The sequence below is a fragment of the Triticum aestivum genome, chromosome 1A (genome assembly GCF_018294505.1).
Source record: "Triticum aestivum cultivar Chinese Spring chromosome 1A, IWGSC CS RefSeq v2.1, whole genome shotgun sequence".
Taxonomy (NCBI): Eukaryota; Viridiplantae; Streptophyta; class Magnoliopsida; order Poales; family Poaceae; genus Triticum; species Triticum aestivum.
In genome coordinates this window covers 33,484,993-33,557,081 of record NC_057794.1, presented here as the reverse complement: position 1 = coordinate 33,557,081, position 72,089 = coordinate 33,484,993, and the positions used below count along the sequence as shown (strand labels likewise).

General features: G+C 44.2%; 2 non-coding genes and 1 pseudogene across 2 annotated transcripts; all 3 read left to right on the top strand.

Annotated features, from left to right (window-relative positions):
• The first annotated feature begins 49,274 nt into the window (after nucleotides 1-49,274).
• Nucleotides 49,275-49,371, top strand: LOC123072568 (small nucleolar RNA R64/Z200 family). Its single transcript, XR_006435226.1, has one exon. It is a non-coding gene; the product is annotated as a small nucleolar RNA R64/Z200 family (small nucleolar RNA).
• Nucleotides 49,372-49,455: 84 nt separating this feature from the next.
• Nucleotides 49,456-49,540, top strand: LOC123072526 (small nucleolar RNA Z199). Its single transcript, XR_006435206.1, has one exon. It is a non-coding gene; the product is annotated as a small nucleolar RNA Z199 (small nucleolar RNA).
• Nucleotides 49,541-49,714: 174 nt separating this feature from the next.
• On the top strand, nucleotides 49,715-49,793 carry LOC123072531 (uncharacterized; annotated as a pseudogene).
• The last annotated feature ends 22,296 nt before the right edge of the window (nucleotides 49,794-72,089 follow it).

Genomic DNA, 72,089 nt, shown 5'->3' with positions numbered 1-72,089 from the left:
GGCACCCTGCCAGAGGGGGCAATCCTTCTCCGGTGGCCATCTTCATCATCCCGGTGCTCTCCATGACGAGGAGGGAGTAGTTCTCCCTCGGGGCTGAGGGTATGTACTAGTAGCTATGTGTTTGATCTCTCTCTCTCTCGTGTTCTTGAGATGATACGATCTTGATGTATCGCGAGCTTTGCTATTATATTTGGATCCTATGATGTTTCTTCCCCCCTCTAGTCTCTTGTAATGAATTGAGTTTCCCCTTTGGAGTTATCTTATCAGATTCAGTCTTTAAAGATTTGAGAACACTTGATGTATGTCTTGCCATGGATATCTGTGGTGACAATGGGATACCACGTGCCACTTGATGTATGTTTTGGTGACCAACTTGCGGGTTCCGCCCATGAACCTATGCATAGGGGTTGGCACACGTTTTCGTCGTGATTCTATGATAGAAACTTTGGGGCACTCTTTGAGGTTCTATGTGTTGGTTGAATAGAAGAATCTGAGATTGTGTGATGTATATCGTATAATCATACCCACGGGTACTTGAGGTGGCATTGGAGTATCTAGGTGACATTAGGGTTTTGGTTGATTTGTTTCTTAAGGTGTTATTCTAGTACGAACTCTAGGGCTGTTTGCGAAACCTATAGGAATAGCCCAACGGATTGATTGGAAAGAATAACTTTGAGGTGGTTTCGTACCCTACCATAATCTCATCGTTTGTTCTCCGCTATTAGTGACTTTGGAGTGACTCTTTGTTGCATGTTGAGGGATAGTTTTATGATCCAATTATGTTATTATTGTTGAGAGAACTTGTACTAGCAAAAATATGAACCCTAGGCCGTGTTTCCTAGGATTGCAATACCGTTTATGCTCACTTTTATCATTAGTTACCTTGCTGTTTTTATATTTTCAGATTACAAAAACAACTATCTACTATCCATATTGCACTTGTATCACCATCTCTTCGCTGAACTAGTGCACCTATACAATTTACCTTTGTATTGGGTGTGTTGGGGACACAAGAGACTCTTTGTTATTTGGTTACAGGGTTGCTTGAGAGAGACCATCTTCATCCTATGCCTCCTAAGGATTGATAAACCTTAGGTCATCCACTTGAGGGAAATTTGCTACTGTCCTATGAACCTCCGCACTTGGAGGCCGAACAACGTCTACAAGAAGAAGGTTGTGTAGTAGACATCAAGCTCTTTTCTGGCGCCGTTGCCGGGGAGGTGAGTGCTTGAAGGTATATCTTTAAATCTTGCAATCGAGTCTTTTAGTTTCTTGTTTTATCACTAGTTTAGTTTATAAAAGAAAATTACAAAAAAATGGAATTAAGTTTGTCTCATACGCTTCACCTTTTTAATATCTTTCGTGAGTATGATGGAAAGGATAATTGTGCTCAAGTGCTAGAAGAAGAAATCTATAATATGTTTGGCACTAAATATTTGAATGATGAGCATGATTGCAGTGTTGTTAGTACGAATTCTTTGAATATCCATGATGCTAATGATGATTGCACTAGTTATGATGAAAATGCCTCCTATAAACATGTCAATTTTTGTGAAGTAGACTGGGTTTGCAAGTACACACCAAATAGGGAAGGTAGATATTGCAAGAGGCATAAGTACTTAGAAACCAAATTGTTGCAAGAAGAGCTAGATGAATGTGCTGAAAAATTCAATATTTTTCGTGCCCCTTGTGAACTTTGAAATGAACATGGTCATTTAAAGCTCCAACGCTATTTGTTTCATGATCAAGTCGTGTCCAAACATTGTGATAATTTGATTACCCCTGCACATCATAAAGAGCTTAGCCTTCTTTTGGGTTATGAAGAAATGAAACGTATAACTGAGGGTATTCCAAAGTTTAATCTTGATAAAGTTCTTCATTTTGATCTAGAAAAGATTTATATGTATTGTGCGGTGAATTGCATTGAAAATCCTTATATTGCCAATTACATAAAGAAAAGAAAACAAATAGAAGATGAAGAGAATACTAATGAAAGGGAAGAGACTTCCCAATACCCTCCTATTATTTCTTATGATGAATCAGGTAACGAGGAGGAGCCTCCTATTAAACCAATATCATTAATAAGGGGCTCCAAAAAGAGGATTGAACCCACACATGATGTGGTGAAGAAGAAGAAAAGAAAAAGGAAGAGAGGTAAAAATATATCTCTCCCAAATAAAGTTGCTCCTATTATTGTTGTGCCTCATGAAAATGAAGATGATACACTTTATGATGATCTCGTTATGCCTATTACTTGTTGTGATGATTATGATTGGGAAGATAATGATACTTCTTATGATCTTGAAAATCTTTTTGGTACTTTCTTGGAACAATATGATAATAATGTTTTCTATACTATTGGTGCTATCCATACTATTAATGATGAGAGTGATTATGCTTATGATACGAAAAGGCCCAAGCTTGGGGAAGCTATGTTTGATGAGGATGACATATTTGAGAATATATTTGCTGCAATTAATGTTTGTTGAATTCATTCATGATGCTACTGAAAATTATTATGAGGAAGAAATATATGCTTGTAGGAATTGCAATAATACCAAGTTTCCTCTCTATGTGCTTAAAATCTTGAATTTTTGCATGCTTTACCTTCCTATACTAATTGATTATTGTTTCCATAAGTTGTTTTCTCACAAAATCCATATGCATAGGAAGTGGGTTAGACTTAAAAGTGCTATTCATATTCTTCATGATGCTCTCTTTATGTTTCAATTCTTATCCTTTATGCGAGCATTATTGAAATTATCATGCCTAGCTAGGGGCATTAAACGATAGCGCTTGTTGGGAGGCAACCCAATTTTATTTTTGTTCCTTCCTTTTTTCCTGTTTAGTAATAAATAATTCATCTAGCCTATGTTTAGATGTGTTTTTGTGCTTTTAATTAGTGTATGTGCCAAGTAGAACCTTTGGGAAGACTTGGGGAAAGTCTTGTTGATCATGCTGTAAAAAACAGAAACTTTAGCGCTCACAAGAATTGCTGCCATTTTTATTTGGAGAGTGATATTTAGTTAATTCTTTTTGAAGATGATTAATAGATAAATTCCTCACCTCCATCAATTTATTTTAGAATCTTTGTGGTTCCAGATCTTGCGCTAGCTACTGATTACTACAGACTGTTCTGTTTTTGACAGAGTCTGTTTTGCGTGTGTTGTTTGCTTATTTTGATGAATCTATGGCTACTAAATTAGTTTATAAACCATAGAGAAGCTGGAATACAGTAGGTATAACACCCATATAAATAAATAATGAGTTCATTACAGTACCTTGAAGTGGTCTTTTGTTTTCTTTCGCTAACGGAGCTCACGAGTCTTCTACTTTAAGTTTTGTGTTGTGAAGTTTTCAAGTTTTGGGTAAGGATTTGATGGACTATGGAATAAGGAGTGGAAAGAGCCTAAGCTTGGGGATGCCCTAGGCACACCAAGGTAATATTCAAGGATAGGCAAGAGCCTAAGCTTGGGGATGCCCCAGAAGGCATCCCCTCTTTCGTCTTTGTTCATTGGTAACTTTACATGGAGCTATATTTTTATTCGCCACATGATATGGGTTTTGCTTGGAGCGTCAATTTATTTTGTTAGGATTTTCTTGATGTTATTTAGAACAATGTTTTGCATCTTTTATTTCAATAGAAGTGGCATTGATAGCCTTTACTATGCCTATGTTACAAGTATACGTGTTGCTGTTTGAAAACAGAAAGTTTACCGCTGTTGCAATAATTCCCTAGAAAAGTCAGAATGTGATAAAATGTTGAAACCTTTTGAATATTAAGCTCTGATAAATTTACTACAGTGGGAATTTTCTTTCATAATTTTTGGAGCTAGGGAAGTATGGATGTTGCAGCATTCTTTATAGACTATCCTGTTTAGGCAGATTGCTGTTATGTTTGCATTGTTTGCATATGTTTGCTTCTTTAATGATTCTATTTGAGGATAGGACTATTAAATATGCAGAGACATTTAGTATTCAATGTTGAATAATAATTTTAGTGATTTGCTACAGTAGAGTATGATAAGGTTTTGGCAATGGTTTATACTAACTTATCTCACGAGTCCTTGTTGAGTTTTGTGTGGATGAAGCTTTTGAGATTTAGGGAGACCGTGATATGAGAGGAATTAAGGAGACACAAAAGATCAAGCTTGGGGATGCCCAAGGCACACCAAGATAATATTTCAAGATGTCTCAAGCATCTATGCTTGGGGATGCCCCGGTTGGCATCCTACCTTTCTTCTTCAACAATTATCGGTTAGTATCAGTTGATCCTAAGTTTTTGCTTCTTCACATGATGTTTGCTATTCTTATATGTCATTTTATTTTGCTTTGCTTGCTGTTTGAATAGAGTACCAAGATCTGAAATTATTAAACGTTAGAGAGTCTTCACATAGTTGCATAATTATTTGACTACTCATTGATCTTCACTTATATCTTTCGGAGTAGTTTGTTGTTGCTCAAGTGCTTCACTTATATCTTTTAGAGCATGGTGATAGTTTTATTTTGAAGAAATAGATGAACTCTCATGCTTCACTTATATTATTTTGAGAATCTTAAATAGCATGGTAATTTGCTTAAAATCCTAATATGCTAGGTATTCAAGAATAATAAAATTCTCTTATGAGTGTGTTGAATACTAGGAGAAGTTTGATACTTGATAATTGTTTTGAGATATGGAGATGGTGATATTAAAGTCATGCTAGTTGAGTAGTTGTGAATTTAAAGAATACTTGTGTTGAAGTTTGTGATTCCCGTAGCATGCACGTATGGTGAACCGTTATGTGATGAAGTCGGAGCATGATTTATTTATTGATTGTCTTCCTTATGAGTGGCGGTCGGGGACGAGCGATGGTCTTTTACTACCAATCTATCCCCCTAGGAGCATGCACGTAGTACTTCGTTTCGATAACTAATAAATTTTTGCAATAAGTATATGAGTTCTTTATGACTAATGTTGAGTCCATGGATTATACGCACTGTCACCCTTTCACCCTTGCTAGCCTCTCTAATACCGCGCACCTTTCGCCGGTATCATACACCTATCATATACCTTCCTCAAAACAGCCACCATACCTACCTATTATGGCATTTCCATAGCCATTCCGAGATATATTGCCATGCAACTTTCCACCACCTAGTTCATCATGACACGCTTCATTGTCATATTGCTTTGCATGATCATGTAGTTAACATTCTATTTGTGGCAAAGCCACCATTCATAATTCTTTCATACATGCAACTCTTGATTCATTGCATATCCTGGTACACCGCCGGAGGCATTCATATAGAGTCATACTTTGTTCTAGTATCGATTTGTATCATTGAGTTGTAAATAAATAGAAGTGTGATGATCATCATTCAATAGAGCATTGTCCCAAAAAAAGGAAAGGCCAAATAAAAAAAGAAAGGCCAAATAAAAAAAGAAAGGCCAAATATAAAAAAAGGGGGCAATGCTACTATCCTTTTACCACACTAGTGCTTCAAAGTAGCACCATGATATAGCGAGTCTCATATATTGTGCTTCAAAGTAGCACCATGTTCTTCATATAGAGAGTCTCATATGTTGTCACTTTCATATACTAGTGAGAATTTTACATTATAGAACTTGGCTTGTATATTGCAATGATGGGCCTCCTCAAGTGCCCTAGGTCTTCGTGAGCAAGCGAGTTGGATGCACACCCACTAGTTTATTTTGTTGAGCTTTCATACATTTATAGCTCTAGTGCATCCGTTGCATGGCAATCCCTACTCACTCACATTGATATCTATTGATGGGCATCTCCATAGCCCATTGATACGCCTAGTTGATGTGAGACTATCTTCCCCTCCTTTTTGTCTTCTCCACAACCACCATTCTATTCCACCTATAGTGCTATGTCCATGGCTCACGCTCATGTATTGCGTGAAGAGTGAAAAAGTTTGAGAACATCAAAAGTATGAAACAATTGCTTGGCTTGTCATCGGGGTTGTGCATGATTTAAATATGTTGTGTGGAGAAGATGGAGCATAGCCAGACTATATGATTTTGTAGGGATAGCTTTCTTCGGCCATGTTATTTTGAGAAGACATGATTGCTTTATTAGTATGCTTGAAGTATTATTATTTTTATGTCAATATGAACTTTTGTCTTGAATCTTATGGATCTGAATATTCATGCCACAATTAAGAAGAATTACATCGAAATTATGCCAAGTAGCACTCTGCATCAAAAATTCTTTTTTTTCATTTACCTACTCGAGGACGAGCAGGAATTAAGCTTGGGGATGCTTGATACGTCTCCAACGCATGTATAATTTTTGATTGCTCCATGCTATATTATCTACTATTTTGGGCAATATCGGGCTTTAATATCCACTTTTATATTATTTTTGGGACTAACCTATTAACCGAAGGCCCAACCTAGATTTGTTGTTTTATGCCTATTTCAGTGTTTTGAAGAAAAGGAATATCAGATGGAGTCGAAACAGAATGAAATCAACTGGAGAAGTTGTTTTTGGAAGGAAACACACCTGATGGACTTGGACCCCACGTCAGGGGAGACACGAGGTGCTCACGAGGGTGGGGGGCACCGCGCCTAGGGCACGCCCCCTATCTCGTGGGGCCCCCGTGGCTCCTCCAACGTCCTCCCTGCACCCATATATATCCACGTACCCTAAAACTTCCAGAGCGAACAATAGATCGGGAGTTCCGCCACCAGAAGCCTCCGTAGCCACCGAAAACCAATCTAGACCCGTTGCGGCACCCTGCCGGAGGGGGCAATCCTTCTCCGGTGACCATCTTCATCATCCTGGTGCACTCCATGACGAGGAGGGAGTAGTTCTCCCTCGGGGCTGAGGGTATGTACCAGTAGCTATGTGTTTGATCTCTCTCTCTCTCTCGTGTTCTTGAGATGATAGGATCTTGATGTATCGCGAGCTTTGCTATTATATTTGGATCCTATGATGTTTCTTCCCCTCTCTACTCTCTTGTAATGAATTGAGTTTCCCCTTTGGAGTTATCTTATCGGACTGAGTCTTTAAAGATTTGAGAACACTTGATGTATGTCTTGCCGTGGATATCTGTGGTGACAATGGGATACCACGTGCCACTTGATGTATGTTTTGGTGACCAACTTGCGGGTTCCGCCCATGAACCTATGCATAGGGGTTGGCACAAGTTTTCGTCGTGATTCTCCAGCATCTGAGATTGTGTGATGCATATCATATAATCATACCCACGGATACTTGAGGTGACATTGGAGTATCTAGGTGACATTAGGGTTTTGGTTGATTTGTGTCTTAAGGTGTTATTCTAGTACGAACTCTAGGGCTGTTTCTGACACCTATAGGAATAGCCCAACAGATTGATTGGAAAGAATAACTTTGAGGTGGTTTCGTACCATACCATAATCTCTTCGTTTGTTCTCTGCTATTAGTGACTTTGGAGTGACTCTTTGTTGCATGTTGAGGGATAGTTTTATGATCCAATTATGCTAGTATTGTTGAGAGGACTTACACTAGAGAAAGTATGAACCCTAGGCCTTGTTTCCTAGCATTGCAATACCGTTTACGCTCACTTTTATCACTTGTTACCTTGCTGTTTTTATAATTTCAGATTACAAATACCTTTATCTACTATCCATATACCACTTGTATCACCATCTCTTTGCCGAACTAGTGCACCTATACAATTTACCATTGTATTGGGTGTGTTGGGGACACAAGAGACTCTTTGTTATTTGGTTGCAGGGTTGCTTGAGAGAGACCATCTTCATCCTATGCCTCCTATGGATTGATAAATCTTCGGTCATCCACTTGAGGGAAATTTGCTACTGTCCTACAAACCTCTGCACTTGGAGGCCGAACAACGTCTACAAGAAGAAGGTTGTGTAGTAGACATCAGGAGCTAGGTCGTGAAAATCCAGCCCATAATGGAACATAAGACCCCTAACAAAGGGATCCAAAGTGAAGCCTAGTCCTCGGAGGAAGTGGGAAACGAACACGACGCTCTCGTTGGGTTCAGGAGTAGGGATGACCTGCCCTCGGGTGGGCAACCTATGCGAAATCTCGGCGGTCAGGTATCTGGCCTCCCTCAACTTCTTGATGTCCTCCTCCGTGACGGAGGAAGGCATCCACCGACCTTGAAGGCTGGATCTAGACATGATTGAAGGTCCGAAGCTCCTGACCTGGGTTTCGGGTGTTAGAACTTGAGGCAGGGGAAGGATTCGATTGAGCACGGGAGGGGAAAAAGTAAAAGCCTTGTCCCTTTATAAAGAGGGTGAATATCAAGCGTCCTCCTCGTGTCCGTTTGGGACTTGCCTAAAATCTAGGAGTCCTAGGCACGGTTGGGTTACCCACGTCCGTATTGATGAGAATCCCATAATAAGGGTAACACGATCTCTGCTTTGACAAGACATGTCAAGAAACCGCCTCGTGTTATGCGTGGGGCTGGTTAAAAAAAATAGTTCGAATAATTAACCGGGCCATGACGTGATGTCATGTTGCCGAAACATGTCAGAAGATTAGATTTGTGGAAATATTATTCTCTCTACGGTGGTATGTGGAACTTATTTTGCAGGGTCGGACACTATCCTTGTATAAAACTCTTCTGTGGTGTATTCGGAGGAGGAACCCGCCTTGCAATGCTGAAGACAACACTGCGCGTCGGACTCATCATCATTGAAGCCTGGTTCAGGGGCTACTAAGGGAGTCCTGGATTAGGGGGTCTCCGGACAGCCGGACTATATCCTTTGGCCGGACTGTTGGACTATGAAGATACAAGATTGGAGACTCGTCCCGTGTCCGCATGGGACTCTACTTGGCGTGGAAGGCAAGCTAGGAAATACGGATCTATATATCTCCTCCTTTGTAACCGACCTTGTGTAACCCTATCCCTCTCCGGTGTCTATAAACCGGAGGGTTTTAGTCCGTAGGACAACAGACAATCATACCATAGGCTAGCTTCTAGGGTTTAGCCTCTCCGATCTCGTGGTAGATCAACCCTTGTACTACTCATATTATCAAGATTAATCAAGCAGGACGTAGGGTTTTACCTCCATCAAGAGGGCCTGAACCTGGGTAAAACATCGTGTCCCCTGCCTCCTGTTACCATCCGCCTTAGACGCACAGTTCGAGATCCCCTACCCGAGATCTATCGGTTTTGACACTGACAGTGCCATTGAGAATAATTAACCATAATATTATCTAGGAGTTTAGTAGCTTCTCCTAAAGTGATTTCCATAAAAGTGCCTCCCGCGGCCGAATCCAAAAGATTTCTAGAAGCAAAATTCAATCCGGCATAAATTTTTTGTATAATCATCCGCAAATTTAAACCATTTGTAGGGCAATTACGTATCATTAATTTCATTCTCTCCCAAGCTTGTGCAACATGTTCATGATCAAGTTGCTTAAAGTTCATAATATCGTATCTAAGAGAGATGATTTTAGCGGGAGGAAAATACTTCGAGATAAAAGCATCTTTGCACTTGTTCCATGAATCAATACTATTTTTAGGCAAAGACGAAAACCAAGCTTTAGCATGATCTCTAAGCGAAAAAGGAAATAGCTTCGATTTAACAATATCATTATCCACATCTTTCTTATTTTGCATGTCACACAAATCAACGAAGCTATTTAGATGGGTAGCGGCGTCTTCACTAGGTAGGCCGGAGAACGGATCTTTCATGACAAGATTCAGCAAAGCAGTATTAATTTCACAATATTCAGCATCGGTAAGAGGAGCAATCGGAGTGCTAATAAAATCTGTTGTTAGTATTGGTGAAGTCACACAATTTAGTATTATCTTGAGCCATCGCGACAAACAAGCAAACTAACACACAAGCAAACAAAAAGCAAGCGGACAAGAAGGGAAAATAGAGAGGGAGGATAGAGAGAGATAGGGCGAATAAAACGGCAAGGGTGAATTGTGGGGAGAGGAAAACGAGAGGCAAATGGAAAATAATGTAATGCGGGAGATAAGGGTATGTGATGGGTACTTGGTATGTTGACTTTTGCATAGACCTCCTCGGCAACGGCGCGAGAAATCCTTCTTGCTACCTCTTTTAGCACAGCGTTGGTTTTCCCCGAAGAGGAAGGGATGATGCAGCAAAGTAGCGTAAGTATTTCCCTCAGTTTTTGAGAACCAAGGTATCAATCCAGTAGGAGGCTACACGCAAGTCCCTCGTACCTGCACAAACAAATAAATCCTCGCAACCAACGCAAATAGGGGTTGTCAATCCCTATAGGGCCACTTACGAGAGTGAGATCTGATAGATATGATAAAGATAATATTTTTGGTATTTTTATGATAAAGATGCAAAGTAAAATAAAGGCAAAGTAAATAGCAAAGTAAATAACTAAGTAGGAGGAGATTGATATGATAAAGATAGACCCGGGAGCCATAGGTTTCACTAGTGGCTTCTCTCAAGAGCATAAGTATTCTACGGTGGGTGAACAAATTACTATTGAGGAATTGACAGAATTAAGCATAGTTATGAGAATATCTAGGTATGATCATGTATATAGGCATCACGTCCGAGGCAAGTAGACCGACTCCTGCCTGCAGCTACTACTATTACTCCACTCATTGACCGCTATCCAGCATGCATCTAGAGTATTAAGATAAAAACAGAGTAATGCCTTAAGCAAGATGACATGATGTAGAGGGATAGACTCATGCAATATGAAGAAAACCGCATCTTGTTATCCTCGATGGCAACAATACAATACGTTCCTTGCTGCCCTTACTGTCACCGGGAAAGGACACTGCAAGATTGAACCCAAAGCTAAGCACTTCTCCCATTGCAAGAAAGATCAATCTAGTAGGCCAAACCAAACTGATAATTCGAAGAGACTTGCAAAGATAACCAATCATACATAAAAGGATTCAGAGAAGATTCAAATATTATTCATAGATAGACTTGATCATAAACCCACAATTCATCGGTCTCAACAAACACACCATAAAAAGAAGATTACATCGAATAGATCTCCACAAGAGAGGGGGAGAACATTGTATTGAGATCCAAAAAAGAGAGAAGAAGCCATCTAGCTACTAACTATGGACCCATAGGTCTGAAGTAAACTACTCACACCTCATCGGAGAGGCTATGGTGTTGATGTAGAAGCCCTCCGTGATCGATGCCCCCTCCGACGGAGCTCCGGAACAGACCCCAAGATGGGATCTCATGGATATAGAAAGTTACGGCGGTGGAATTAGGGTTTTGGCTCCATATCTGATCGTTTGGGGGTACATGGGTATATATAGGAGGAAGAAGTACGTCGGTGGAGCAACAGGGGGCCCACAAGGGTGGAGGGCGTGCCTGGGGGGGCGCCCCCTACCTCGTGGCCTCCTGTTGATTGGCTTGACATAGGGTCCAAGTCTCCTGAGTTGTATTCGGTGAGAAAATCATGTTCCCGAAGGTTTCATTCCGTTTGGACTCTGTTTGATATTCCTTTTCTTCGAAACCCTAAAACAGGCAAAAAACAGCAGTCCTGGGCTGGGCCTCTGGTTAATTGGTTAGTCCCAAAAATAATATAAAAGTGGATAATAAAGCCCAATAATGTCCAAAATAGTAGATAATATAGCATGGAGCAATCAAAAATTATAGATACGTTGGAGACGTATCAGAGTCCTGGATTAGGGGGTCTCCGGATAGCCGGACTATATCCTTTGGCCAGACTGTTGGACTATGAAGATACAAGATTGACGACTTCATCCCGTGTCCGGATGGGACTCTCCTTGGCATGGAAGGCAAGCTTGGCGATACGGATGTGTAGATCTCCTTCCTTGTAAACGACTTTGTGTAACCCTAGCCCCCTCTAGTGTCTATATAAACCGGAGGGTTTAGTCTATAGGACAACGACAATCATACCATGGGCTAGCTTCTAGGGTTTAGCCTCTTTGATATTGTGGTAGATCAACTCTTGTAATACTCATATCATCAAGATCGATCAAGCAGGACGTAGGGTATTACCTCCATCAAGAGGGCCCGAACCTGGGTAAACATCGTGTCCCCTGCCTCCTGTTACCATCCGCCATAGACGCACAGTTCGGGACCCCCTACTCGAGATCCGCCGGTTTTGACACCGATAGTAATCATTTACGGTGAGCTCTTTGTCAGCTCCATAAATGCGAAACATATCCTTGGTCCTTTTTAGGTACTTCAGGATGTTCTTGACTGTTGTCTAGTGATCCACTCCTAGATTACTTTGGTACCTCCCCGCTAGGCTAATAGCAAGGCACACATCAGGTCTGGTACACAGGATGGCATACATGATAGAGCTTATGGCTGAAGCATAGGGAACACTTTTCATTTTCTCTCTATCTTCTGCAGTGGTCGGGCATTGAGTCTTACTCAACTTCACACCTTGTAACACAGGCAAGAACCCTTTCTTAGCTTGATCCATTTTGAACTTCTTCAAAACTTTATCAAGGTAAGTGCTTTGTGAAAGTCCAATTAAGCGTCTTGATCTATCTCTATAGATCTTGATGCCCAATATATAAGCAGCTTCACCGAGGTCTTTCATTGAAAAACTTTTATTCAAGTATCCTTTTATGCTGTCCAAAAACTCTATATCATTTCCAATCAACAATATGTCATCCACATATAATATTAGAAATGCTACAGAGCTCCCACTTACTTTCTTGTAAATACATGCTTCTCCAAAAGTCTGTATAAAACCAATTGCTTTGATCACACTATCAAAATGTTTATTCCAACTCCGAGATGCTTGTACTAGTCCATAAATGGATTGCTAGACCTTGCACACTAGCTCCCTTTGGATCGATAAAACCTTCAGGTTGCATCATATACAACTCTTCTTCTAGAAATCAATTCAGGAATGCAGTCTTTACATCCATTTGCAAAATTTCATAATCATAAAATGCGGCAATTGCTAACATGATTCGGACGGACTTAAGCATCGCTACGAGTGAGAAGGTCTCATTGTAGTCAACTCCATGAACTTGTCAAAAAACTTTTGCAAAAAGTCGAGCTTTGTAGACAGTAACATTACCGTCAGCGTCTGTCTTCTTCTTGAAGATCCATTTGTTCTTGATGGCTTGTTGATCATCGAGCAAGTCAACTAAAGTACACACTTTGTTCTCATACATGGATCCTGAGGGAGTCCTGGATTAGGGGGTCTCCGGATAGCCGGACTGTTGGACTATGAAGATACGAGATTGAAGACTCCGTCCCGTGTCTGGATGGGACTCTACTTGGCATGGAAGGCAAGCTAGGCAATACGGATATGTATATCTCTTCCTTTGTAACCGACCTTGTGTAACCCTAGCCCTCTCCGGTGTCTATATAAATCGAAGGGTTTTAGTCTGTAGGACAACATACAATCATACCATAGGCTAGCTTCTAGGGTTTAGAGTCTCCGATCTCGTGGTAGATGAACTCTTGTACTACTCATATTATCAAGAATAAATAAAGCAGGACGTAGGGTATTACCTCCATCAAGAGGGCCCAAACCTGGGTAAACATCGTGTCCCCTGCCTCCTATTACCATCCGCCATAGACGCACAGTTCGGGACCCCCTACCCGAAATCCGCCGGTTTTGACACCGATAGTAACCATTTACGATGAGCTCTTTGTCAGCTCCATAAACGAGAAACATATCCTTGGTCCTTTTTAGGTACTTCAGGATGTTCTTGACCGTTGTCCAGTGATCCACTCCTGGATTACTTTGGTACCTCCCCGCTAGGCTAATAGCAAGGCACACATCAGGTCTGGTACACAGGATTGCATACATGATAGAGCTTATGGCTGAAGCATAGGGAACACTTTTCATTTTCTCTCTATCTTCTGTAGTGGTCGGGCATTGAGTCTTACTCAACTTCACACCTTGTAACACAGGCAAGAACCCTTTCTTAGCATGATCCATTTTGAACTTCTTCAAAACTTTATCAAGGTATGTGCTTTGTGAAAGTCCAATTAAGCGTCTTGATCTATCTCTATAGATCTTGATGCCCAATATATATGCAGCTTCACTGAGGTCTTTCATTGAAAAACTTTTATTCAGGTATCCTTTTATGCTGTCCAGAAACTCTATATCATTTCCAATCAACAATATGTCATCCACATATAATATTAGAAATGCTACAGAGCTCCCACTTACTTTCTTGTAAATACATGCTTCTCCAAAAGTCTGTATAAAACCATTTGCTTTGATCACACTATCAAAACATTTATTCCAACTCCGAGATGCTTGTACCAGTCCATAAATGGATTGCTGGAGCTTGCACACTTTGTTAGCTCCCTTTGGATCGATAAAACCTTCAGGTTGCATCATATACAACTCTTCTTCCAGAAATCAATTCAGGAATGCAGTCTTTACATCCATTTGCCAAATTTCATAATCATAAAATGCGGCAATTGCTAACATGATTCGGACGGACTTAAGCATCGCTACGAGTGAGAAGGTCTCATTGTAGTCAACTCCATGAACTTGTCAGAAACCTTTTGCAAAAAGTCGAGCTTTGTAGACAGTAACATTACCGTCAGCGTCTGTCTTCTTCTTGAAGATCCATTTGTTCTTGATGGCTTGTCGATCATCAGGCAAGTCAACTAAAGTACACACTTTGTTCTCATACATGGATCCTGAGGGAGTCCTGGATTAGGGGGTCTCCGGACAGCCGGACTGTTGGACTATGAAGATACGAGATTGAAGACTCCGTCCCGTGTCTGGATGGGACTCTACTTGGCGTGGAAGGCAAGCTAGGCAATACGGATATGTATATCTCTTCCTTTGTAACCGACCTTGTGTAACCCTAGCCCTCTCCGGTGTCTATATAAATCAAAGGGTTTTAGTCTGTAGGACAACATACAATCATACCATAGGCTAGCTTCTAGGGTTTAGACTCTCCGATCTCGTGGTAGATGAACTCTTGTACTACTCATATTATCAAGAATAAATAAAGCAGGACGTAGGGTTTTACCTCCATCAAGAGGGCCCGAACCTGGGTAAAACATCGTGTCCCCTGCCTCCTGTTACCATCCGCCTTAGACGCACAGTTCGGGACCCCCTACCCGAGATCCGCCGGTTTTGACACCAACATTGGTGCTTTCATTGAGAGTTCCTCTGTGTCGTCATCATTAGGCTTGATGGCTCCTTTGATCATCGATAGCGATGCAGTCGAGGGTGAGACTTTTCTCCCTGGACAGATCTTTGTATTTGTCGGCTTCGCACTGCGGGCCAACTCGCTTGGCCATCTGGAGCAGATCGAAAGTTACGCCCCTGGCCACCAGGTCAGGTTTGGAAGCTTAAACTATACGGCCGATATCCGCGGAGACTTGATCTTCGACGGATTTGAGCCCCTGCCGAGTGCGCCGCACGGTCACGATGAGCATGATTTAGCTCTACCATCGGACAGTGTTCAGGAGATCGCACCGGCAACCGCTCCGACCCTCAATTCGGAGCCAATTGCGCCATCCATGGATGGGTGGATAGACCCCACCACGGAGGCCATATCCTTAGCGGCGATCGAGCCGAATATCAACCTTACCCCTCACGAAAGCCGTGATGCCAAACTACCGTATTCTTCCCCGGCCACGGACTCCGAACCGCCTGCGCCCATGCCTATCGAATCCGACTGGGCGCCGATCATGGAGTTTACCTCCGCGGATATCTTTCACCACTCGCCCTTTGGCGACATACTGAACTCATTAAGGTTTCTCTCCTTGTCAGGAGAGTCCTGGCCGAACTATGTCCGGCAGGATTGGGATGCGGATGACGAAGAAATTCGCCGCCCACCCACCACCCACTTAGTAGACACTGTCAACAATTTGACCGACATGCTCGACTTCGACTCCGAAGACATCGACGACATGGACAACGATGCAGGAGGTGAACAAGAACCACTACCCATAGGGCACTGGACAACCACTTCATCGTATGACGTATACATGGTGGACACACCCAAAGAAAACGACGACGAGGAACAGAAGGACACAGCCAAGGGTTGTTCCCTCGAGAAGCAGTCAAAGCGGCGGCGTAAGCGCCACTCCAAATCCCGCCTCGGCAGAAACAGCGATCACATAGACCCAGCATCAGAGCAGGGTGAACCATCGCCCGACCACGGCAACACGGAGAATCAAATCGGACAACCCGACTCCGTCGAAAATAACAGTCCGGACGACATCACACCGGACAGGCTCCCGGCGCAACAGAATGCCCATCAAAGGCTTGTTGCCACTGCGAGGAGTTTGAAAAAGCAGAAGCAAAGGCTCAGGGCTGCACAAGACATACTCAGAGTTAGATGGAGTGAAGTACTCAACACTGCAGCGAAGTACGGCAGTAATCGCCACACCAAGAGCTACCCGAAGCGAAAATTGCTACCTGAATTCGATGAGGAGGCCTTAGATCCCCCGCAATTAAAAAACAAAACGGCCATCTGGTCGGATAGACGACCTCGTGGCCAACATAGAGCAGCAAACGACGCCGCACATAAGCCAGTATGCGACCCACACGAGGGCTCGCATCAAAAGGACGGCGCAACCAGATCCATATACGGGCCACACAAGCGCGCTCCAGCATGCAATGCAACACAACAAACATCCGAACACCATGGTGCACCCAAATATAGGGGTGCTACACACCCCCTATGTTTCACCGATGAGGTGTTGGACCATGAATTTCCAGAGGGATTCAAACCCGTAAACATAGAGGCGTATGACGGAACGACAGACCCTGGGGTCTAGATTGAGGACTACATCCTCCCTATACATATGACTCGAGGAGACGATCTCCACGCCATCAAGTACTTACCCCTCAAGCTCAAAGGGCCAGCTCGGCACTGGCTTAAAAGCCTCCCAGAAAACTCCATTGGAAGCCGGGAAAAGCTCGAAGACGCTTTTCGGGAAAATTTTCAAGGGACTTATGTCCGACCACCGGATGCAGACGATTTGAGTCATATAACTCAATAGCCCGGAGAGTCATCCCGAAAGCTTTGGAACAGGTTTCTCACTAAAAAGAACCAAATAGTCGACTGTCCGGACGCCGAAGCCTTAGCAGATTTCAAGCACAACGTTCGAGACGAATGGCTCGCCAGACACCTCGGCCAAGAAAAGCCGAGAACAATGGCAGATTTAACAAGCCTCATGACCCGCTTTTGCGTGGGCGAGGACAGCTGGTTAGCCCGATGCAGCACCAGCGACCCAAGTACATCCGAAGTAAGGGATGGAAACGGGAAATCACGACGCAGCAAAAACAAACGCGGAATAAAGAAGAAAGCCCGAAAAGCACGACGGTAAACGCCGGATTCAGAAGGTCTCGGCCAGGTCAGCAAAAGATGCCCTCCAAAGGCAACAGAGACGAACTGTCCAGCCTTAACCAGATTCTGGATAAAATATTTCAGATCCACAGCACCCCCGATAAGCCTGCAAATCATACCCATAGAGAATGTTGGGTTTTCAAGCAGTCCGGCAAGCTCAACGCCGAACATAAGGAGCAAGATACACCAAGCAAAGACGAGGACGAGCCTCGCAAGCAAAGCACTAGGGAACAAAAGAAATTCCCACCGTAAGTCAAAATAGTAAACGTGTTACACATAACAAAGGGGAGAAACAAAGCGGCACTTCTAGTGCCACATGCCCCAGGACCTATCACCGCGGAGTTCTACCACTGGTCGTCCCAACCAATCAGCTTTGAACCTCGGGATTACTCGACAAATATCCAGCATGCAGGACAGGCTACCTTGGTATTAGACCCAATAATTGATGGATATAATTTCACACGAGTCCTGATGGACGGCGGCAGTAGTTTAAACCTGATATATCAGGACACAGTCCGCAAAATGGGGATAGACCCAACAAAAATTAGTCGTAGCAATACTACCTTTAAAGGAGTAATGCCAGGCCCCGAGGCCCATTGCACGAGCTCCCTGCTACTAGAGGTTATATTCGTCTTTGCCGATAACTTCTGTAGCAAAAATTTAATGTTCCACATTGCTCCGTTCCAAAGTGGCTATCAAGCACTACTCGGACGCGAAGCTTTCGCTCGCTTTAACGCAATACCGCATTACGCTTCTCTCATGCTTAAGATGCCCGGTCCAGGTGGTGTCATTACAGTAAATGGAAGTATTGAGCGCTCCTTCCGCGCGGAAGACCGTGCGGCTGCCTTGGCAGCCGCACACTAAGCGGCCTCACCAACTAAAGCATCTGACACGTCGTTAAGACCACGGACTTGGCTGGACGAGTCCGGCGCAGCTATATGTAATTAATACAGGTTTGATGGCTATACCCCCATTACAATACAAGGGGCTCAACACGCGCAAACAAGTGGCAATTAGGCTCAACATTACTCATTTTTAAATATATATGGTTTATTTAGTATAAACCTACCTTTTGCACGACAACTTTTCAATTAAGTTCCTTTCTTTTTCAGATGACCATCGTGCTACACCTGTCCAGAATACAGCACAACGAAGACACAGATGCAGATGTGCAACAGTGACCCGTTCCAAGGATTCTTTTTAGATTAAGACCCTGCGTAAACCTTTTTTACTGTCTCTTGTTGATACACATCCCTCGGATTCTCAGTACAATTGAGAAGGATGCTGACGTCTTGGCATGTGGCCACGTCAGAATATTGCACGTACCTGGACACCAGGGGCTTATTACAAAGGGCACTGTTTAGGCCCGGTTTACATCATAAAGACCGAATACCTTAGGGAGTGTTCGGCGTTGCGAGTTTGGCCTTATATGCATCAGCTCCGAATCATGTCTTTGGTCAAATGTTGGGTTTGCCTGGCTCCTGTGTTTTGCTGCCCTACGTTCCGCTCTATCGGCTAGGGCAGCACCAGGAGAACTACTGCGATTGTGCCCTGGTTCATCCGTACGAGCACCTCAGTAGAGAAAGCCAAAAACTGACTGTCATGATATAGCGTGAGACTGGTCAACCACTCGATGACCTAGCGGAATCTTCGGGATTCCTCCACCTAAACAAGGGGCCGTTTCCCGGCCAGGCATGTACGCGCTCCGAATTCGGATGAGTGTGGAGCCACCAGGGGCTATATAGTAGCCCCACTGTCAAACTCCTCTGGCTATGTGAAAGTGTTAAAGCATTATAGTCCGGTTGCCTAGTTCGCAGCGCTATCACCTCCTTAATGGACCAAGACATTGGATCAATTGTGAATACGCGTCTTCTACGAACACCCCCACATTATATGCGTGGGGGTTGAAGCCAACGACTGCAATATTTCAGGTTATATACATATATACATAAAGGGCCACACAGGAGGCATCATAGTACTTTCGGGCAAAAGTATAAATACAGCCTTGATAAACTCAACAAAACATTGTTTTTACAATGGGAATACATGCCACTCAAACACAATATTCTTCGAGCACTGGGCCTCTATCGAACGAGCGCCTTCATGAACTTCGTCAAAATAGTTCTCGGCAGCCACTCGGCCTATGGCCGAACCCTGCGCTGCAACAGTGGTGGCATCCATCTCCGCCCAGTATGTTTTGATACGGGCAAGGGCCATCCGTGAGCCTTCTATGCACGCCGATCTCTTCATCGCATTGGTGCACGGCACCGCACCAAGGAACTGTTGCGCCAAACTAAAATAGATGTTCGGCTTTGGCCTTTCCGGCCACAGATGATCCACAACAGACCTCATGGCGAGTTCGGACAATCTATTCAGCTCGGCCCATTCGGCCAGCCGATTAGTCAATGGAACGTTAAATTGTGACCAGAATAGCTTGTCCACTTCACGATCTGTTTGAACTTGGAAGAATTCGGCCGCATCGCCAGCTCTCGCCGCCAAGTACAGATATGCGTCCGCCGAACTCCATAGCCCACTACTAGGAAAAGGCCTACTAATGGCGCACCAGTTTTTCCTACTAATGGCGCATCACTGGTGCGCCATTAGTATCACGCCACTAGTATTTATTACTAATGGCGCACCACTGGTGCGCCATTAGTATCTGGTATACTAATGGCGCACCACCCAGTGCGCCATTAGTATATAACACCATGCGCCATTAGTATGCCTCCCAGGGCCATATTTAACCATGTGCTTTGGCACACTAATGGCGCACTGCGGATGGATGCGCCATTAGTATACTTGGCATACTAATGGCGCACTCTGTAGTGATGCGCCATTAGTATACTTGGCATAATAATGGCGCACTCTGTAGTGATGCGCATTAGTATGAATATTAGGTTTTTTTACTTTTCTAATTTTTGCACAGGTTACAAAATATATTATTTGACAGAATATAGACAGTAGCACACAGCAACAGCAGATTCATCGAATACAATAGAAGATTAGTCTCTGAATACAATTCATCATATTAGTCTCCAAATTCAAAAGACTGAACAAAGATAAAACATTACAAGTCTCGAGACCGCGAGTATCGAGTTTGTCGGAAGTAATACTAATCCTAACAAGTCCTACTAATCATCATCATACAACTTCTACTCATTATTCATAACAATTCATACGATCATCATCTTGATAGTCATCGAACCAACCCTACTTAATTGTTCTTAGCACATGATCATCAGTATTAGGCAGGACCTAAATACCCTATTTAAGCTTAAATAGCATAAAACAATATAGACCCCGACTCTCCATTATGGAGAATGGAGAACATCCTATCTCCAATTCTTGTGCATCGCTTCCTTTTGCTTCCAAGAAGCTCCTTATGACTGTCCATACATTTTTTCCATCCGTTGATTTTCATGTCTCCACTTCTTTTAGAAATCTCGTATGGACAGTTGAGATTCGTAGGACAATTTGGCTATATGTTCAAAACATTAAGACTACCTTTCTGATACATCATATGAGGCACACAATTCTCTGGGATTATCTGTTGAAAAACATAGTAATAACTTTATAGTTAGCAATGATGTACTAGTTTTCGAAGTATGCAAAAGATGCACGGATCTCGTAATAGTAAAATCTTACCAGGGTATCTCCATGGTAGTTACCGTAATTGAACACATGCACTAGTGGCACGTATTTACCATAATGTTGAGGAGTTTGATTGTGGATAATGTAATTCTCAATGTCAGTACAAAATCCGACCAGATGATTTTTCTCCTTGTAAGTTGTTAATTCGGAGCCATCGGTGTAGTGGGTTTTGTCTACCATCTCCCGCACATTCTTTGAATAATAAAAATAAGCTGTCAATGGAAATAAGCTGTCAACTATTTTGAAATAAACCATATAAATTAGCTAATAACTATGTTTGAGAAACTCACATAGCGGTAGAACTGGAGGCGTATCAACAAGGACCCAAATGTCCATATTGTCTTGGTTGATGTCAGGATTACCAAGATCCATGGTGATAAGCATACCCTCATCAAAACCATACATCTTGCAAAATGCTTCCCAATTTTTGCAACCAAAGTGGGTTACACTCTCAGGATTATATAGATTTACTTCAAAGTCCACATCATGATGAGTCCTTAGGTGAATTTTCTTTGTTTTAGAAATTTCATGGTCTTCAAAATCCATCCTCTCCAAGACACAGCGTCTTGCATGGTATGGGATAAGCTATACTCGAATTATAAAAGATGAAAATTACACGTTGAAATAGTTGAAGTCATGCTTAATTATGAAAATAACACTTGTCGTCATTGTGTACCGTTTCAACTTCGAAGGTCTCCTCGAGCTTAATGCTAAAGCGCCGATCATTGTCCAGGTGAGGCATGTCGCACAGACCTCGATTGTCGTGGCACCAGTCGCACTCCGCCGGGAGACTTTTGTCGTCCGATGATGATGACGACATATCCTACGTTCATAATTCAAAACTACATCATTTAGGGTTTGTCGACACCGAGGCATCCTAAAAGCTAAGCTTTTATCATTCAATGTTTGTCGACACTAAGGCACCCTAAAAGCCTAAGCTTTCATCATTTAGGTTCTTATCGACACCGAGGCACCCTAAAAGCCAAGGTTTTATCATTTAGGGTTTGTCGACGTCGAGGCACCCGAAAAGCCTAAGCTTTCATCATTTAGGTTTTGTCGACGCCGAGGCACCCTAAAAGCCTAAGCGTACATCATTTAGGTTCTCATCGACACCTAGGCACCCCATAGAAGCCAATTTAAGTTTTCATTATTTAGGGTTTATCGATGCCGAGGCACCCTAGGTTGGGCCTAATCACCTGGCACTAATCTCTTGGCTCTATTGCCACCTATGTTGGGTTTATCATCTAGGGTTTATCGATGCTAAGGAGAATTCTAAGTTGGGCCTAATCACTTGGCTCTATTGCCACCTATGGTTTAATGCAGCAAGAATGGCGGGGCAGTTGATCCTACTTAACTAAGTACCACGATACCCCGGCCCATGCATTAGTCGCAAGTACCCCATATGTCCTATTTTTAGCAAAGTCATGCTAAAATTCACGGAAAATTTCAGCATGACCTTTGCTGAAAATAGGACATATGGACTACCCGAATTTGCCGGAACGGAAGTTAATCGACATTCCAGCAGACTCAAGGGCCTCTCGGGGTACCTGCAAATTCATCACGACACAATGGTCGGAGACAAAACCCAGCCACAGACCATATGGTCCTCTGCTTTCATATGGAAAAAAGTCAGCTCAACTTATGTGAGCTTCCATTCCAGATATAATAGGTCACCGAACAAAAAATCATCCAGATATAATGGTACAGCAAAGAAACAACTTAATCCATGCCTCAGCTTATGAACAGTCATTACTTCAAATACAAAAGAAGGAACAATTTATTTGTGACATAGTTACAAATGATGACAGAATAAAGCAACACCCTGCACTAGCCTAAAAACAAGTGAAGTTTCACCCATATAAGAACAACTTTATAAAATCAGAGAAGTTGCTAAATTTTTTGTATCCTTCATATACACTAGAGTACAATGCTTTATAATGTTCCATCATCATTACAGAAAATTGACAATTGTCCATAATAGTTAACTGAAATTTTTGCCTCATAGCTTGGATGGGTTAAGTACTAGGAGACTTTGTAATGTGCAATACAAGTGCAGTAACAGGCTTCTGAGTTAAGAAAACATTTCTGGTTGATTTTCAAACCACACACTTACTTTCAACTATAAACAAAACTGACTTGCTGTTAATGAAACTCATGGTGGAAGTAACTACTAGCAGCATGTCAGTATCATGGCAGTCCACTATATATTTTTATGACAAAATACATCATTATCAGGGCACATTATGGCCATTTTCTTACATGATGCTAACTGTACCTAACTGATTTTTTTGACAGTAGCTCAAATTTTTGACAGTAGCTCCTAACTGTACCTAACTGAATTTTTTGACAGTAGCTCAAGTTTTTGACAGTAGCTCAAGTTTTTGACAGTAGCTCCTAACTGAATTTTCTGCTTAAAGGGAAGGCTGACTTAAGTGGCAAGATGATACAATTTGCGTAACATAACAATATATGCATCTTAATATAACACCATCCCCTAACAGAAATAGTATCCAGATCTACTAGGGGGCAAAGTAGAACTGATATTCTTTTGCTAACCTCTAGTACAAGGTATAGAAGAGGAGGTAAGAGAAGAAATAGTGACATTTCTCTTAGTAGGAGACTTTTTCTCTCTTCTAGAAACAACAATAAATTTCTCCTCCACTTCCACTACAGTATCATGCCAACTTAGACATAGGGAGGCGACATTTCCATTCGAGTCATGAATATCTAAACAGTGTTCAGTTTTCTTACTAATTTGTTCCCTGGATAATTCCAATTCCTTGAGAACATGAATAAAACCAAAATTATCTAGAGGTATATCAACACCCATCATTGATGCTCTAAACATAATCTCCTTAGCTACTTAATTCCCCAACCCTAGCTACTTAATTCTCCAACCCCTAACCCTAGAACACATCAGAAGGAAATCAAGAGGGGGAAGCGGCTCGGGTGCTCACTGGGGAGGTCGAGGGCGACTCGGGGTAGCCGGAGCTAGTCGAGGCAGCGCGAATTCGGCGTCGAGCGGTGGCGATGGTGGCTGAGGCGGAGGAAATCGGCGGCCATCCGAGGGCGTCCGAGGAGGCGCGGGGGCGGCGACGGAGACGGAGGCGCGGGGGCGGCGGGGGCGTGGGGGCGGCAACGGAGACGGAGGTGCGGGGGCGGCGGCGGCGTGGGGGCGGCGATGGAGACGGAGACGCGGGGGCGGCGGCGGCGTGGGGGCGGTGACGGAGACGGAGGCGCGGGGGCGGCGGCGGCGTGGGGACGGCGACAGAGACGGAGGCGCGGGGGCGGCGGCGGCGTGGGTCGGGGCAGCGGGGGGAATTAGCTAGGGGGCGAGGGAGAGGGAGGAAGGGGATCTGGCGAGAGGGAGGGAATTAGCTAGGGGGAATCTTACTAATGGCGCACCCGCGGTCGGTGCGCCATTAGTAATCTTCTTTTTACATAGCAATGGCGCACCAGGCAGAGGTGCGCCATTAGTAATCTTTTATATATATATAGCAATGGCGCACCAGCCAGAGGTGCGCCATAAGTAATATTTTTTGTTGCATGTAATATTTTTTTAGAAAATGAATATGAATATGAAACAATAATATTTTTTTATAAAAACAGTAATAATTGTTGTTTAACAACAATTGTAATCTACACTTTTTTATTATTATTTTTTAAAAAATGAAGAGGGGAGAGGAGGCGGAGCTCACCGGGGAGTGGGGAGGGTGCGGGGGGTGCTCATCGGCGGTGGTGGAGCGGGGGAGGGTGCGGGGGGTGCTCGTCGGTGATGGTGGAGCGGGGGAGGGTGTGGGGGGTCGTCGGCGGTGGTGGTGGAGCGGGGGAGGGTGCGATGGGTTGTCGGCGGCGGTGGAGCTAGTGGGGGAGGATGCGGGTGGGATCGAGATCGAGATGGAGGGGGAATCGAGATTGAGATGGAGGGGGATCGAGATCGAGTGTCCTCATGAATATTCAATATTTTATCATATTGAATATGAAAAAATATCATCAAATTTGAAAAAATATTCATGAATTCAAAAAGTGCCCATGAAATTTAAAAATATTCATGATATCAAAAAGTGCCCATGAAATACAACCGAGAAATGAAGACTATGATTTAAATACAGTCGATCTTAGCTAGCTATCTGTTCATAATCTTCTTGCCCTTCTTTTCTGCAAATGGAGTTCTTCTGTGGAACGGACGTCCTTTAGGTAGGGTGGTCCTGCTTCTTCTTGTGGTGTATGTTGCTACTTCATCGTCGTCGTCATGTTCGATCTTCGAGTCGCCGTACTTGTCGAAGTCTTGCTCATTGGCTACTCCATCCATTTCGATGATCTTCCTTTTACCTCTCCTCACGACAACACGACTGGGCTTTGAAGGGTCGGTAATGAAGAAGCATTGGTACACTTGGGAAGCCAGTACCCATGGCTCATTTTTCGCGGTGACGTTTGCGCCTGCGGTCTTGGATTTGGCTTTGGGTATAACCATGGTGGTGAAATACCAGTCTTCTTTTAGGACGCTCTTGGCCCATCTGACACAGAACATCGGGACCTTCTCTCCAGCGTAGCTCAGCTCCCAGATCTCCTCGATACTTCCGTAGTATCTATCCTTGTCGTTACCGGTGTAGGATTCCATGCTTACCCTGGAGTTCTGATAACCATCGCTCTTCATGTCCTTGTCCCCGGTGTAGAATGTGTAGCCGTTGATATCGTACGCCTCATAGGTCATCAGTTTGTGCTCGGCGCCCTGTGACAAGGAGAATATGAGTTGTTCTTCTGCGGAAGAATCCTCATGTAAAGGGTACGACAGAAGCTTCTTCTTGAATTCGGATATAACTTTTCGAGTAGATGATTTTTCATATAAAAAACTTTTTCATCTGAGTTCGTATGCAAAAGTTATGCCCATTTTACAAATTCTCGAGAGATTTCGCAAATAAAGTCGAAATTCATATTTGTAAATTTTCACAACAACTAGACCACATATCACATGGGAAACTTATTTTCTTTTATTTTTTTGACATTTCCATCATTTTTGTTTATTTTTTAAAAAACTGAAAAGGCGGTCCACGGGGGGAGGGGGGGAGGGGGTGTGCATTCGGTGGAAGTGGTGGCCAAGTTACTAATGGCGCACCGTGGGAGTGGTGCGCCATTACTAGTTCAACTAGTAATGGCGCACCACTCCAACGGTGCGCCATTAGTAAGTAATGGCGCACCACTCCCACGGTGCGCCATTAGTAGTTTTGAAAAAAATTAAAAAAATGTCACTAATGGCGCACCGTGGGAGTGGTGCGCCATTACTAGTTCAACTAGTAATGGCGCACCACTCCCACGGTGCGTCATTAGTAGTTTTGAAAAAAAGTTTTTTTACTAATGGCGCACCGTGGATGTCGTGCGCCATTAGTATTTGGACACTAATGGCGCACCAACACATGGTGCGCCATTAGTATATAGTAATGGCGCACCACATGTCTGGTGTGCCATTAGTGTCAATTCCATCTATAGCCCTTTTCCTAGTAGTGGCTGGTCCAGAGGGGCATACCGGGGATCTCCAAACTTCCTCCACAGCATAAAGGGCTTCCCAGCCGCAATATCCCCGGCTTCACGCAGCTCCTCCTTCTTCGCTCTCATTGCAGAGCGGGTGTCTTTGGTCGCCATCATGGCCTTCTCCAGGTCCGTCGCCTTCACCTGGTTTTCTTCTTCAAGAAGCCGGTAACAGTCAGCAACATCTTTTAATCCCACGGCCATCTTGGCAATTTTTTTTTGCTCTTGCAATGTGTGGCCTGTTCGGCCCTTAACTCTTCGGCCGCCTTTAAAGCGGACACATTACTACTCTTTGCTTGCTTCTTGGCTCGGGCAAGCTCCGCCCGAAGGGTCTCCATGGTGGCAGCTTCATCTGCAGTCACAACATATTAAAGATACTGCCATCATGCTGCTCTTATTATGTGATGATCACCAGAAAAATCACTCACCCTATGCCTCGTCAAGCCGCTTGTTGACAAGCACGATGTCAGCATCTGCCGCATCCAGTTGCCGCTTTAGTCCGGCAAACCCATCAGTCCGGCTAGCCACCGGAGCTTCAACCGCCTACACATAAAGGCGGTCTCGTTATTACCGGAGAATGTCAGATTCTTCCCCTTGGTTATCCTCCCTTGCAGAGGCGCTCATTCCCTCGATTGGAATAGTTAGCGATGGAGGCCCGCTTTCGCCCTCTTTGTCGGTGTCAAAACCGGCGGATCTCGGGTAGGGGGTCCCGAACTATGCGTCTAGGCCGGATGGTAATAGGAGGCAGGGGACACGATGTTTTACCCAGGTTCGGCCCCTCTTGATGGAGGTAAAACCCTACGTCCTACTTGATTGATATTGATGATATGGGTAGTACAGGAGTAGATCTACCATGAGATCAGAGAGGCTAAACCCTAGAAGCTAGCCTATGGTATGATTGTTGTTCGTCCTATGGACTAAAACCCTCCGGTTTATATAGACATCGGAGAGGGCTAGGGTTACACAGAGTCAGTTACAATGGTAGGAGATCTACATATCTGTATCGCCAAGCTTGCCTTCCACGCCAAGGAAAGTCCCTTCCGGACACGGGACGAAGTCTTCAATCTTGTATCTTCATAGTCCAGGAGTCCGGCCGAAGGTATAGTCCTGCTATCTGGACACCCCCTAATCCAGGACTCCCTCAGTAGCCCCCAAAATAGGCTTCAATGACGACGAGTCCTGCGCGCAAATTGTCTTCGGCATTGCAAGGCGGGTTCTTCTCCAAATTCCGTGTACTTGTTGAACAGTGTCCGGTTTCTTGTAAATGTAGTGCTCCTTGGCTTCTACGCCCAATAATGGCCGTTTTCCATGTGTCAAACGAATACGAAAAGTCAGGGTGTTTTTTATATTTACAGCCCTAGCCGCGTGAATGAGCCGCCTATTTAAGGGGACGAGGATTTAGATCCAAACCACACATTCTCCCTTCCACGAGTATTCATCAGAGCGTATCCGAAAGAGGTCCATTCCATCATGGCCGGCCACCGCAGCTCCTCCTCTCGCCCTTCCAGTCCTAAGCCTGGAGATTGGAAGAGGTGCTCCATCCCGCACAACGAGCTAGTGACGCTCCAGACCAAGGGGTTTCTCCCCCCGGCCTATATGGTCCCGGTTCGAGCCGGACTTGCCACCTATAATGGCGGAGAGCAAGCGGATAGCGTCCCCAATCCCTCCAAAGGAGAGCGGGTATGCCTTGCCCCTTACTTAATAAGAGGGCTCGGATTTCCAATTCATCCATTTCTCCGGGGGCTTCTGGAGTTCTATGGCCTTCAGCTGCACAACCTCACGCGTGCCTCCATATTGCATATCGCGGGCTTCATAGCCCTTTGCGAGCTGTTCTTGGGCTGCGAGGCTCATTTCGCGCTGTGGAAAAGGCTATTCTGCCTTGTGCCTCGCTCTAAGGAGGGGTCCCTATATCAAGTGGGCGGAGCCGAAGTGTGGCGCATCGCCGGGACCGGATATCTATCCGGAACCCCATAGAAGGCGTCCGAAGACTGGCCTTCGAAATGGTTTTATATAGAGGACGTCCCGCTCCCGGATCCTGTCCGGATCGGCCTCCCTGAGTTCGACGGTGCTCCCCTAAATAAGCGCCTAAGATGGCGTCCACGGAGCCCTCAGAGGGAAAGTGACAGGGACGTTATTTACCTGATGGGCCGGATAAGATTGTTAGCTCATTCCGGACTGACCATGATCGGGGTCATGGCCGCATGCATCATGCGAGCGGTGCAGCCGCTTCAGTATAGAGGCCGCCCCATGTGGGACTTCAACGGGGAGGACGACGCCACCCGCTACGGACGTAAGGGGCCGGATTCGGCTGCCGCTCTAATAAAGACCTTGTCCGCTTTGTACAAGGGAGAAGAGGACGAATTTCTCCACGTCAACCCACGGGGTGGATTTTCTATGTACAATCCCCCAAGTTGGGTAAGTGGACACTTTTACTTGCCCATCCATGTTATATTCCCATTGTTAAATTTTCAGTCTAACGACTTCAACGCAGGAACCGCGCCAGTCTGTTAAAGAAATAAACAGCCCTCCTCCACAACCCGAGGATCCGGGACGGTCCCTCAACCCGGCCTCTCAAGAGGATCCGGACTTATCTGTGGAGCTGATTGATGGAGTGTTTCATCAATTAAGCAAGGACAACGCCTTGGTGTCCATTACGGCCGATTACCCAGGGCTACTCCCAGCCTAACAGGTAACTGAGACCGGAGTCCCAGCACTTTGAAAAGGGATCTGTCCACGCGTGTTTTTGATTGCCGTATGAAAACCGTGTTTTGCAGGGGAGGTCCTTGAGACGGGAGGCCGAGCCTACGGCGACTAGCCAACGAGGGGCGGCAAGGCCTCGCGAGCTGAAAAGAAGTGTGGTCCGGACTGAGGCACCGGCACAAAGGTATAGCGCGCCACCTTATTCCCAGGTGTTATTCCTTCGAGGCATATTAACGCTCGTGCTCTCTTCAGGATGAAGAGACCTCGCCGGACTATATCCGAAGAGGCTACCAATCGCGCCTCCACCAGCCAGGCTCCAAAGCCTGGTCCGGAAGTGGAGGCGAACACGAGGCATGCACCGGACGCTCCTCCGACAGAGGATGCTGACAGGCTGTCTGCCACCAATTCCGAGGTGGAGAGTGCCATGAACCACAGGCGTCGCCGGCCAGTTCTTCGCGACGCTTGTTACTCCCAAGAGGCATTGGATGCCTTTAATTCGGGAGAAGCGTACCTCCGTGCCGCTCAAAATGGTCTAGCCAGAGCCACGGAGCAGTATGTGAAAGACATACGGGTAAGAAATTTTTGGTAATTATATTTATATATATATATATACCAGTAGCCCCCGAGACTTGAAACAGTTAGAATAACTGATTTAAGGATCATTTGTTATTCAGGTTCTTACAGAAAAGAATACCCTACTGTCCCAGGAGCTGGAAGAGTGCAAAGCCCAACTTGAGGCCGCACTAGCTGCGGCAGGGGAGCCCAAGGAGACCCCCTCTGGTAATATACGCTTCGAAAGATAAGTATTTTGCGAAGTGCGGTGTGGGTGCAAATCTAACAAATGAAATTGCAGATGGCACCGGATTAAATCCGGAAGTGCAACAACTCTGACGCCGGCTAAAGGCTGGTGAGATCATGTTGACAAAGGTGAGGCGGGAGAAGAACGATCTCCAAGATGCCAACACCAAGCTGGGCGTTGAACTGAAGGACGTTCGTGCCCAGCTGTTGGACTCCGTGAAGGAGAATCAGCGGCTTCGACGCGGCATGTATAGTAAGTGCTTAAACGAACTTTGAAAAAAGAGTTTGGCGAGGAAGTCGACTAATAGAGTAATGTCTGTAGGTATGCTAACAGGTCGTCCTGCAGAGGAAATGCCCAGTTCTACGAGTGACCTTCTTCCCGAGCTCTCACAACTGCACGAGCGAGTTCGGCAGGTGATGCAAGGCGTCGCCCAGGCCTTGTGGCTATTCGTCTCCATGCCCGAAGGCCTTGGAGAGCTTGTAGAGAAGCTGAAGGGAGCGTGGCGGCGCTTTCGATTGTGGAAGATGTCATCCTGCCGTCAAGGCGCCAGGGAGGCCTGGGCCATGATGAAGACGCGGTACACAAAGGTTGATCCAAACCACATGGCCAAGGTCGGACCCGTAGGGCCCGATGGGAAGGAGATCCCTGTGAGCTTAGTATACGGCCAAGTAGAGTTGGCCGCAAAGTATTCCCAACAGGACTGTAAACTAGACAGCCTGTTAGATGGTATTGAAGAGGAATACAATCAGTCAGATTGACTATGTAATTTTAATTGACATGTGTAATGCCTTCTAGCCGGATTGTAGATCGTTTGTCATGACCGACCTTTTCGCTTCAACCTCGGGACTTGACGGTCCGAAGAGTGTCCGAATACCCTCGCGGTTATATAAGAACCGGGGTATGCATGGAGACCAGGCGTAGGGGTCATTAGTGCTTGAACAGACAAGTGCCCAACTAGTTATGTTATATTACATGGTTAGTAAGAAACATCTTCCAGGGAGAATAGTTCCGTTAGGGGTTCCTTTCCCTGGGAGGCATGCCCTAAAGTGCATGTCCATTCTGCAAAAAGAGACGCAGAAAAATATCTGGGGGCGTATAGATAAATAAGTGAAAGAAAAGATCATCTTTAGTTCACCGACCGAATATTCCCTTAAGAACGCTAGCTTTCGGCTTCACCCAGTCTGAGGTACACATCCGGCTGACCCGGCTGTAACAATCACAGAGGTGCTCCCTTTACCACCTAGCATAACAATCGGGAACGTAGGGGTAAGCACAGGAGCCAGGCAACCCAACTTGGCCAAAACTTAAGTCATATCGATGCATATAATGGTGAATAAAAGGTACATGCGGAAGTGTGACACATGTGTTGGGGATGTAGCCCGTATAAATAAGCTTCTGTTTAAAGAAGCCCCCAGGTTTAATGAGCATGGATAGCGCGTCACTTTATGAGCCTTTGAAGGCTATAGGAGAAAGAGAGGAGAAGGAGAGAAATGTAAGACAGAAAGTATATAAAAAATGGACAGAGGAAGGAGACCACAGAGTCCGGCGCTAGGCATAGAATCTTCGTAGACGGGCTGCGTTCCATGGGTTCGGCTCGAGTCGGTTATCCGATGCATCTCGCAGGCGGTATGCTCCACCAGTCAGGACTTGGTCGATTATGAAGGGACCTTCCCACTTGGGCTTGAGTTTGTCCTTTTTCTTGTCTGGCAGGCGTAGAACTAATTCGCCAACGTTGTAATTTTTGGCCCGTACATCTCTGCTTTGGTATCTTCGAGCCTGCTGTTGATAGAATGTGGAACAGGCTTTTGCCACGTCATGCTCTTCCTCCAAGGCGTCCAAACTGTCCTGCCGATCGAGCTCGACTTCTCTTTCTTCATACATGCGCACTCGAGGTGAGTCATGAATTATGTCGCAGGGCAAAACTGCCTCTGCGCCGTACACCATGAAGAATGGTGTGTATCGGTGGTGCGATTCGGCATGGTCCGTAGCCCCCAGAGTACAGAGTCGAGCTCCTCTACCCAGTGCATGTTAGATTCCTTAAGGGACCGCACTAATCTGGGTTTGATGCTGCTCATGATAAGACCATTTGCATGCTCGACCTGGCCGTTAGTTTGTGGGTGATAGACGGAAGCATAATCAAGCTTGATGCCCATGTTTTTGCACCAGAGTTTTACCTCGTCGGCCGTAAAGTTCATGCCGTTATCAGTGATGATGCTGTGGGGGACGCCGTAATGGTGTACAACCCCGGATATAAAGTCTGTCACCAGTCCGGATTCGGCCGTCTTAACAGGCTTGGCTTCTATCCATTTGGTGAACTTATCCACCATATCCAGTAAGTATTTTTTCTTGTGGGTTCCGCCTTTAAGGGATCCCACCATGTCAAGCCCCTAGACCACGAAGGGCCAAGTGATGGGGATAGTTTGGAGGGCGGTGGGTGGCATATGGCTTTGGTTTGCAAAAAGCTGGCAACCGACGCATCGTTGGACTAAGTCCTGGGCGTCTGCCTGGGCCGTCGACTAATAAAAGCCTGTACGGAAGGCCTTGCTTACAAGGGACCGAGCTGTAGCATGATGACCGCCGAGTCCGGCATGAATTTCAGCCAGGTGGTTCCGCCCTTCCTCTTCGGAGATGCATCTTTGAAGGACTCCGGTAGTGCTTTTCTTATAAAGCTCTCCCTCATGGACTTTATAGGCTTTAGATCGCCGCACTATGCAGCGTGCCTCATTTTGATCCTCGGGGAGTTCCTGCCTAGTAAGGTAGGCGAAGAATGGTTCTGTCCATGGGGCGATGACGGCCATTATTACGTGGGCTGAAGGTGTTATTTCATTGGCAAAGCCTCCAATTGTGTCAGAGTGTTCGGTGTCGGGCAGTGCGGTTGGGTCCGGGCTGTTATTGTCGGGTTCCCCTTCCCATACTACGGATGGCTTGAACAGCCTTTCCAGGAAGATGTTGGGGGGACTACATCGCGTTTTGGTCCGATGCGTGCCAGGACATCTGCCGCCTGATTATTTTACCGGGCTATATGGTGAAATTCGAGCCCTTCGAACCGAGCTGACATTTTTAGGACGGCATTGCAATAAGCTGCCATTTTTGGATCCTTGGCATCAAAGTCTCCATTTATTTGGGATATTGCGAGGTTCGAGTCCCCGCGCACCTCTAGGCGTTGAATGCCCATGGATACTGCCATCCGGAGACCATGTAAAAGGGCCTCATATTCGGCTGCATTGTTGGAGTCTGTGTACACTATCTGGAGTACGTATTGAACTGTGTCTCCTGTGGGGGACATCAAAACGACGCCAGCCCCTAGACCGGCCAACATTTTGGAGCCGTCGAAGTGCATGACCCAGTTTGAATATGTGCCGTACTCTTTAGGGAGTTCGGCCTCCGTCCATTCTGCGACGAAGTCGGCCAAAACTTGCGACTTGATAGCTCGCCGTGGCTTGTAAGTTATGTCGAACGGGAGGAGCTCAATGGCCCATTTTGCAATCCGGCCCGTCGCGTTGCGGTTGTTTATAATATCGTTAAGTGGCACTTCCAAGGCTACTGTTATTGAACACTCTTGAAAGTAGTGTCGCAGCTTCCGGGATGCCATAAATACCGCGTACGCAATCTTTTGATAATGCGGGTACCGTGACTTGCACGGAGTAAGGACAGTGGACACATAGTAGACCGGCTTTTGAAGGGGGAATTTGTGTCCGTCCATTTCTCGTTCGACGACGAGCACTGCGCTTACGACCTGATGGGTTGCTGCAATGTATAATAGCATTGGTTCGCCAATGTTTGGCGCGGCCAGGACTGGGTTTGTTGCCAAGATGGCCTTTATTTCGTCGAGTCCGGCCGTGGCTGCATCCGTCCACTCGAAGTGTTCGGTGCGCCGAAGGAGGCGGTAAAGGGGTAGGGCCTTTTCTCCCAAGCGGGAGATAAAGCGGCTTAGAGCCGCCACACATCCGGTTAATTTTTGTATTTGTTTGAGGTCCTTCGGGATATCCAATTGTGACAGAGCTCGGATCTTGGCTGGATTTGCTTCAATTCCTCTACCGGATATAATGAAGCCCAAGAGCTTTCTGGCGGGAACGCCGAAAATGCATTTTTCCGGGTTGAGCTTGATGTCGTATGTTCGGAGGTTATCGAATGTTAGCCTCAAGTCGTCTACTAGAGATTCGACATGTCTTGTTTTAACGACCACATCATCTACGTATGCCTCCACTGTTTTGCCGATCTGGTTTGCCAGACATGTCTGAATCATGCGCTGATATGTTGCGCCGGCGTTTTTGAGCCTGAAAGGCATTGTGTTGAAGCAGAATGGGCCATATGGTGTGATGAATGCCGTTGCGGCTTGGTCTGATTCTGCCATCTTTATTTGATGGTAGCCGGAGTATGCGTCGAGGAAACACAACGAATCGTGTCCTGCGGTAGCGTCGATAATTTGATCGATGCGGGGGAGAGGGAAGGGATCCTTTGGGCAAGCCTTGTTAAGGTCTTTAAAATCAACGCACAGGCGCCAGGATTTGTCCTTCTTTGGTACCATCACCAGGTTTGCTAGCCAGTCCGGGTGTTTTATATCTTTGATGAATCCGGCCTCCAATAGCTTGGCTAGTTCCTCTCCCATGGCCTGTCTCTTAGGTTCGGAAAAACGCCGAAGAGCCTGTTTGACTGGCTTGAATCCTTTTAGGATATTTAAGCTGTGTTCGGCCAGCCTGCGTGGGATTCCTGGCATGTCTGAAGGGTGCCGGGCAAAAATGTCCCAGTTTTCTCGTAGGAACGCTCGCAGTGCGGCGTCTACATCAGGGTTTAACTGTGCCCCGATGGAAGCTGTTTTATTGGGGTCCGTTGGATGGACCTGGAATTTGACTATTTCGTCCGCCGGTTTAAAGGAGGTGGACTTGGATCTTTTATCGAGTATCACATCGTCCCTATTCACCGTGGAGCGCAGCGCAGTCAGTTCCTCAGCCGCTAGGGCTTCGGATAGCGCCTCGAGGGCCAGTGCGGCTGTCTTGTTTTCAGCGCGGAGTGCTATGTCCGGATCACTAGCGAGAGTGATGATTCCGTTAGGCCTGGGCATCTTGAGCTTCATGTACCCGTAATGGGGTATTGCTTGGAAGACTGTAAACGCTTCCCGCCCTAGCAGAGCGTGATATCCGCTACTGAACGGGGCCACCTGGAACGTGACCTCTTCGGACCTGTAATTATCCGGCGTGCCGAACACCACATCTAGTGTGATTTTTCCTGTACAGCGCGCTTCCCGACTGGGATTATTCCTCTAAAGGTTGTGCTGCTTCGCTCAATGCGGTTCCAGTCTATTTCTATTTTTGAAGGGTTTCCTCATAAATGAGGTTCAATCCGCTGCCGCCATCCATGAGTACCTTGGTAAGACGAAAGCCGTCCACTATTGGACTGAGGACCAATGCGGCTGGTGCTCGGGCTGTTCGGAATTTAGGTTCATCACTGGCGTTAAAAGTAATAGCCGTGTCACTCCATGGGTTTATTGTTGCTACTTGGTAGACTTCGGCAAGGCCGCGGAGTGTTCTTTTTTGCATATTATTTGATGTGAAAGTCTCGAAGACTGTTAATACCGTACTGGTTTCTCTGGGGTGGTTTTTTGTGGCTTCTGGAATTAGAAGATCTTCGCCAATTTTTGCCACCTGCCGGAGTATCCAACATGCTCTAAGGCTATGAGTTGGTGTGGCGCCCTCTGCACTGTGAATTTTACAGGGTCCATCAAGCCATCCTTCCAGTACGGTTCCGTGCCCTGTAGAGGGCTTTTGCCTTTTGGTATTGAACCCGGGTGTCTGGCGATGATGCACCCTTTTATTTCCGACCGGGTTTGTATTCAAGGCCGGATTGTCCCAAAATTTTATTTCGGTTTTCCAGGCGCTTTCCATCGCACAGTACTTTCGTACTATGGACGCCAAGTCAGCGAAGCGTGTAATATCACGGCGACTTATGGCATTGAGGATTCCCTTGTCCGTGCAATTATTGCAGAAGAATGAAATTGCGTCTTCCTCGCGGCAGTCCTTTATCCTGTTCATAACCAGGAGGAATCTGGCCCAGTAATGATGTACTGTTTCTTCGGGCTCTTGCCTAATTTGGGATAGATCGCTTATGTACGGGTGGGTGGGTGGAATCAAATCCGAAACCTCACCCAATCTGAGACCCAGGGGCCAAGGAGTTTCCGAACTCGGAAGTTTGGATTCTTGGATGTTGTCCAATGAATCTAGCCCGTCGCCTGACTTTAAGTTCAGGTCTTGAGTGATGTCCTCCCCTCCGCGGGTATCCGGCTTGGAGGGATCGGGAATCCGGACATAGCTAGTCCTTAAGATAGATGAAGGGTCGCCGCACTGTCCCTCTACCACGACAACGTGATGGGTGACCTGGGGAGAGTTAATCTCTCTCAGATCGGGTTTAGACCCAATCTGGTCGTAATCCGTAGCGACTCCCAGGGCGGCGATGCGATCCAAGAGCTCGTTTAGGGAAGAGAGCTCCATTGGATCTAGCTGCTCAGCGAATTCCGAGCTGACGTGAAGATTGCTTTCGATGACCCGAGAGGTCATCGTCGGCATAGCAGCCGAACAGGCGGTCATAAGGAAACCACCTAGCCGGAGAGTTTGGCCGACAGCCAAAGCTCCCTTAGCAACGGTGCCATCTTTAAAGACGGGATGAGGCATCCTACCTGATGGTGACGGCACAGAGGAACTCTCAATGAAAGCACCAATGTCGGTTTCAAAACCGGCGGATCTCGGGTAGGGGGTCCCGAACTGTGCGTCTAGGCCGGATGGTAACAGGAGGCACGGGAAATGATGTTTTACCCAGGTTCGGGCCCTCTTGATGGAGGTAAAACCCTATGTCCTACTTGATTGATATTGTTGATATGGGTAGTACAAGAGTAGATCTACCATGAGATCAGAGAGGCTAAACCCTAGAAGCTAGCCTATGGTATGATTGTTGTTCGTCCTATGGACTAAAACCCTCCGGTTTATATATACACCAGAGAGGGCTAGGGTTACACAGATTCGGTTACAATTGTAGGAGATCTACATATCCGTATCGCCAAGCTTGCCTTCCACGCCAAGGAAAGTCCCTTCCGGACACGGGACGAAGTCTTCAATCTTGTATCTTCATAGTCCAGGAGTCCGGCCGAAGGTATAGTCCGGCTATCCGGACACCCCCTAATCCAGGACTCCCTCACTCTTTATTCCCCCCTTCATCTTCCTTTGAGGGCACCAGACAAGGTGCTGGCTCGAGCATCTTTTCCAGCACCGGATTGTCCAAGCCTTCAGGAAGGGGGCCGAACATCGGATCATCTTCGCCTTTGTTATCCAGTCCTGGTCAAAAAGCAATTCTTTAGAATGATGTCATGATAAATAGAAGGATAGTGTGTTCGGCCATGGGATTACTTACTTGGGCAGCGGTGCGGTTGCTGCTCAGGCCCACGTCCTCGGTAGTGTCCGGACACTCTACTTGGGGTCCGAAGAACGATTTGTACATCTCCTCGTGCGTCATGCCGAGGAAATTTTGAATAGTACGCGGTCCTTCCGGGTTGAATTCCCACATGCGGAGGGGCCGGAGTTTGCAAGGCTGGACTCGACGAACCAGCATAACTTGCATTACCATAACCAGACGGAAATCTCCCTCAAAGAGATCTCGGATGCGGCTCTGCAGTATTGGCACGTCCTTGGCTGGGCCCCAGCTCAGCCCCCTGCTGATCCATGACATCAGTTGTGGTGGAGGGCCCGAGCGAAAGGTGGGGGCAGCAACCCACTTGGCACTTCGGGGAGCTGTGACGTAAAACCACTCCCGTTGCCACAATCCGGACACCTCTGGAAAAGAACCCTTTGGCCATGGAGCGTCAGCAATTTTGCTTATTAGAGCACCTCCGCACGCTGCGTACTGCCCCTCAACCATCTTCGGCTTCACATTGAAGGTCTTGAGCCACAGACCGAAGTGAGGGGTAATGCGGAGGAAGGCCTCATAGACGACAATAAATGACGAGATGTGAAGAAGGGAATCCGAGGCCAGATCGTGAAAATCCAGCCCGTAATAGAACATAAGACCCCTGACGAAGGGATCCAGAGCGAGGCCTAGTCCTCAGAGGAAGTGGGAGACGAACACAACGCTTTCGTTGGGTTAGGGAGTAGGGACGACCTGCCCTTGGGCGGGCAGCCTATGCGAAATTTCGGCGGTAAGATATCTGGCCTCCCTCAACTTCTTGATGTCCTCTTCCGTGAAAGAGGAAGGCATCCACTGGCCTTGAAGGCTAGATCCGGACATGATTGAAGGTCCGAAGCACCTGACCTGAGCTTTGGGTGTTAGAACTCAAGGCGGGGGAAGGATTCGATTGAGCACGGGAGGGAAAAAATAAAAAGCCTTGTCCCTTTATAAAGGGGGGGAATATCAGGCGTCCTCCTCGTGGCCGTTTGGGACATACCTAAGATCTAGGAGTCATACCAACAGGCACGGTGGGTTACACATGTTTGTATTGATGAGAATCCCGTAATAAGGGGAACACGATCTCTGCTATGACAAGACGTGTCAAGAAACCGCCTCGCGTTATGTGCAGGGCTGGTTAAAGAAAAATGGTTCGAATAATTACCGGGCCATGGCATGATGTCATGCTGCCAAAACGTGTCAGCAGATTAGATTTCTGGAAATATTATTCTCTCTACGACGGTATGTGGAACTTATTTTGCAGGGTCGGACACTATCCTTGTATTCAAACTCTTCCGTGGTGTATTCGGAGGAGGAACCCGCCTTGCAATGTCGAAGACAGCACTGCGCGCCGGACTCATCGTCATTGAAGCCTGGTTCAGGGGCTACTGAGGGAGTCCTAGATTACGGGGTCTCCGGACAGCCGGACTATATCCTTTGGCCGGACTGTTGGACTATGAAGATACGAGATTGAAGACTCCTCCCCGTGTCCGGAAGGGACTCTACTTGGCGTGGAAGGCAAGCTAGGCAATACGGATATGTATATCTCCTCCTTTTTAACCGACCTTGTGTAACCCTAGCCCCCTCCGGTGTCTATATAAACCGGAGGGTTTTAGTCCGTAGGACAACATACAATCATACCATAGGCTAGCTTCTAGGGTTTAGCCTCTCCGATCTCATGGTAGATCAACTCTTGTACTACTCATATTATCAAGAATAAATCAAGCAGGACGTAGGGTTTTACATCCATCAAGAGGGCCCGAACCTGGGTAAAACATCGTGTCCCTTGCCTCCTGTTACCATCCGCCTTAGATGCACAGTTTGGGACCCCCTACCCGAGATCCGCCGGTTTTGACACCGACAGCTAGTCACACAAAATAATAACATAAATAACCTTACATTTAGTGGAGGATGAGTTGACAAACCATGGCTTATTACGCGAGCAATGATCTTATATCTTCACAAACCACAATATTGAGCAATCCAAAAAACATTTTCATAACTCGGTGTGGTTATAATAAACTTTCAAAAGGGTAAAGCATCCTAATTGAAGAAAGATAAGAATCATGAGATGTAGTACACGTAATTACTATTTATGACCTGGTACCTATCCATTATGATCCTTTTTGAGAAAATGAGGTTAGAAACCCTGACCCCTACATCATTGCATGTACACATTGATTTATACTAAAGTTGATGAAAGGCAACGAGGCCAAAAATATCAACATGTAGAGTACAAGACTTAGAAAACCATTTCAAGGTATGAATTTAGCACCTATGACTAAGTAAACTTCTTTTGCAACAATGCCTTCATGAAGGGATACTCGCCCTCACGTCGTCATCGCCATGTCCAGCCAAAGACATCAAGGACATGGATTTTCATCCTGGTTGCCAAGACCAAACAGTGAAGGTCATCACATCAGCTAGTAGACAACATCTTTAACAGGATAACGATGCAAGTTTGTCGTTGTTGAGTCCGAGCAATGAAGGCCAACACAAGAGTTTTCACTTCGACAAGAAGCAATCCTCCAATCATTATCTTGCGAACAGATCTTCCGCTGGTTGCATCAACCAGTACTCCACGCCGGGCCGGAGTGGCCTAGTAGACAGGTGAGACATCTTCTCGCCATATGCCAAAATTTGGGCCTTGTGAACTTGAAACTAAGAATTGGTGACTAATAAATATGAGTTTGGTTGGAGAAATAGCTTCCTAGCAGGTGGAAGTGTAAATATTTGACACATTGTGCCTGTTTCTTAGCACATGTGTGTTCTTGGAGTTTTGTTAAACAGTGCCATGGTAGTTTAAAGTTCAGGAGTATTTTATGCTTTGCATATTTTAAATTTCAATGTAGGACAACTGACCCAAATCCATAAGTCGTTCCCAACATAACTCTACAAATACCCCTAGTTTATTCTCACAACAGCTTATCTGGAGCTTAAGTAGGCAGATGGGTTATGCACACGCCTAAGCCGTTCAAAACCCACCCTAAACATTCTAGCTAGAGTATCCTCCTAACAATATCTCCATCATTTTTCAGTTGCAGAAATTGGAATACTGAGGTAGCACATAACAAAATTGATTTGTATGGTCCTAATACTCTAGAAGCTGCGGATGTGCCACATTATTGTATAGTTCTATAAAATGTATGACAATCTCATTTGATATGTACATATCGATCATTCCATATAAAATGTATTACAAGTGTTGTCCATTGTTTGTTACTTTTTTTGCGGGGCATTGTTTGATACCTTGACTAAGTATATTGCAAGTGTTGTATGTCCCCTTGGCATAGGATAGAGTGGGCAATGCGAAAGTCGGTTAGGGAGCACAACAATTCTTGCAAGGTGACGAGGGAGAAGAAAATGGTTTGGATTGTGCTCAGTGTGTGCCAATCAACAATATAACATCACTTTCATCAATGTATGGGTACATTATTTTGTTATTCCTCAACACGTGGGCTTTTTGCTATAATTAAGTAAACATGTCGCCCCCTCCCTTAGTATTTTGTGACCCCGTAGTGTAACACGGGCATCGTACTAGTATATCGACAAGTAGAGCACATGACTTAGATAACCATTACAAGATATGAATATAGCAGCTCCGACTAAGTTGACTTCTTTCACAACAACGCCTACAAGAAGGGATACTCGCCCTCATACCGCCGTTGTCATGTCCAGGCAAAGACATAAGAACATGGATTTTTATCATGGTTGCCCAGACCAACCAATGAAGGCCATCACATCAGCTAGTAGACAGTGTGTCAAGCAAGGTAAGGACACAAGTTTGTCGCTTTCGGGTTCGACCAATGAAGGCAATCACATCAACTAGTAGACAACGCGTCCAACAAGGTAAAGACGCAAGTTTGTCGCTTTCGGGTTCGACCAATGAAGGCCATCACATCAACTAGTAGACAATGCATGCGCCATCTCCATCATGCTCACAATCTTCCCTGGTTGCTGATTGGGGACTTAACCGAAATTCAGTTTCTACACGAAAAAGAGGGTGGGAATCCACGCCCACAACAGTATATAAATGCATTTCAAAATGCTATTGATGATTGTGAGCTAAGGGATATGGGTTTTTTGGGTGATAAATTCACATGGCATCGAGGACGGATCCAAGAACGACTAGACATGGGTTTGGTGAATGAAGCATGGGCGAATCTTTTCCCCATGGCAGCTTTGGAAAACTTACAGTACAAGCACTCGGATCATAGACCATTGTTGGTCAACACTGAACACTATACTATGCCCGTTCATGGTGATACGTCTCCAACGTATCTATAATTTTCGATTGCTCCATGCTATACTATCTTCTGTTTTGGACATTATTGGGATTTATTATCCACTTTTATATTATTTTTGGGACTAACCTATTAACCGGAGCTATTTCAAAGAAAAGGAATATCAAACGGAGTCCAAACGGAATGAAACCTTTGGGAACATGTTTTTTGGAACAAACAAGATCCAGGAGACTTGGACCCTACGTCAAGCAACCAACATGGAGGCCACGAGGTAGGGGGCCCGCCTACCCCCCCCCCCCCAGGCGTGCCCTCCACCCTCGTGGGCCCCCTGTTTCTCCACACTAAAAGAAATATGTCAACTTATGACCTTCTATCAGTGACCCTCGAAGAATTGGTCATAAATTTATGACCATTTTAGACCAATTGGTCAAAAGCTGTTCAGGGGGCTCCAAACCCTAAACCATTGCGACCATTTTGGTCAGAAAGGTCGTAATTTCCTTACACGAAATGGTCACAAAGCAAACAGTGCTAGTCCGCTGCCTTATTTCTAGTTGTTAATGACCAATATAGATGGTCATAGCCTTGTAGATTGTGGTGGGTTATGATGACTAGGAGCCATCTCATCAGTTTTGCCTATGTGTCATGTCCATGTGGCAGTTTTTGCCCTAGGTTGTGAAGCAATCTATATTTCTATCATTCCCAAAATTCCCAAAAAAAATCTCATAAATTCTTTGGGGCATATCTTCATCAAATATGTAAAAATCCTTCCTTGCCTAGTTCAAAACTAATTCAACAATATTCATTTTCCTATTATGTTCACAACAACACTTTATGAAGGAAGTGCTATATATATATATTCTTGATTGCCCTCGGAATTTTTGGGCACTCTTTCCTATCCAAATCATTACCGCATGACAAAATTCAGCTCCATTTGCCTAGCAAATCTTCTTCGGCAAATTTCCAAAGTTTTTGTCCACCTAGAAGCATTGTGAAGGAAGTACCTTTTTTATATCTCTAAATGACATGAAATTTATACAGTTCCTTCATATGTCCAAATTATAACCCTCCTCCAAATTGCAGCTCAGTCAAATCATCTATGTGAGCCGGGTTCAATTTATATTTTATGGCCAAATTGGCACGTTGCAAAGCAAGTGTTATATAGACCCCTCCTATTACCCTCAAACTTTTTGGGCACTCTTCCATACCCAAATCATTGCCACATGATAATATTCAGCTCAACTTTCCTAGTAAATCTTTCTCGGGAAATTTCCAAAGTTTCTACCTCGAGAGAAGCTTTGTGAAGTAAGTACTAGCTAGGCTTACCCAAATGATCTGAAAATTTACCAGCGCATGACCATACCTAAGTAACTTACCTACACCAATTTTGAGCTCATTTCATTCATCCAATCTCTCTCACTAGTTTTCCCAAGTTTCTGTCCATAGAAGAGCATTGTGAAGGAAGTACTACTTTGGCATGTCCAAATGGTATCAATTTTCTAAAATGCTTTCCTATGCCCAAATAACCATCCTTCACAAAATTTCAGCTCACTCCATTCATTATTTTGAGCCCAGCTTCAACATTCATATTTTTGTCCAGCGTGGTACTTTGCAAAGCAAGTACCACCTAGGATCCTCCTTTTGAGCTCAACATTTGTGAAGACATTCACCTTAGTATATGATCATCCTCAGCCAAAACTCACACCCATTGGCCATGTGCATTTCCCGTACCGCTAATCAAACACTTGCCTGCTAATTCATGTTTGAGCATCGATCGGTCTCCTCGTGAGAATCTTATGTTGTAATTTTCTTCCTAGCACCAACCTGGGGAGTGCCCAACCCACTAGACATGCCTAGGCCGCCCAGAACACATGGCAACATTACGGTCACGCGGTGACACGCGACGGGCATACGAGTTTACGCGCTCTAGAGTTGGGGCCCTCGGCCACCGTCCAAACCTCGACGTATCGCCACCAAACCATGTATTTGTGATTAAATAGGTCCTTATGTAACTAGAAATGATTTTTTTTTAAAATAAATAGCAAACTATGAGGCAGCTGCAGTTCAAATTTGACCCGCTTCCAGCTGAATCGGCGGAAATTTGTCTTTTTCACGAGAGGTGGATCAAAACATTTTACACCCAACAATTTTGTCAATTGTGCATTAAATATGGCCTAGTATTTTATAAATATGATTTGGTCCAATTTTGCAACAATTATTTGGTAGTTCCTTCACAAAAAAACCTCCTTTCGGGCACTCGGAAAATGAAAAATGGTTTTTTCATCCAAAGAAAATGAAAACTTCCTTAGGCAACATTGTTTGCCATTCCAATATGCATCCTTGTGCACAATATGAGATCATTTGAACAAACTATGCCATGAATGTGGCCATAAGATTGATCATTTGGCTTGAAAGCTATGAATCTTCAGAGATGATAGCTCATTTCTGGGAACACTTTTTTAAAATAATTGCTGTATTACAAGTTTGTTATTTTTCTTGGGAACTTGGCCACATATAATGACACAATGTGAAGGTTTCCCAATTTGTTGATTTTTTTGAATTTTTTATGCCCATTTCAAAATACGGTCAAAACGGCGGGCTTGACCGTTCCTAGCAAGTGGTTGAATCTTGGAAAACTTTTGGTGTTTCTCTGATTAAATAGATACTTATGTACCTAGAAATGATTTTTGTAAAAAATAAATAGCAAACTATGAGGCAGCTGCAGTTCAAATTTGACCCGCTTCAACTTGAATCGCCGGAAATTTGTCTTTTTCACGAGAGGTGGATCAAAACTTTTTACACCCAACCATTTTGTCAATTGTGCATTAAATATGTCCTAGTATTTTAGAAAATTGATTTGGTCCAATTTTGCAACAATTATTTGGTAGTTCCTTCACAAAAAAACCTCCTTTCGGGCACTCGGAAAATGAAAAATGGTTTTTTCGTCCAAAGAAAATGAAAACTTCCTTAGGCAACATTGTTTGCCATTCCAATATGCACCCTTGTGCACAATATGAGATCATTTGAACAAACTATGCCACGAATGTGGCCATAAGATTGATCATTTGGCTTGAAAGCCATGAATCTTCAGAGATGATAGCTCATTTCTGAGAACACTTTTTTAAAATAATTGCCGTATTACAAGTTTGTTATTTTCTTGGGAACTTGGCCACATATAATGACACAATGTGAAGGTTTCCCAATTTTTTGATTTTTTGTCAATTTTTTATGCCCGTTTCAAAATGCGGTCAAAACGGCGGGCTTGACCATTCCTAGCTAGTGGTTGAATCTTGGAAAACTTTTGGTGTTTCTCTGATTAAATAGATACTTATGTACCTAGAAATGATTTTTTTTAAAATAAATAGCAAACTATGAGGCAACTGTAGTTCAAATTTGACCCGCTTCCAGCTGAATCGGCGGAAATTTGTCTTTTTCACGAGAGGTGGATCAAAACTTTTTACACCCAACCATTTTGTCAATTGTGCATTAAATATGTCCTAGTATTTTAGAAAATTGATTTGGTCCAATTTTATAACAATTATTTGGTAGTTCCTTCACAAAAAAACCTCCTTTCGGGCACTCAGAAAATGAAAAGTGGTTTTTTCGTCCAAAGAAAATCAAAACTTCCTTAGGCAACATTGTTTGCCATTCCAATATGCACCCTTGTGCACAATATGAGATCATTTGAACAAACTATGCCACGAATGTGGCCATAAGATTGATCATTTGGCTTGAAAGCCATGAATCTTCAGAGATGATAGCTCATTTCTGAGAACACTTTTTTAAAATAATTGCCGTATTACAAGTTTGTTATTTTTCTTGGGAACTTGGCCACATATAATGACACAATGTGAAGGTTTCCCAATTTTTTGATTTTTTTTTGAATTTTTTATGCCCGTTTCAAAATGCGGTCAAAACGGCGGGCTTGACCGTTCCTAGCTAGTGGTTGAATCTTGGAAAACTTTTGGTGTTTATCTGATTAAATAGATACTTATGTACCTAGAAATGATTTTTGTAAAAAATAAATAGCAAACTATGAGGCAGCTGCAGTTCAAATTTGACCCGCTTCCAGCTGAATCGGCGGAAATTTGTCTTTTTCACGAGAGGTGGATCAAAACTTTTTACACCCAACCATTTTGTCAATTGTGCATTAAATTTGTCCTAGTATTTTAAAAAATTGATTTGGTCCAATTTTGCAACAATTATTTGGTAGTTCCTTCACAAAAAAACCTCCTTTCGGGCACTCGGAAAATGAAAAATGGTTTTTTCGTCCAAAGAAAATGAAAACTTCCTTAGGCAACATTGTTTGGCATTCCAATATGCACCCTTGTGCACAATATGAGATCATTTGAACAAACTATGTCATGAATGTGGCCATAAGATTGATCATTTGGCTTGAAAGTCATGAATCTTCAGAGATGATAACTCATTTCTGAGAACACTTTTTTAAAATAATTGCCATATTACAAGTTTGTTATTTTTCTTGGGAACTTGGCCACATATAATGACACAATGTGAAGGTTTCCCAATTTTTTGATTTTTTTTGAATTTTTTATGCCCATTTCAAAATGCGGTCAAAACGGTGGGCTTGACCGTTCCTAGCTAGTGGTTGAATCTTGGAAAACTTTTGGTGTTTCTCTGATTAAATAGATACTTATGTACCTAGAAATGATTTTTGTAAAAAATAAATAGCAAACTATGAGGCAGCTGCAGTTCAAATTTGACCCGCTTCCAGCTGAATCGGCGGAAATTTGTCTTTTTCACGAGAGGTGGATCAAAACTTTTTACACCCAACCATTTTGTCAATTGTATATTAAATATGAACTAGTATTTTAGAAAATTGATGGAGTCCAATTTTGCAACAAATATTTGGTAGGTTCTTTAAAAAACCTATTTTTGCCACTCGGAAAATGATTAAAAATAGCTACAAAGATCAGAAATGCATACAAATTAGTCCTTATCCATGAAATGTGGTCTAACTCTAGTGAAAATTTGTGTGATGCCCTTTTGCAATATATTTTTGATAGCTACTTCACAAAATCAATGAATTTTTAATACTTGGAAACTACTTAAATCAATGGTTTTTCTAAACCAATCAAAACTCTTCCCACGGATCGATGACATGGCGCCCATTCATCCATCCATCCATCTCTCCATCCCACATCCATCCATCCATCCATCTATCTACAGAAAAAAAGAAAAAGACTGAAAAGGAGATACCCCACCCGCAGCCCAAACCTTAGCTCTGATGCCCCATCTCCTCGCCGCCGCCGCCCCTTCCCAAACCAGTCCTCCGCCTCATCCCCCTCCTCTCCCCGATCCCATCCCTCCCTCATCTCCCACATCGCTGCCGCCACCGATCCAAACCTCGCCGGCCGGTGGCCTCTCCCTCTCCTCCCACCTTAGGCAGAGCCACCACCCACCCATCTCTCTCTCCTCCCACCTCAGGCAACCCCTCTTTCGCTCGTCTCTCCCTCTCCCATGCGCCACTCCTGTTTGCCACAACCACCTACGGATCCCGCTTGATTCCGGCATCCTCCGGCGTCGCCAAGCCTACCCACAGCTTCCTCTCGCTGCACTCCCTCTTCACCACCGCGTCGATTTGCTTTACCCCGCCTCATGTGGTTGCCCGCATCACTTCCTCCCGCTAGGGTTTCGGTGGTGGTGTGGACCTCTTCGTTGCGCACGGCTGAGATGAACATCCTCGGCGGTGGTGGCGGTGCGCGTGAGATCCTCCTACAAGGCCGCCGCCGGATCAGCTCCTCTCCGCCGGTGGATCCTCGCCTCTCCGACAAGGCCGCCACCGGACCCCCTCCTCTTCGACAGCAACGCCTCCGGATCCGCTCGTCCTCGACAACGATGGCACCGAGGAGCACCAGGAGCTTCGGATCAGGTAACTTATTATCTCCCTCTCTCCCTCCCGCAGGGCATGGAAGCAGTACCTACTTTGGATCAGGGCTTTACATATAACTCTGATGCAGCCGACTACCATTTTGCAATATAACTAATCATGCTGTTTTCTGTTCTTGTTGTGCAGTGTGCCACGCACAGTTTGGTCCTTGCCAATGAGCCTGCTATTCAGTACCTTGGTTTCTTATGTTCAGTGTTTTTTTAGCTCTCCCGCTCATGGTGCATGAATTTTCTTTGCGATTTAAGGACCTCAACTGCCCAAGAAGATCCGCGCTCTCGCGTCCTTCAAGGAATACACCTTTGCTGCATACGGAAGCGATATCGCGGTTTTTAAACAGACCGATCTGGTAAGGGAATTGTTGTGTTTAGGATAGCTGAATTAGTCTTATCAGTCATGCTAGCTATTAGCAGTCAAGGCCTTGCGTGCTGATGATTCATTGCTGTAACAGTTGGGCATTGATCCATTTTGAAAGTAGTCTTAAGTGTTGATTCATTGCTGGAACAGTTGGGCATTATTCCATTTTGAAAGTAGTTTGTCTAAGTGTTGATTCATTGTTTGGTGCCTGCTGAATGAAATTATTATCGGCTACTTATTCCAAACTTCCAGAATTGAGTTCCTGACCAGAAAATACCTTTGTATCAGATGTACTTGTAGATCTCTTGTGAAATCAGATGTTGATTGTGGATTAATAGGTGCACTTGTAATGTTCTGCGAAACAGCATGTTTGATTGTGTGGTTATACAAAAAAAGATAAATTGTGGGAACTTTCAGTTTCTATATTAGCTCCTTTTCCTTATTTTTACAGCACATAAAAACAAACTTGTTGTGCCTGGGTTTGTGGATCTTAAAAAAATCACCTATGCTTTCCTTGCTCATACAAAACGCCCAACTGTAGTTCTTGTAAATACAAGCGTGCATACCATCGGCACCTTAACCAAAAAGAAAAGGCTCTAGCCACTTCTTATGACAAGAAAAATAGAAGTGCCCCTAAATTTAAACATATTCCTCTTTACTGAAAACTCATTGTTCTTTTCTAAACTATTGCAAAAGTCAAGCAGTGGAACTGATTATATAAATTTTATATTGTCTTGGTAGCTTCACTCGTGTCTGCCACTGATTGGTTTCTGCTTAACCCATGTGCAGAGGACGTGTACAAGAATCTGAAGAAGAACGGCAGCGGGGGGCAGGAGCCGGAGGCGACCGGCGTGACGCCGGCTGTGTACGGCGGCGACCACAAGCTCTTCGGTGAGTAGGCTCCATCTTCTAGCCCTAGCACCCTATTTTCTGCTCCTATATTATGCTCTATTGGTTTAGAACACTGGCAGCAGTAGCCTACCATGTATATGTACTAAACAGCAGGATTTCAATCACCTTTTGTACACTAGCAGCTTGCTTACACAGTTGTCACGTTTGCTTGTGGTAGCCATTATGTGGCTGAATCATGTCTGTGTCTACTAATCATCAGTTAATAGCATTTGGCTTCTTTGTGATGGTCTGGGACTATTTTATGGTGATGTGGATATACTTTCTAATTTAAAGTTACTAATATGTGGTCTGGTGTCATATTATGGTATAATATTCTTTGTTTTGACTCTTTCTCTGGTGCGAGGAAAGTTGTGAGTAGACATCAACGATGCCTACTTGCTTGGCTGCTACAGTGATGCATGCGCCGGTCAAGCAAGCACACATGCATATACGTACATGTTGGGATAGTAGCAGATATTCCCTCTGTTCCTGCTATATGCCTACTTGGTTGGTTTGCAAAATGCTGTGATGAGTCATGAAATCTACAACGTATGTCAGACTTTAGAGATGCCATGTGGCATTGATGAGAAGATATTTCATATTCTGAGCAATAATGTTTGCATTTCATACCGATAGTTGCCAAACTATAAATTGTTATAGCCTTTTTTCTTGCTGTCCATGCATGCTTATATGTTTGAGGGTCAAGCGATGAGGAATAAACCATCAACAATATGATGGAGCTATGCTCCTCTGATTCTTAGTATTTAAGTCTCTGATGATACCTCAACACCCTGATATGTTTGTGGCTTTCTATGATGTCCACATACTGAAGGATGTCCTACTATCTTCACAACAAATATAATTTTTCTTGAACGAGTTTATAAATTGAACTATCTCCACAACAAAGATACTTACCATTTGTAGTTCCAATCTAAAGTGTTGCCTGATTTCATTTGTGGTTCAAGTGATGATGAGAAACTGCAACAACATGACAGGAGTTACCTTCCTGTGATTCGTAGTTTAAAGTCTGATGATTTCTTACCTTCAATTAACCGTTGTCTTGTGAAATGCACTCACGTTCTTGTTTTCTTATGAATTGCTTGATGCAATTTCTAAGCCTGGTGTTCTTGAATAAATTGCAGCAATATGACAGGACCATGTTTTGTACTAGTTTTCTGTTTGATTTCTCTATCCAAAATTTTCCTTTGCCTTCTGTTTTGCAATCTTGTTTCACTTGTCTTCTCTGACTTCTACCATGATCATTTCCGAATGTGTTGTCTTAACTACCAATGATCACTTCTTTTGATCATGATCATGGCTGTTACCTCACCATGCCATTTACTAGCTATTACCATCAAGGAACTCGAAGTATTTAATAACCAGAAAGCTTATGGTTTGGTCGGATTAAGGATGTAAAGAAAACAAATTTTGTCGCTATTGAGAATTGTATTTGTTGTTGACAATGCTGCGTACATAGAATACCTAATTGTCTTATGTAACTTAATTTCCTTGCATTTTCAACTCTGATTTTGAACGACTAAAGTTACTCCCATGAACAATTTTGCTAAACATTTATCACATCTTGGATCTGCTCTACTGCTTACATTAGTGTTGCCATTCAAGGTGTTTGGTTCTGGTCTCACCAGCAGTACAATCTAATGCTGCTTTATGTTCACTCTCTTACAGGAGCTCCCTGCCTATTCTTTCTGGAGTGTGAAGCCGTGAAGCCAAGCAAGCTGTGAAGCCCTATTTAGCAAAGAGTTTTTGATCTGTCTGACTGTAAATTGTAATATTGTAACAGATTGGAAAAGACTAATGTAGTGTTATTTGATGAATTATATTTGTCCTGTCCTATTTGAAATAGTGATTGTGTATGTTAAAAATATATGAAATGGAAACATGACCAGCGGGACCAATTTATGTCCCACTTATGAATATAATCTGAGAAATTCTGAAATTTTTGACATGTGGGACCACCATCTGACTAGTGGGACCAGCTCTAAAATAAATGATTGAAACATAGAAAATCAATTGATGGTAAGAAGGCCACAGCCCAACAATAAAAAAGGCTACAATAATGGGCTTGGCCCATGAACCCAATCAAAATTTGATGAAAAAACACAAATAGGCTAAATTAATGCGCTCGGCCCATGTAAAATGCCAAATCGGACCGGGCTGAATCTTGTGCCACATCAGCTTGCCATGCTGGATGCCTACGTGGTCTGGGGAGGTTGCTAGTGACCAAAACGCCACAGTAGATATATTTTGGTCATAAACGTCTATGACCTTCTCACAGAGAAGGTCGCTATAGTCAGTTTACGACCGCCAGCTTTTGGCCTTCTGTTTTTGGTCACAAAAAGGTCGTAAATGGAAATTTGTGACCTTTCAGTGACCAATAGTCAAGGTCACAAGTTGACATATTTCTTGTAGTGCCACCGAAATACTTCTTCCTCCTATATATACCTACGTACCCCCAAACGATCAGATACGGAGCCAAAACCCTAATTCCACCGCCGCAACTTTCTGTATCCACGAGATCCCATCTTGGCACCTGTCCCGGAGCTCTGCCGGAGGGGGTATCGATCACGGATGGCTTCTACATCAACACCATAGCCTCTCCGATGAAGTGTGAGTAGTTTACCTCAGACCTTCGGGTCCATAGTTATTAGCTAGATGGCTTCTTCTTTCTTTTTGGATCTCAATACAAAGTTCTCCCCCTCTCTTGTGGAGATATATTCGATGTAATCTTCTTTTGCGATGTGTTTGTTGAGACCGATGAATTGTGGGTTTATGATCAAGTTTATCTATGAACAATATTTGAATCTTCTCTGAATTCTTTTATGTATGATTGGTTATCTTTGCAAGTCTCTTCGAATTATCATTTTGTTTTGGCCTACTAAATTGATCTTTATTGCAATGGGAGAAGTGCTTAGCTTTGGGTTCAATCTTGCAGTGTCCTTTCCCAATGGCAGTAGGGGCAGCAAGGCACGTATTGTATTGTTGCTATCGAGGATAACAAGATGGGGTTTTCATCATATTGCATGAGTTTATCCCTCTACATCATGTCATCTTGCTTAAAGCGTTACTCTGTTCTCTTGAACTTAATACTCTAGATGCATGCTGGATAGCGGTCGATGTGTGGAGTAATAGTAGTAGATGCAGGCATGAGTCGGTCTACTTGTCTCGGACATGATGCCTATATACATTATCATACCTAGATATTCTGATAACTATGCTCAATTCTGTCAATTGCTCAACAGTAATTTGTTCACCCACCGTAAAATACTTATGCTCTTGAGAGAAGCCACTAGTGAAACCTATGGCCCCCGGGTCTATCTTCATCATATTAATCCTCCAATACTTAGTTATTTTCATTGCCTTTTATTTTACTTTGCATCTTTATCATAAAAATACCAAAAATATTATCTTATCATATCTATCAGATCTCACTCTCGTAAGTGACCTGTAGGGATTGACAACCCCTTATCGCATTGGTTGCGAGGATTTATTTGTTTTGTGTAGGTGCGAGGGACTCGCGCGTAGCCTCCTACTGGATTGATACCTTGGTTCTCAAAAACTGAGGGAAATACTTACGCTACTTTGTTGCAGCACCCTTTCCTCTTCAAGGGAAAACCAACGCAAGTGCTCAAGAGGTAGCAAGAAGGATTTCTGGCGCCGTTGCCGGGGAGGTCTATGCAAAAGTCAACATACCAAGTACCCATCACAAACCCTTATCTCCCGCATTACATCATTTTCCATTTGCCTCTCGTTTTCCTCTCCCCCACTTCACCCTTGCCGTTTTATTCGCCCTCTCTCTCTCTATCCTTCCTCTCTTTCTCTATTTGCCTCTTTTTGCCCGTTCCTCATTTGCTTGTATGTTGGATTGCTTGTTTGTCACGATGGCTCAAGATAACACTAAATTGTGTGACTTTACCAATACCAACAACAATGATTTTATTAGCACTCCGATTGCTCCTATTACCGATGTTGAATCTTGTGAAATTAATGCCGCCTTGCTGAATCTTGTCATGAAAGATCCGTTTTTCGGCCTTCCTAGTGAAGATGCCGCTACCCATCTAATGATTTTGTGTGATATGCAAAAGAAGAAAGATGTTGATAATGATATTGTTAAATTGAAGTTATTTCCTTTTTCACTTAGAGATTGTGCTAAAGCTTGGTTTTCGTCTTTGCCAAAAAATAGTATTGATTCTTGGAATAAGTGCAAAGATGCTTTTATCTCTAAGTATTTTCCTCCCGCTAAGATTATCTCTCTTAGAAACGATATTATGAATTTTAAGCAACTTGATCATGAACATGTTGCGCAAGCTTGGGAGAGGATGAAATTAATGATACGTAATTGCCCGACACTTGGTTTGAATTTGTGGATGATTATATAAATTTTTTATGCCGGATTGAATTTTGCTTCTAGAAATCTTTTAGATTCAGCCGCGGGAGGCACTTTTATGGAAATCACTTTAGGAGAAGCTACTAAACTCCTAGATAATATTATGGTTAATTATTCTCAATGGCACACTAAAAGATCTACTAATAAAAAGTGTATGCGATAGAAGAAATTAATGTTTTGAGTGGAAAGATGGATGAACTTATGAAATTATTTGCTAATAAGAGTGTTTCTTCTGATCCTAATGATATGCCTTTGTCTACTTTTATTGAGAATAATAATGCATCTATGGATGTGAATTTTGTTGGTAGGAATAATTTTGGTAACAACGCGTATAGAGGAAACTTTAATCCTAGGCCTTATCCTAGTAATTCCTCTAATAACTATGGTAATTCCTACAACAATTCTTATGGAAATTTTAATAAGATGCCCTTTGATTTTGAATCCAATGTTAAATAATTTATTACTTCGCAAAAGAATTTTAATGCTTTGATTGAAGAGAAATTGCTTAAGATTTATGAGTTGGCTAGGAACGTTGATAGAATTTCTCTTGATGTTGATTCTTTGAAACTTAGATCTATTCCTCCTAAGCATGATATCAATGAGTCCCTCAAAGCCATGAGAATTTCCATTGATGAGTGCAAATAAAGAATCGCTGGGATGCGTGCTAAGAAAGATTCCTTTATAAGAGCGTGTTCTTCTAGTTTCCATGATAATAAAGATGAAGATTTAAAAGTTATTGATGTGTCCCCTATTAAATCTTTGTTTTGCAATATGAATCTTGATAATGATGGGACTGAATATGATCCACCTTTACCTAGAAGGCATTCCAAAAATTTGGGGTTTTTAGATCTTGATGCTAAATTTGATAAAAGTGGGATTGAAGAGATCAAAACTCTAGATGTTAATGAACCTACTATTTTGGATTTCAAGGAATTTAATTATGATAATTGCTCTTTGATAGATTGTATTTCCTTGTTGCAATCCATGCTAAATTCTCCTCATGCTTATAGTCAAAATAAAGCTTTTACCAAACATATCGTTGATGCTTTGATGCAATCTTATGAAGAAAAACTTGAGTTGGAAGTTTCTATCCCTAGAGAAACTTTATGATGAGTGGGAACCAACTATTAAAATTAAAATTAAAAATCATGAATGATATGCTTTGTGTGATTTGGGTGCTAGTGTTTCCACGATTCCAAAGACTTTGTGTGATTTGTTTGATTTCCGTGATTTTGATGATTGCTCTTTAAACTTGCACCTTGCGGACTCCACTATTAGGAAACCTATGGGAAGAATTAATTATGTTCTTATTGTTGCAAATAGGAATTATGTGCCCGTAGATTTTATCGTTCTTGATATAGATTGCAATCCTTCATGTCCTATTATTCTTGGTAGAACTTTCCTTAGAACGATTGGCATGATATGAAGTAAGGAAATATTAGATTCCAATTTCCATTAAGGAAAGGCATGGAACACTTCCCTATAAAGAAAATTAAATTACCTTATGAATCTATTATGAGAGCCACTTATGGATTGCCGACCAAAGATGGCAATACCTAGATCTATCCTTGCTTTTTGTGCCTAGCTAGGGGCATTAAACGATAACGCTTGTTGGGAGGCAACCCAATTTTATTTTTATTCCTTGATTTTTTCTCCTGTTTAATAATAAATAATTTATCTAGCCTGTGTTTTGGTTTTGTTTTTTGTGTTTAATTAGTTTTTGTGCCAAGTAGAACCGTTGGGAAGACTTGGGGAAAGTCTTGTTAATCTTGCTGTAAAAAACAGAACCATTAGCGCTCACGGGAACTGCTGCCATTTTTATTTGAAAAGCGCTATTTAGTTAATTCTTTTTTCAGATGATTAATAGATAAATTACTCACGTCTATCAATTTATTTTAGAATTTTGGGGGTTTCAGATCTTGCGCTAGATACAGATTACTACAGTCTTTTCTGTTTTTGACAGATTCTGTTTTTCGTGTGTTGTTTGCTTATTTTGATGAATCTATGGCTAGTAAAATAGTTTATAAACCATAGAGAAGTTGGAATACAGTAGGTTTAACACCAATATAAATAAAGAATGATTTCATTACAGTAACTTGAAGTGGTCTTTTGTTTTCTTTTGCTAACGGAGCTCACGAGATTTTCTACTTTAAGTTTTGTGTTGTGAAGTTTTCAAGTTTTGGGTAAAGATTTGATGGATTATGAAACAAGGAGTGGAAAGAGCCTAAGCTTGGGGATGCCCATGGAACCCCCAAGATAATCTAAGGACACCTAAAAGCCAAATCTTGGGGATGCCCCGGAAGGCATCCCCTCTTTCGTCTACTTCTATCGGTAACTTTACTTGGAGCTAGATTTTTATTCACCACATGTTATGTGTTTTGCTTGGAGCGTCCTGTATGATTCGAGTCTTTGCTTTTTAGTTTACCACAATCATATTTTCTGTACACACCTTTTGAGAGAGACACACATGATTCGGAAATTATTAGAATACTCTATGTGCTTCACTTATATCTTTTGAGTTATATAGTTTTGCTCTAGTACTTCACTTATATCTTTTAGAGCACGGTGGTGGATTTGTTTTATAGAAACTATTGATCTCTCATGATTCACTTATATTATTTTGAGAGTCTTAAATAGCATGGTAATTTGCTTAAATAATCCTAATATGCTAGGTATGCAAGATTAATAATAAAATTCTCTTATGAGTGTGTTGAATACTATGAGAAGTTTGATACTTGACAAATGTTTTGAGATATGGAGATGGTGATATTAGAGTCATGCTAGTTGAGTAGTTGTCAATTTGAGAAATTCTTGTGTTAAAGTTTGTGATTCCCGTAGCATGCACGTATGGTGAACCGTTATGTCATGAAGTCGGAGCATGATTTATTTATTGATTGTCTTTCTTATGAGTGGCGGTCGGGGACGAGCGATGGTATTTTCCTACCAATCTATCCCCCTAGGAGTATGCGCGTAATACTTTGCTTTGATAACTTGTAGATTTTTGCAATAAGTGTATGAGTTCTTTATGACTAATGTTGAGTCCATGGATCATACGCACTCTCACCCTTCAACCATTGCTAGCCTCTCTAATATCGTGCACCTTTCGCTGGTATCATACACCCACCATATACCTTCCTCAAAACAGCCACCATACCTACCTATCATGGCATTTTCATAGCCATTCCGATATATATTGCCATGCAACTTTCCACCGTTCCATTTACTATGACACGCTCCATCATTGTCATATTGCTTTGCATGATCATGTAGTTGACATTGTATTTGTGGAAAAGCCACCTTTCGTAATTATTTCATACATGTCACTCTTGAGTCATTGCATATCCCGGTACACCGCGAGAGGCATTCATATACAGTCATATCTTGTTCTAAGTATCGAGTTTGTAATTCTTGAGTTGGAAGAAAATAAAAGTGTGATGATCATCATTATTAGAGCATTGTCCCAAGTGAGGAAAGGATGATGGAGACTATGATTCCCCCACAAGTCGGGATGAGACTCCGAACGAAAAACAAGGAGGCCAAAGAAGCCCAAAAACAGAGGCCATAAAAAAAGAGTAAAGGCCCAAATAAAAAAATATGAGAGAAAAAGAGAGAAGGGACAATGCTACTATCCTTTACCATACTTGTGCTTCAAAGTAGCACCATGATCTTCATGATAGAGAGTCTCCTTTGTTATCACTTTCATATACTAGTGGGAATTTTTCATTATAGAACTTGGCTTGCATATTCCAATGATGTACTTCCTCAAAATGCCCTAGGGATTCGTGAGCAAGCAAGTTGGATGCACACCCACTTAGTTTCTTTTTGAGCTTTCATATACTTATAGCTCTAGTGCATCCGTCCCATGGCAATCCCTACTCACTCACATTGATATCTATTGATGGGCATCTCCATAGCCCATTGATACGCCTAGTTGATGTGAGACTATATTCTCCCTTTTTGTCTCCTCCACAAACACCATTCTATTCCACCTAAAGTGCTATGTCCATGGCTCACGCCCATGCATTGCGTGAAGATTGAAAAAGTTTGAGAATGTCAAAAGTATGAAATAATTGCCTGGCTTGTCATCCGGGTTGTGCATGATTTAAATACTTTGTGTGGTGAAGATAGAGCATAGCCAGACTATATGATTTTGTAGGGATAACTTTCTTTGGCCATGTTATTTTGAAGAGACATAATTGCTTAGTTAGTATGCTTGAAGTATTATTATTTCTATGTCAATATTAAAATTTTGTCTTGAGTCTTTTGGATATGAATATTCATACCACAATTAAGAAGAATTACACTGAAATTATGCCAAGTAGAATTCCACATCAAAAATTCTATTTTTATCATTTACCTACTCGAGGACGAGCAGGAATTAAGCTTGGGGATGCTTGATACATCTCCAACGTGTCTATAATTTTTGAGTGCTCCATGCTATATTATCTTCTGTTTTGGATATTATTGGGCTTTATTATCCACTTATATATTATTTTTGGGACTAACCTATTAACCGGAGGCCCAGCCCAGAATTGCTATTTTTTTTTGCCTATTTTTGGGTTTTGAAGAAAAGGAATATCAAACAGAGTCCAAACGGAATGAAACCTTCGGGAATGTGATTTTTGGAACGAACAAGATCCAGGAGACTTGGACCCTACGTCAAGCAACCAACAGGGAGGCCACGAGGTAGGGGCGCGCCTACCCCCCCCCCCCCAAGGTGTGCCCTCCACCCTCGTGGGCCCCCTATTGCTCCACCGACGTACTTCTTCCTCCTATATATACCTACGTACCCCCAAACGATCAGATACGGAGCCAAAACCCTAATTCCACCGCCGCAACTTTCTGTATCCACGAGATCCCATCTTGGGGCCTGTTCCAGAGCTCTGCCGGAGGGGGCATCGATCACGGAGGGCTTCTACATCAACACGGAGGGCATCGATCAGATATGGATGAAGTGTGAGCAGTTTACCTCAGGCCTTCGGGTCCATAGTTATTAGCTAGATGGCTTCTTCTCTCCTTTTGAAACTCAATACAAAGTTCTCCCCCTCTCTTGTGGAGATCTATTCGATGTAATCTTCTTTTGCGGTGTGTTTGTTGAGACCGATGAATTGTGGGTTTATGATCAAGTTTATCTATGAACAATATTTGAATCTTCTCTAAATTCTTTTATGTATGATTGGTTATCTTTGCAAGTCTCTTCGAATTATCAGTTTGGTTTGGCCTACTAGATTGATCTTTCTTGCAATGGGAGAAGTGCTTAGCTTTGGGTTCAATCTTGCGGTGTCCTTTCCCAGTGACAGTAGGGGCAGCAAGGCACATATTGTATTGTTGCCATCGAGGATAACAAGATGGGGTTTTCATCATATTGCATGAGTTTATCCCTCTACATCACGTCATCTTGCTTAAAGCATTACTCTGTTCTCTTGAACTTAATACTCTAGATGCATGCTGGATAGCGGTCGATGTGTGGAGTAAAAGTAGTAGATGCAGGCAGGAGTCGGTCTACTTGTCTCGGACGTGATGCCTATATACATGATGATACCTAGATATTCTCATAACTATGCTCAATTCTGTCAATTGCTCAACAGTAATTTGTTCACCCACTGTAAAATACTTATGCTCTTGAGAGAAGGCGCTAGTGAAACCTATGGCCCCCGGGTCAATCTTCATCATATTAATCTTGCAATACTCAGTTATTTTCATTGCCTTTTATTTTACTTTGCATCTTTATCATAAAAATACGAAAAATATTATCTAATCATATCTATCAGATATCACTCTCGTAAGTGACCGTGTAGGGATTGACAACCCCTTGCCGTGTTGGTTGCGAGGATTTATTTGTTTTGTGTAGGTGTGAGGGACTCGCGCATAGCCTCCTACTGGATTGATACCGTGGTTCTCAAATACTGAGGGAAATACTTACGCTACTTTGTTGCACCACCCTTTCCTCTTGAAGGGAAAACCAATGCAAGTGCTCAAGAGGTAGCACATGGCGATGCAAGACCATTGAGATTTGAGTCGAGCTGGTTGCGAGAAGCAAAAGTTCAATGATACTGTAACGGACGCTTGGCAGAAAGTAGGATCGTACCCTACAACCAATTCGGTTTATGAGAAGTTAAATCTCATGCATGCGATGTTCCACGATTGGGACCAGAGGATTTTGAAGAAACCTAAACAGTGCCTCCATAAGGCGCAGCGTGATCTTGAGAGGGTGATGAGAGGCCCAATTAATGACGACAGTGAAGAAGCACGCAAAGAGCTTTCAGAGCTGATTGAATACCTACTAGAACTTGAAGAAATTCATATGATGCAAATGTCACGTATTTCCTGGCTGAAAAATGGTGATAGAAATATGGGCTTCTTTCAAGCCTATGCTTCAGCAAGGAGAAAAAGAAATTTTATCAAAAAGTTGAAAGACTCGGTTGGAAATTGGATGGAAGGTACAACCGAACTAAACCCACATATTCAGAGTTACTTCTCCAACCCTTTTATGTCGGAGGTACAGTACACCGATTCATCTATTCTTTATAAGTTCAATTCCAAAGTTAGAGCTGAGATGAACAACATGTTATTAGCTCCTTATACTCCGGATGATGTTCGTAAAGCTATTTTTAGCATCGGTGATCTTAAGGCACCATGGCCAAATGGCCTCCATGCAGTCTTTTTCAAAAAATACTGGCATATATTAGGGGAGGAGATAACCCAAGAAGTTCTTATTGCAATTAATTCAAGGCAGATCCCAGCTGAATGGAATGATACAATGATTGTTTTGATTCCTAAAGTTGACTCTCTAGAGATGGTAACTCAGTTCAGACCCATTAGCCTTTGCAATGTTTTGTACAAGATGATATCAAAGATGCTTGCTTCTCGGTTGAAAACAATTCTTGCTGATATTATTTCTCCAACCCAAAGTGTCTTTGTTCCTGGGAGGCTCATTGCTGATAACATTGTCATCGCTTATGAATGTATTCATAAAATAAAAAATAAAAGAGTGGGTTGATCAGGTCTATGTGCAGTCAAGTTGGATATGCATAAAGCATATGATCGAGTAGAATGGGTGTTTCTGAGGAATATAATGTTGAAGTTGGGATTACATGAAAGTTTTGTGGAAATGATGATGGATAGCGTTGGATCCATAAGATACAAAGTAAGGTAAAATTTGCAAGAAACTGAGATATTCATACCTACTAGAGGAATTAGTTAGGGAGACCCCATTTCTCCCTATCTATTTCTCCTTTGTGCAGAAGGTCTTTCTAGTCTATTGCAGTATGAGGGAATTAAAGTGTGCAGGAATGCATCATCAGTCTCACTCCATTTCTTGTGCAAGTGTTACGGTGGTGACTGGTGCTGTATAGAATTTCAATCAGTGTCACAGTTTGGGCATTGCAGCTACAATTCTAGGGTTTGTTTGAGTGAGGTTGATGTCATCCAGCCAAAAGCTTGAAAATTTGAGCTTATAGGGTTCGTTTGAGTGAGGTTCCCATGCATATCTGGTTGTATTAGAGCTTTAATTAAGAGATTTTAGTGGTTTGAATAAAGTGATGATTGTAATATCATCCATATATCTTCACTTAGAATGCATATAAGTTCGTTTTTGTACCAGAAACTACTACATCAATTGTGCACTTGTTTTCTTGTTTTATTCATAATCTCATGGGGGAAGCAGTCCTACACCTTGGCTGTCTAGTGTAGATGGTAATGGGCTATTGGTTTGTCCAAATGATGGTGCAGCGAACGCTTGGTTTCTGTGTTTGTGCCTTCTTATTTTCACCAACTTATGGTGGTACAATGGATGGCTATGTTTGTTTTGTCTCTCCTTTTTTCTTTTCTTTTTTTGAGCTAAGTTGTGATGTCGTATGTATAATTGATCGCTTTGGCCGTTTCTCGGAAAATGCAATTGTTCAGATTTGAATTATAGGTCAAAGTATATGGTTCTTGTTCCTGGTTATGGTACTGTTAGAGTTATAGATCAAAAAGTATGGTTCTTGGTCCTATTTATTACCATGAAAAGCCTGTTGAAAGTCACCTTTTCACATTGTTTAGTAGATACCGGAGATTAGAGATCCTGATTCACTTCTCCAGTTTTCATTATTTTCAAAATTTTGCTTGTTCTTCAGGTGATAGTGAGATTACAATAATTGTCATCGATGAAAGCACCAATGCAGGGGATCAAGCTAAAAAGTTTCTGGAAGATGTTCATGTTGGTCAGTCCAAGGAGAAGCTGCTCCGATCTGATTTGGTCAAGGCACCAAGCTGCTCAACATCACCACCATTTGTTCATTTCAAAGGTGAAGTGTGTCTCCCCCTCTGTTTGTTTTGATTTGGCTGCCGTCAAGGTTCCCTTCCCTGATGTGGTTGTTTCCTCATGACGCAGCCATGCCCCTATGATGGCCTTAATTCTTCTTCCTCCACGGCATAGGAGCTAACTCTCTCTCTCTCTCAAGCATGGATGTAAGAGATGCTTAGAATAACACAATGGTGATTAATTGATACTATGAATCTTTCTTCCCATGTAAATCTTATTTTTTGTTCTTAACCATACATCAAACAACACAATAGCACCCACTCAAAAATAATTTTGAGTAAGAATCAGGGTTTTACTTGAGCGGGAGGGCGAGGAGACTTCCCATGTGCTTCTTCTCTCGTCCGGGAGGGCGAGGAAACTTCCACCTGGCTGCTCTTGACGAGGAGACTTCAAGGTACCTACTCTCTCCTCTCCTCTTAGAGAGATACCGCATTTCAAGTTGTTGTTGTTCCATGTGTAGTGCACTGTGCTAAACAATATGTACAGAGGCAAGAGACGATAATTATTAGACACCCACCCAGTTCTATCTTGGAAGTTTATGCATGTGTGATGTGCCTCTTCATGGTGCTTGTGTGGTTGACCATCACATGCCAGTAACTCACTAATATAAGTTGGGCCTTCTATTTTGTAGGTTGGACATGTTGTCGGCTATTTACCACTGGCTAACTGGTTGACGCCCAGTTCCCTAAACCCCCACACTTGTGCTTTGACATTTTAGGCCCTCTTCGGTTCACAAGTTATAGAAATCCTGAAGTTTTCCTGTGGAAATTTTTCCTATGAAGTCTGTACTATTTCCTTAGGAAAGGGAAGGTTTCCCGTGTTTTTTAAGGAAAACATAATAACATCCATTAAGACCAAAGGAAGTTTGTGGGTTTCCAGTATGCATTCCAGCTGATTCCTATGCATTTTTCTTGTAATGTCGTGTACATGTCCTTATTAACAAGGTCATATATGTCCTATGGATACCTATGTTGTAGCTTTCTAAGTTGAGATAAACTATTTCTGTGTGACAAGAGATGCAAATTCTTGACTACTTGTGATGTCGTGCGCAGCTAATGAGCATCCTTATTAACAAAATGGTACATGTCCAGTGGATAAGCATGTTTTAGCCTCCAAAGTTTGAGATACACTTGAGTACACATGTGTGTGGTTTGTGTAACTGATCAACACATGGTGTTTTGCATTCCTGCAGGGTCCCAGTATAGGAGAGCAATCTTCGTCAACCCCAAGCCTTGCAGCAGGTTGCGTGAACACTGGAGGCAGCGGTTGCATGTTAACTGACATGAGCCACACCGTCCTGACAGGCACCCTCGCCGGCTAGAGTGCTGTCTGCCGGTACCTCCTGTCGAAGCCGAAGAAGACTGATGAGGTCATCGACTGATCACTCCGGCGAGGATGGTGTCTCCTCCCCCACCATCTAACACCGAGATAGGATCCTCCCTCCCTCCATGTGCTTCTTCTCTCGTCTGGGCGGGCGAGGAGACTTCATATGGCTGCTCCTGACGAGCTCTTCAAGGTAGGTAGCTACCCTCTCCTCTCCTATCTAAGAGACGTAATGCAATTCAAGTTCTTTTCCCTGTGTAGTGCACTATGCTAAAGAATACATAGAGAGATGTCACCTATAATGGTGCATCCAGTTTTCATGCACTACCCCCGACTAAATCTGATTCATGGTTAAGCATTTTGCTTGATTCTTGGCAATTATATATTGGTCAGTTCACATTGTCTCCAATGTCCTTTGTGTTAAGGCATATCTATCTCGATGTAGTTTTGGTGATTGATGACAACATGTTTGCGAACTAACCGTGTGCTATGAGCATTTCAGAGATTCATCCTTTGGCACGAGACGATTTCTTTCCCCTCAGAGTGTTATTCAAGACGGTGTAGCTCTTTCATTTCTTGTTTGGTGGACTAGTTTCGTAGGAGTCACCGTACTATCAAGAGGGGGTCCGCTTTGGTAAGGCTAGGGTGGAATCAACACGTACACATCCTTTCCTCACCCTCTGAGCTCTTCCACTTCAACGGAGAGCTCATTCCCCTTCTAGATGTGCTACTTTGGGTCCAAGCGGTAGTACCATGGTACCCAGTGGTAGTACTTCTTGTGGGTTCACAGGCGTAGTACCGCGGCGGTACCGGCCCCCTACCGCGTCGACTCGAGGGGGTCGCATCTCGTGTCGGGTTGAGCGGCACTTAGCAGCGGTAGTAGAAGTGGTAGTACCGCTCAAGAGCGGTAGTACCGCCCTACCACCGCGGCAGTACTGCACTGGGCATGGTTCCTGCTCGTTCTTCAAGCCCTCCTAGACTGGATGGTAGTACCGCCCTCTGCGGGGCTGTTTTGCAGGTAACGGTTGGATGGGTTCCCCTTGTATAAAAGGGGGTCCTCTTCTTCTTCGTTGACTTACCTCTTCCCCCTAAAGCTCCATTAAGGCCGGACTTCCACACACTGTCGACAAGTGAAGTGTTGGATGAGTTTGTGGCTATGAGCATCTTGGACAAGACCGCCGATAAGCGGTGCTTCGCTCTCAAAGTACAAAGAAGCCCAACCTTGCATTGAAGGCCAAGGTTTGTGTTGAAGAAGAAGAAGAAGAAGAGGAAGAAGAGGAAAGCAACCCCGAAGATACAAAGTATGACTATCATGAACACATGGCTCTTGCTTCAAGGCCATTTTGGAGCAAGAAAAACTCAAGGCCAAACTTCAACAAGAACAACTCAAGTGGCTCTAAGAGCAAGCAACATGTGAGGACTTGCTATAATTGTGGCAATGTGAGCCATTTTGTTGCGGAGTGCCCGTATGAGAAGAGGGAAGGCAATGGTGGCAAACTCATCCGAAAGGACAAAGCCAATTCTTTCCCAAACAAGAGCAACTTCACCAAGAAGACCCCTCACAAGGTGTTTGTGGTTCAAGAAGAGTACCATGAGGATGAGGATGATGATGATGAGGAAGATTGTGAGTCGGTTGCCATGGCCTCCGTTGCCATTGCAACAACTCCACGAGTGTCTCTCTTCGACTCACCGAATGAGAACATCACCGCCAAGTGCCTCATGGCTAAAGCCACCAACAAGGTAACCCCCAACATCAAAACTACCATCATTAATAATCCTTCCTTGACGGATTGCATTGATGAATATGAGGGATCTAATGTGGAGGAAAATGAGTTTGAATCCTTTATGGGTAAACTCAAGGGTAAATCCAAGAAGCATTTCGTTGCTCTCTTGGAACAACTTGGTGAAGCCAATGACATGATCAAGGCTCACGAAGATACTATCTCCAAGATGGAGGGGCATAGTTGTGACTATGCCGATGAGATTTCGGATCTTTCCGATGCTCTTGAGGAAGAGCGTGGTCTTCGTTTGGCTCTTGAGGAGTCACACAACGTTGATCACGCTAAGTTAAAGAAAGATTTTGATGATGTTCTTGTTGTTTCGTGTGCTAAACTCCGAGAAGGACAAGCTTGGGGTTGATCTTGATAGACTCAAAGAGGAGTTTGACCTACTTGACAAGGCTCACAAGGTCTTGAAGGGTGCTCATGCTAGCCTCAAAGAGTCTCATGATCAACTTCAAGTAAATCTAACCAAGGAGAAGGCCACGTTTCCTCGTATGATGTTAATTGATAATGCAAATGCTACTAATCCATGTTGTGAGCATGTGCATCTTGTTGAGGAGAACTATAAGTTGAAGGTGCAACTTGAGAAAGGTCTTGTGTCTTGCATACAAGGCGAGAAGAACCTCAACGACCTTTTGAGCAACCAAAAGGAAGTTGTGGCCAAAGAAGGGATTAGGTACGTGCCCAAGTCCAAGAACAAGAAGAAGAATGACAAGGCCAAACGACCTCCTCCTCTCAAGCAAACCTTTGTGAAGGAGGGAGAGGGTGCTACTAAGGAGAAGGAGAAGAACACCGTGAGGGGTAGTGATGCCAAGAAGGGCAATGCTTCCCTTACCAACAAAGCCGGCAACTTTAACCCTTCTTATGTGTTGTTCCGTGCTAGTGATGGGCATGTTTATGCCAAATTTGTGTGTTCTCCTTATGAGTACATTGAATGGTATATTTGGGTTCCTAAGACCCTTGTTACTAACATCAAAGGACCCATTACAAAATGGGTACCTAAAACCAAGCATTGATCTCTTGTAGGTGTTTGCTTCCGGTGGGGGATCATGGTTGCTCGAGAGTGGAGCTACTAATCATATGACCAGAAGCAAGGACTTGGTGGTGGACGTGCAAAAGATTCCATCCATGCCCACCAACGTCGAGTGGGTGATGCCTCGTCCTCTAAGGTATTGGGACTTGGCAAAGTTGTCATTTCTCATGATCTTACGATCAAGAAGGTCATGCTTGTTGAGTTCCTTGCATACAATTTACTTTATGTTCGTCAACTAGCACTCATGGTGAGGGAGTCCTAGATTAGGGGGTCTCCGGGCAGCCGGACTATATCCTTTGGCCGGACTGTTAGACTATGAAGATACAAGATTGAAGACTTCGTCTCGTGTCCAGATGGGACTTTACTTGGCGTGGAAGGCAAGCTAGGCAATACGGATATGTATATCTCCTCCTTTGTAATCGACCTTGTGTAACCCTAGCCCTCTCCGGTGTCGATATAAACCAGAGGGTTTTAGTCCGTAGGACACAACAATAACATACAATCATACCATAGGCTAGCATCTAGGGTTTAGCCTCTCTGATCTCGTGGTAGATCTACTCTTGTACTACCCATATCATCAATATTAATCAAGCAGGACGTAGGGTTTTACCTCCATCAAGAGGGCCTGAACCTGGGTAAAACTTCGTGTCCCCTGCCTCCTGTTACCATCTGCCTAGACGCACAGTTCGGGACCCCCTGCCCGAGATCCGCCAGTTTTGACACCAACATTGGTGCTTTCATTGAGAGTTCCTCTGTGTCGTCGCCATTAGGCTTGATGGCCCCTACTATCATCGATAGCGATGCAGTCCAGGGTGAGACTTTCCTCCTCGGACAGATCTTTGTGTTCGGCGGCTTTGCACTGCGGGCCAATTCGCTTGGCCATCTGGAGCAGATTGAAAGCTACGCCCCTGGCCACCAGGTCAGGTTTGGAAGCTAAAACTACACGGCCGACGTCCGCGGAGACTTGATCTTCGACGGATTCGAGCCTCTGCCTTGCGCGTCATGCAGTCATGATGAGTATGATTTAGCTCTACCATCAGACACTGTTCAGGAGATCGCACCGGCAGTCGCTTCGACCCTCAATTCGGAGCCAGTTGTGCCATCCATGGACGGGTGGATGGACCCCGCCACGGAGGACTTACCCCCATCGGCGATCGAGCCGAACATCGACCTTACTCTACACGAGAGCCGTGTTGTTAGACTGCCGGATCTCTCTCCGGCCACAGACTCTGAACCGCCTGCGCCCGTTCCTAGCGAATCCAATTGGGCACCGATCATGGAGTTTACCTCCGCAGATATTTTTCAGCACTCGCCCTTGGCGAAATACTGAACTCATTATGGTCTCTCTCCTTTTCAGGAGGATCCTGGCCGAACTAGGTTCGGCAGGATTGGGGCGCGGATGGCGTCAAAATTCACCGCCCACCCACCACCCACTTATTAGCCACTGTCGATGACCTAACCGACATGCTCGACTTCGACTCCGAAGACATCGACAGTATGGACAACGATGCAGGAGACGAACAGGAACCACTGCCCACAGGGCACCGGATGCCCACTTCATCACATGACGTATACATGATGGACACACCAAAAGAAAACGACCACGAGGAACAGAAGGACGCAATGAAGGGTTGTCCCCTCGAGAAGCAGTCAAAGCGGCGGCGTAAGCGCCACCCCAAATCCCGCCTCGGTAGAAAGAACGATCATACAGACCCAGCGTTAGAGCAGGATGAACCATTGCCGGACCACGGCAACACAGAGAATCAAACCGAACAACCCGATTCTGTCAAAGATAACAGTCCGGATGACATCACACCGAACAGACACCCGGAGCAACAGAATGCCCGTCAAAGGCTCGTTGCCACCGCGAGGAGTCTAAAAAAGCAGAAACAAAGGCTCAAGGTTGCGCAAGACACACTTAAAATCAGATGGAGCAAAGTACTTAATACAACAGCGAAGTACAGCGGTAATTACCGCACCAAGAGCTACCCGAAGCGGAAGTTGCTACCTGAATTCGATGAGGAGGTCTTAGATCCCCCGCAGCCAAAAATTAAAACGGCTACCTGGCCGGATAGACGACCTCACGGCCAACATAGAGCAGCAAACAACGCCGCATATAAGCCAATACGCGATCCACGCGAGGGCTCGCATCAAAAGGATGGCGCAACCAGATCCATTTATGGACCACGCAAACGCGCTCCAACATACGATGCAACAAAACAAACATCCGAACACCACGGTAAACCTAGATACAGGGGTGCTGCACACCCCCTATGTTTCACCGATGAGGTGCTGGACCATGAATTCCCAAAGGGATTCAAACCCGTAAACATAGAGCAATACGACGGAACAACAGACCCTAGGGTCTGGATTGAGGACTATATCCTCCATATCCATATGGCTCGAGGAGATGATCTCCACGCCATCAAGTACTTACCCCTCAAGCTCAAAGGGCCAGCTCGGCACTGGCTTAAAAGCCTCCCCGAAAACTCCATTGGAAGCTGGGAAGAGCTCGAAGATGCTTTTCGGGCAAATTTTCAAGGGGACTTATGTCCGACCTCCGGATGCGGATGATTTGAGTCATATAACTCAACAGTCCGGAGAGTCAGCCCGAAAGCTTTGGAACAAATTTCCTACTAAAAAGAACCAAATAGTCGACTGTCCAGATGCCGAAGCCTTGGCAGCTTTTAAGCATAGTGTCCGTGACGAATGTCTTGCCACACACCTCGGCAAAGAAAAGCCAAGAACAATGGCAGCATTAACAAGCCTCATGACCCGCTTTTGCGCAGGTGAGGACAGCTGGTTAGCCAGATGCAGCACCAGCGACCCAAGTACATCCGAAGTTAGAGATGAAAACGGGAAATAACGAAGCAACAAAAATAATAAGCGCCGGAATAAAGAAGACTACCCCAAGAGCACGGCAGTAAACGCCGGATTCAGAAGCTCTCAGCCAGGTCAGCAAAAGCCGCCCCCTATAGGCGCTAGAGATGAACTGTCCATCCTGAACAAAATTTTGGACCAAATATGTCAGATCCATAGCACCCCAGGTAAACCCGCTAATCATACCCACAGAGAATGTTGGGTCTTCAAGCAGTCCGGCAAGCTGAACGCCGTACACAAGGGGGAGGATACACCAAGCGAAGACGAGGATGAGCCTCTCAAGCAAGACACTGGGGAACAAAAGAAATTTCCACCAGAAGTCAAAATAGTAAACGTGTTACACGTGATCAAGGGGAGAAATAAAGCGGCACTCCCAGAGAAATATGCCCAAGGGCCTATCACCGCGGAGTCCTGCCACTGGTCGGATCAACCGATCACTTTCGACCATTGGGATTACTCAGCAAATATCTGGCATGCAAGATGGACTGCCTTGGTATTAGACCCAATAATTGTCGGATACCATTTCACACGAGTCCTGATGGACGATGGCAACAGTCTAAACCTAATATATCAGGACACAATCCGCAAAATGGGGATAGACCCAATGAAAATTTTCCATAACAATACTACCTTTAAAGGAGTAATGCCAGGCCCAGGGGCTCACTGCACGGGCTCCCTGCTACTACAAGTTATATTCGGCTTCCGCGATAACTTCCGTAGCGAATATTTAATCTTCCGCATTGCTCTGTTCCAAAGTGGCTATCAAGCACTGCTTGGACGCGAAGCTTTCACTCGCTTTAACGCAATACCGCACTATGCTTCCCTCATGCTTAAGATGCCCGGTCCACGTGGGATCATTACAGTAAATGGAAATATGGAGCGATCCCTGCGCGCCGAAGAGAATGCGGCTACCTGGGCAGCCACACACTAAAACGGCCTCACCAACTAAAGTATTCGATAGGTCGTCAAGACCATGGACACGGTTCGACGAGTCCGGCGCAGCTGTATGTAATTCGTACAGGTTTGATGGCCACACCCCTATCACAAATACAAGGGGCTCAACGCACGCAGACAAGTGTTAATTTTTACTCATCTTGAATTATACATGGTTTTTTCGAAAACCTACCTTTTTGCACGACAACTTTTCACCTAAGTTCCTCTCTTTTACAGATGACCACCGTGCTACACCCGTCCAGGATACGACACAACGGAGACACAGGCGCAGACGTGCAGCAGGGACCTGTTCCAAGGATTCTTTTTAGATTAAGACCCTGCGTCAACCTTTTTACTGTCTCTTGTTGATACACATCCCTCGGATTCTCAGTACAATTGAGAAGGATGCTGGCATCTTGGCATGTGGCCACGCCAGAATAATGCACATACCTGAACACCAGGGGCTTCTTACAAAGGGCACTGATTAGGCCCGGTTCATACCATAAAGACCGAATACCTTAGGGAGTGTTCGGCGTCACGAGTTTGGCCCTATATGCATCAGCTCCAAATCATGTCTTTGGTCAAATGTTGGGTTTGCCCGGCTCCTATGTTTTGGTACCTTACGTTCCGCTCTATCGGCTAAGGTAGCACTAGGAGAACTACTGCGATTGTGCCCCGGGTCATCCGGACGAGCACCTCAGTAGAGAAAGCCGAAAACTGACTATCATGATATAGCGTGAGACTGTTCAACCACTCGATGACCTATCGGAATGTTAGAATTCCTCCGCCTTAACGAAGGGTCGTTTCCCGGCCAGGCATGTACGCTCCCCGAATTCGGGAGAGTGCGGAGCCACCAGGGGCTATATAGTAGCCCCACCGTCAAACTCCTATGGCTAAGTGAAAGTGTTAAAGCATTATAGTCCGGTTGCCTCGTTCGCTGGGCTATCACCTCCTTAATAGGACCAAGACATTGGGTTAAGTGTGCACACGCGTCTTCTGAGAACACCTCCGCATTATATGCGTGGGGGCTGAAGCCGACGACTGCAATCTTTCAGGTTATACACATGTATACATAAACGGCCGCACAGGAGGCATCATACTACTTTCAGGCATCATAATACTTTCAGGCAAAAGTATAAACACAGCCTTAATAAATTTCATAAAAACATTGTGTTTACAATGGGAATGCATGTCACTCAAACATAATATTCTTCGAGCACTGGGCCTCTATCAAACGAGCACCCTCGAGAACCTCTTTGAAATAGTGCTCGACAGCCACTTGGCCTATGGCCGAACCCTGTGCCGCAACAGTGGTAGCATCCATCTCCGCCCAGTATGCTTTAACACGGGCAAGGGCCATCTGCGAGCCTTCTATACATGCCGACTTCTTCATCGCATTGATGCACGGCACCGCACCAAGGAACTGCTGCACTAAGCTGAAATAGTTGTTCGGCTTCGGCTTTTCCGGCCACAGCTGATCCACGACAGACCTCATGGCGAGTCCGGACAACCTATTGAGTTCGGCCCATTCGGCTAGCTGATCAGTCAACAGAAGCGGACGCTCTGGAACGTTAAATTGCGACAAGAACTGCTTGTCCACTTCACGATCTGTTTGATCTCGGAAGTATTTGGCCGCATCGACAGCGCTTGCCGCCAAGTCCATATATGCGTCTGCCGAACTCCACAGCCGATCCAGAGGGGCATACCGTGGATCTCCGAACTTCGTCCGCAGCATAAAGGGCTTCCCAGCCGCAATATCCCCGGCTTCATGCAGCTCCTCCTTCTTCGCTCTCATAGCAGAGCGGGTGTCTTTGTTCGCCATCGTGGCCTTTTCAAGGTCCATTGCCTTTGCTCGGTTTTCTTTTTCAAGGAACTGGCAATGGTCGACAGTGTCTTTCAACCTTACGACCATCTTGTCCATCTTCTGTTTTCTCTCGCAATGCACGGCCTTCTCGGCTTTCAACTCTTCGACCACCTTCAAAGCAGCCGCATTACTAATCCGTGCTTGTTATTTGGCTCGGGCAAGTTCTGCCTGCAGGGTTTCCACGGTGGCAGCTCCATTTGCAGTCACAACATATTAAAGATACTGGCATCATACCGCTCTTACTATGTGGCATTCACCAGAAAATACCACTTACCCTGTGCCTCGTCAAGCCTCTTGTTAACAAGCTCGATGTCAGCATCCGCCGCATCCAGTTGCCGCTTTAGTTTGGCAAACTCATGAGTCTGGCTAGCCACCGGAGCTCCCACTACCTGCACATTAACGCGGTATGGTTATTGCCAGGGACTACGATCCTCCGTTTACTGCCGTTCTCGGTGACAACCAGAGTCTCAGGGGCTACTATCTACACAGGGCACACCTAACAATGTGCGGTACCATCACAAATGTATATCATTTTACGTACCTCAAAGCCCGCCAGTAGACTCATAAAGGCATCATGCAACCCGCTTTCAGCGGATGAAATCCTTTCCATCACCGTACCCATCAATGTACGGTGTTCTTCTGAGATGGCCGCTCGCTCCAACAGCTCTCTCAGTACGTCCGACCGCATACCAGACAGTGCCGGACTCTTCTGTTTGCTCTCTTCGAGAGCCGGACGCTGGGGACTTCGGGTGACTATAGGATTATCTTTTGGCCTCACCAGATCCGGAGAGGCCCTCCGTGATGACAC